The sequence below is a fragment of the Pseudopodoces humilis genome, chromosome 5, assembly GCF_049639895.1.
Source record: "Pseudopodoces humilis isolate 2021_Gansu_Grassland_sample_001 chromosome 5, ASM4963989v1, whole genome shotgun sequence".
Classification (NCBI taxonomy): domain Eukaryota; kingdom Metazoa; phylum Chordata; class Aves; order Passeriformes; family Paridae; genus Pseudopodoces; species Pseudopodoces humilis.
In genome coordinates, this window is record NC_142204.1 from 11137356 (window position 1) to 11196508 (window position 59153).

The 59153-nt window shown below is 41.3% G+C and overlaps 1 protein-coding gene across 2 annotated transcripts; it reads right to left on the reverse strand.

Annotated features, from left to right (window-relative positions):
* Window positions 1-13953: 13953 nt before the first annotated feature.
* On the reverse strand, window positions 13954-40810 carry SULT4A1 (sulfotransferase family 4A member 1). Of its 2 annotated transcripts, XR_001332153.2 has the most exons (8): window positions 40519-40810; window positions 24257-24387; window positions 22759-22839; window positions 22528-22654; window positions 20459-20553; window positions 18931-19069; window positions 17242-17371; window positions 15494-15611 (listed from the first exon to the last, which is right to left on the reverse strand). XR_001332153.2 is itself a non-coding variant. In XM_005532886.3 (7 exons), exons 1-7 carry the CDS (start codon window positions 40685-40687, stop codon window positions 15499-15501), a joined length of 855 nt encoding a protein of 284 aa, XP_005532943.1. In that variant the 5' UTR covers window positions 40688-40810; the 3' UTR covers window positions 13954-15498. The 2 variants fall into 2 exon arrangements, 1 of the variants encoding a protein (XP_005532943.1); XM_005532886.3 differs by lacking the exon at window positions 17242-17371 and having other exon boundaries at window positions 13954-15611.
* Between the last annotated feature and the right edge of the window lie 18343 nt (window positions 40811-59153).

The window sequence follows — 59153 nt, forward strand, 5'->3', positions numbered from 1 at the left end:
GTTATGTTTAATGTATTTCTTCCTCTATGAGCAGTTTTAGGGTAGAGCCAACAGACTGTCACACAGTGCTGTGAAAGGCATGGAATACTCCTCTGTGTCCTGGTAAATAATAGCTATTATTTAGTTGCTAATGATAGTGATATATGACTTTAGGTAAACTTGCAAATGTTCAAATGTACTAAAATACTATGATGTTTACAAACAAATTTTCATAGCTCAGTTTGTGCAAACCTAAAATAATAAAAATACAGACTTTCTACAGTCACACAGCCACTTTATCCTTGGTTTATAAGACAGGGTTTGTGCTGTTCAAATTTGTGTTGAGATTTAAGTATGTGGATACTTCTGTGTAAAAAGAGAACAAAATGCCTAAAATACCATTCTTTTGGTGTGACAGTATGTTTTACACAAGCCTCGCAAAGGGCTGGGCAATTACAGAAGTTGTGCTGCCATGTAGATCTAGTCTCTTAAAACAGTCAAATGTCTTTGCCCAAGCCACAAGCACATAATGAAAAAAATCACAGTGGGACTATGTAACTCTTACACCAGAGATTTGTAGCAAGACTGCTTGAAAGAGGAGAGTTCTTAGGGTTTTGATGCTAAAACGGAATTCACGATGGGTATTAAAGAGGCTTTTAAAATATTCCTTGAGCTGAATAAAAAATGCCCAAACAACAACAAACCCCTAACCATACAAGTATGAATAGATCTTCGTGATACAACAACAGGGCAACATCCTTTAAAACTTGCTAGTAAATTGATATCAGTACATCAAGAACACCATCTACTTACCTGAAATTAATTACTACCCCTGCATGTACTATCTGTTATTACCCTGGTCAGCATACCTTTCTCCTTGAGCAGCAATTCCAGCTGACTTAATGTCATTGTTTGGCAGCTGTGGTTGCTCAACCTGAAAATAAATACAATAAAATTGACTAGGTGAACATAAACCACAAGTCATTGACAGACATAAAACGAAAGTGCTCCACAGTGCCATTGACCACTGTAAGAACATCAGTGGGAGAGTTTTGTTTTAGCATGTGAAGGCTACAAATAGAAGAAAGTAGCTTGATTCCGCCTTTTTTTTGTGACTGCTCTTGACAGCTCTGCTCTGCTCTTGGAGAAAATTACTATAAGTCTGAATCCCTGGGAAATGTGGCCATTACTCCTCAACCACAGGTGTGATGACTATTAGTGTAAAATAATTTCTCTTGAAGGATTATTTTTGGCTGCCATAGAGAACACAAAGGACGATCTGCCACTTGATCTGACCTGTGGAATGACAGCGTACTTGTGAGTCCCAAGGTCAAGAAATTATAGCACAAGTTCTCCCCTCTGCTCTTCTCAAGAGTTCTTCAGAGAACAATCCTGTTTTCTCCTCCTCTTCTCCCCAGCACGCACCTCCAATCCATTTGTCACCAGTAAGTTTTAAAATCTTTTAAGAGATGAAAATACATCACGTTGCTTTTGCTTTCTGCTTCCTCACCCTATTGATTTGCACCAAGCACGGTTGCAGGTCATTTTCAGAGTGAACTCTCAGCCAAGTTTACTTTTGCAAGGTTCTAAGGGTGTCAGATTTCCCATTCTGCACATCCTCCTTTGCTCTCAGCCTTAACTAACCTCTTCTGAAAAGCCTTGCACAATTTTAGCCGGATCCCTTCATTTTGGGGTGAAGTCCTAGAAGCCAAGCACTGCTGTCAGTTCAGCATCTGAATTCAGCGGGATTGCTTGAGCTTTAAGCACAGAACATCTCTGAAAATTCCTCCCGTCCCCACTCCTGGAAAAGAGCACCTGCACTGCCCTCCCGTGGAAATCTCACCAATCTGTGCCTCGCAGCTCGAACAAAGCCCCTGGCCGGTATTTCAGCTTCTGTACAGAGCAAACAGCCTCAGAGAAGTTCCCTAACAAACCAGCAGGCCAAAGGACAGATTGCCTAAGCGTGATCCTTACTCTCCACATTTTAATGAGTTTAAGAGGAAGTCAAGAGTAACTTACGTTCTCCTTGAACACTGGAAGAAAATCCAACCCCAAGCATACAAAAAGCTTTGCATTTTATTATATTGCATGTAATAAAGAAAAGATTAACCTTTTATTCCAGGAAAGTTCTGTCATTTGTTATTTAATTAGATTTCACTAATTAATTAGAATTGTTAAGCTCCCCTGTCTCTCTGGGAGAAAGTGGCTTAGATGCCTCCCTTTTTCTTCTTTTCTTTTGCTGGTCCTCTTCTTCCTCCTGCTTCCTTTCGAAGTCCTAATCCCATTTTTGTATCCTCAGTATTACACTCCCACACTGTCTCTTTGTCTGAGTTTTCTTAGCTTTGCACTTGCTGGGTACAAAGTTGGACCAGAATTTACAGAATATTTTTGGAGTTGACACCTTATTGAAGGCCAGAATATATAAATCCAGAGGACAAAATTAAGGAAAAGGAATTTCCCTGCAGATCTTCATTCAGAATTTCACCCTTTATATTTCACTGGAGGAGTGAAAAATATTTAGTGTTCCACTAAGGAAGCATAGATTTGCTTGGGTTTTTTATTTTCATGCAAAATACAACTTTACTTTCCATTTAACTTCAGTGAAGGAGGAATCCAGATTTAATCCCAGGTCACACACAGCTGGTGTCTTCACAACTTTATTAATGAAAAATTACTTTACAAGAAATGAAGATGAATGTGAGTTATTTATCACAAAAGTATTGAATCCTGAAAAGTTATAACTTTTTCATCAGTGAAATTTCCATCACCTTGGCTTAGCTTCCATATTTCACTTAAAGACATGCCAAGCTGAGTGGCATGTTTTCAAATCACAATTAAAATCAATCAGTTACAATTTCTTCCCTACAAAACAACTTTCCATTGTTACTTTAGAGAACAGACTGATTACCCTCATAGGCTCATATTTTTCCAGGAGCAGATCAGTGGCTTAGCAGACCATCCCCTTCATCAACATGGTAACATTACTATGGCAACTACGCCGCCTGCACATAGAGAAAAAGCAATTTTAAGAAAAAGTCCATAGGACATTTTTAGGAAAAAGTGTAGCATATCTCTGTATCACTAGAGGCTCTCATTAGCAGCTACATTATGGACTGAGAGCTCCACAACCCACAAATGATTCACAACTACAGTTTAGGAGAAATTTGACTGCAAACTACGGAACTCTTGCCTACCTTTTGAACGTGTTGGTACTTCTGGCAATTTTAGGGAAGTTTGATAAGAAATCAATATATGGCACGGTAACTGAAAATATTTAGGGTCTGTATTTTAGTATACATGGATAAAGCCTAAATTGATATCAGATTTTTTAAACACTTCATTTGGACTACTAGTTCCTCAAATTAAACAAAAATAAATTTCTCTTATAGTTTTGGTTTTATTTTGCTCATTATACGTTGCTACTCCTCAACGATTTGTCCAGAATTAGGCAGGGCATTAATTTAATATTGGTAGATCCCCCTCAAAAACTTACAACCTACAAGCCTGTCCATCATGTAAGATAATTTTTTTCTAAGCTTTAGCTCTATGAACTTTCATATGTTTATATGAAAGCATGCTCATTCTCATGAATCTCACTGATATATCTTTCTCTTCTACCAAAACACTCTTGAAGTGTTTCAGGAGGATATGTGTCCTCCTAATGATAATTTTGTGTTAGCAAAGAAATCAACACCAACCTCAGCTGAAATGGGCATAACCCATTACAGACTGATTAGTTTAAAATGCAGATATAACAGATCCATTTACCTAAATTGAACAAACAAAAAAGAGCCAAGTACTTCAGGAAAAAAAATAAATAAAACTCTTTCACCTCCACATTCAGGACAGAAATTGAAGTGTACAATAATGCTGGTGCAGACTGTGCATCAGAATCCTCCTCTGATTTTGATAGGCCTCAGTTATGATATCATATAAACACCCAGTGCTCCTTCAAGTCCAATCTGATGGTGGTTTATAAGGTGACAAATTCCAAAAGTGAGAAGAGAAGCTCTCCGTGCAGACAAAAACCAGCTGGTCTCTGACTCAGAGTTCATAACCTAATCTATGCATATTCATAACACAGCATGTATATGAATTTAAGCTGTGAGATCTTCTCTTAGATTGAAAAAAAAAATCTGCTGGCAAACTGCAGCTCTTTCACATAGACACATTCAGCAGACAAAATCTCATGCAAACATTCCAGCTGTCAAATTTAGGTCACATTACTTCTGCAAAATCTCCAAAACTTTCACATGAATATGTTTTGACTGTGTCTTGCTCCTTTCTGATGTTACTAGTCTGGAAACCTGCTCCCAGTTGATATTTTGCTCTTGACATAAGCAGGGACAGCCTCTAAACAATTATCAACAGCAATGACACGGTGTGGCCCTGCCAGCATAACATCACATTTTGTTTCTCCTATACAGAAGAGAAAGGCTTCCACACCTCCTGAACTCATCCTTTGAAACTGTCAAGTCTGACCAACATCAAGCATCTGAAATGCTTTCTTTTTCCAGTTCATCTTCTTTGTCAACTATATTTTGAAGTAAGATCTGTCCAATGTCCCAGGAGAAAAATCTGGGATCTGGGACAGAGCTCACAGTAGCTGTAAAACATACTAGGCAGTCATCCAGATCCTCCTAAGTTTGGCAAAATATTTTTTTCTTTTTTTTGAAAGCTCAATACAAATCAGTTCATTTCTATTAAAGTATTAATGTAAAATGTAATTTCCTATAAATGTATATATAAATCACTTATTGATAGGTCCACACTTTGAAAGCAATAAATAGCCAAACACAACTGTAAAAGATTCCAGGGTTTCTCTTTCTGATACTACAGGCAGTAACAGTAAGTTGGAATACACACTTGAATTTTAAAAGTTAAAAAATTTTGAGTGCCCAACTGTGTTCCATGACAGCGGTACTCACACTTCAACCAACAGTGAGAAGATCATTGACCTGTACAATTTAGAGACTTTATTCAGTTATTGAGCTCTGGGGTAGGGATGCCATGTAGTATTCATTGTCAGCATCAGGGGTCTGTGTCTGGTACGTATTTCAGCTCCTTCCCCACGACAAGCACAACCAGCAATACAGAGTGATGTACCTGGCAGTGCAATAGAGCGTACAGGGATGATTTATTTTACTTAAGACACCTCTGGCTCTCGTGGATTTGGCCTGATATTTCTTTTGGATTCATGATGAGCCAAATTCAGCCATAGCTATGAGCATTTGTTTACCTTCTACTTGAATCAAATGAGGTTTTGAGCACAAATTGGAACTCTAGAGCTAGTTCACGTCTTTATGCTTCTTTCCAAGCTTAGGATCTGCTCTTAAACAAATATAACTGCCTTCAGAAGGAGCTTTATTTGCAAAAACCAAGATGGCAAAATGCAGCTTTTTGTTATTTACGGCTTTGCTGCAGGTTTACAAGAGACAATCCTTTTCTTATGCTCATCCCTTCCTTACCTGAAGGTGCACAATCATGGAGAACACGCACATTTCATTTCAACTTCAAACCATTCTGACAAAAGAAAGCATTCAAATTCACAGCTGGATACAGTTCCAGTGAAATCAACAGAATTGTCACAGCTTACTCCTACAATGAATCTGACCCTTAATCTAAAACTGCATGGCAAGGAGAGGAGGAAATGTGACACAAATTGTGATGGAGGGAGCCTCACATGATAATAATTAAAAATTACTTGCAAGAGAAATGTCCAGGTTGGGATTTCCAGCAATTTCATACTTAATTGGAACAAACTATAAATCTTACTTGTTCAGGAGATGAGTTTTCTTTGGTAAATGTATTGTGATTCCAAAGAAGTTGTCAAAGGATAAGATGTGTACCACATCGATTATAATTGGAACCAGTCTCGTAGTGACTTCAGAACAGAATTGAGTCCAAAGGAAGCACCTCTCCCAAGTTTCAGTGGACTCCAGAGCAGGGAAGGAAATAAAAACCCTGTTTCCTCACATACAAGCAGGAGGAACAAGAGCTGTGTGAGCAGGGCCACAGCTCCCTCTTCCACTCTTCCATTCTTCCCATCTGCAGAACAAGATTGGTTTGGTTCATTCCGCAGGATCCAGCAAACCCAGTGTGCCTGACAGATGACTTCTCCTCAAGCAGCGAAGAAAACATGTCCCAAACCCTAAATAGGAATTTTGACCTAAAGTTCCAAGGCTGTAGACACAACCAGCAGCTGATTTAATTGAATGTCACCTGCTGCCACAGAAATTTTGTGTTGTGTGTAAAATGGGGTCCTGCCCAGAGTGTGACGTTTTGGCAGGGGCATGCAAGGCATTGAGCTCTCCTGCAGTTTGCACTTTGGCCATGGTCTCCCCTGGCTTATGAGAATACAGTAGAGCACAGGACACCAAAAGAAGCAGTGTGGCTGGCACAGCAACAAAAGAGACAAAACTGATTGCTTGACATGAGATCTAATTTGCTAATAAAAGAATAGACTGAGATACATCTTGTTGACAGCAGTGACCAAATGAGAGGAGGTCACAATTTCTGTGGTTGTGCTGGATACTATCTCCTATGTCAGCACTTTCAACTATGCAGTTTAGAGTAGGAGGCTGCAGTGGTAGACTAACTCTTTAACCACAGAATTATACCTGGAAATGTTTTCTGCCATTATCTTGGAGGTCTGTGCATGTTAAAGTAGTCTAAAAATATTTAAAACCACCACCTTTTAGTCAAGAAAGCCTGCCATTTTATTAAGCAGCACAGCTGTTTTAAATGTTGATATTGAGTTCCAGGGTTTTGGGGGAGAACAATTGCATACACCAGACACCAGCTCATTATAATAATTACTCTGTTTCACGAAGAGATAGTATTAATTTTCCAGGAAATCTGCAGCAAACTATGCTGCAAGTACAAACAGAAGAGTTAAGTGGGGAAACAGCAATCAGGCATGGCATTTCCAGAGTGGTGTCAATGTGTCTCCATGAGGGCCTGCTGGGCAAAGCTGAGGGGTCTGCATCTGCTCCGTGCAACTGCTCAGCTCCAATTGCTCCTGCAAATAGTGCTCTCAGCTCCAGGGAGGAATGCAAGAGCTCAGGGCAATCTAGGGACCAAAACCTTAGCAGAGGCCTCATGCCTAAAATTTTTCTTCTGATTTTAGGCAATAGGCTGCTCCAAAGCTTATTCAGGTATGATGAGGCACTTGTTTTTTTCCCTGTGTAAGAGGTTTTAAGTGCTGACAAACAAGGGTGACCCAGGTGATGGTGCTATCATCCAGTCTTTTCCATACTGAGTTTTATAGTCATTAGTCAGAAAACCACTTTTGAATATTGACATTCTTATGTTCTGGATCATAGTGCAGTTCTAGTGATACTTACAAGGTTAACCCAATCAGACTTCAAAGGAAATATTTCAGGACCTTGTTTTCTCTATTACAAATATAATTCAAAATCAGAAATTTAGGTTATCTCCAAGCTGAGTGACAGTCAGGGCGTACAACATATTTCCTTCTCTCTCTGAGAAGTGCCAGTCAACTGCACCGTGCTCCTGCCATTCAATTATCACAGTATAGAAAGCAACTGTTAGCACAGGGCATTCTGCAGCCTTTGACTTGTTTTCCATCCTTTGTCTCCCCTGTCCAGCTGAGAAGGGGAAGAGACAGAAAGGATTGGTGGCATCCAGTCAAGATCAACTCACCACTCAGCCAATTACAACTTGGTAAAGGGAGATATGAAAAAAGATATTGCACAGCCAAGTGAAAAATGGGAGGACAAGACTTATCAGTCACCCAGTGAAAATGCAGCACTGTGCAGCATTTTGCATTGGTAGAAAAGCCCTTCTGCCTCCCACCCTGAAAAAATTCACCCAAAATGAATAAACAAATGAACCCACCACAGTGGCTGATACACTGGCACTGGGACCTGTGCAGATTTTGCTCCTCAAAAACCATGAACAGGGAGGGTCCATTTCTTAGAGACTAAGAACTCAAATGAACCAGTTCTGCTTGCAAGCCCTGTCCCATCATAAATATGGATGGTTAGCCATGTTTCAGACAATAAGCATGTTTCAGACAAACACACACAATGATTTTGCTGTTGCCTCCTCAAATACTTGTACCAGCCCAGAGAGACCTGCCAGAGGAAAATTCACAGTTCAATACTACTCAGCTCCTTTTACAGCATCAACAGATATATTCAATCAATTTGTTAGCAACAGGGCTGCCCAAAAAGCAGATGCAGCAGCAGCTCTGTGGCTCAGTAACTAGACTACAACAGGAATATGGTAGGTAGTAGCACATCCTGATGCAGCTGAAGTCATTAGCAAACATTTCTTTGATTCCAGAAAATCAGCATGGAGCTCTAAAACACTCCTGTCAAGTCACCTTGCATTTTTCTGGACCCTAAAACATTTTCTGGTTGAAGTATATGTGCATCAGGTCTAAACTTGTCTTTCTCACAGACCCTTCAGAAACAGCACATGGTCCACAAAAAGTCAAAGTTACTGATACAGAGCAAACAGATTTGAAGTTTCATCAAATACAGAGCCTGCTTCTATTCTCACTTACATTGCCTTTATACCTGCAAAATATCAGTGCATGAATCAAGAATAACTTACCTGCACTGAATAGCTCTGGATTTATGCATTACTTGGAATTCAAAGCATTGCATAAAAAAGTAATAAATCAGATCCACTGCTTATATTTTTAAGTACATTCCTACAAGTGTGAGAGCAAGATCCCCAGTTATCATAAATCAGAACAGTTCTGCTTGCTTTCCTATCTTAAGAAGAATTACAGCATTTATAGCCACTAGAAGATTTGGTTCTCATTTCAATAATTTAATTGATAAGAGTTTCCCAAGTGTCTGTATGGGTAGATCCTGCAGCCACTATAGCTACAAGATGGATGAATCTTGCAAATGTTGTATTTCTGGTCAGCTTAGATAGAAATGTAGAAGGCCTCTCTGCCCCTCCTTCCCCCTCACACTTTTCCCCTGCTCCAGTGTGTATCCTTCCCACTGGCTAGAGTTCTTCACAGAGATCCTGCATGGGCTCTCTCCAAGGGCTACAGCTCCCACCAGGAATCTTCTCCAGCACAGAGCAGCTTCCTTCAGGCCTCTGCACAGGCTGCAGCTTCCTTCAGGCCATGGCTACATGGAGGTTAGCAAAATGTGGGTCCAGAGTGGTGTCTGCCCCAGCATGTTCCTCTCCATGGCTGCAGTGAAATCCCTACATCCCCCTAGGTCTGCAGGGGAATTGCTGCTTCAATGCCCAGGGCACCACCTCCTCCACCACCTCCACCACCTCCACCACCTCCACCTCCTCCACCACCTCCACCACCTCCACCTCCTCCACCACCTCCTCCTTTGGGATGTGTAAGGTGGTTTCTCACAACTGCTTTCTTTCCCCTCAGTCCTTTCTCTCTCTCATCACAGCTGTGCACACCTACACGTATCCCAGACACTCAGGGAAAATCACCCTGAAATCCAAATACTGGGTGAAGCAGGAATTTCCTGCAAAACGATTCACACCTTCCAACACTTCCTGGAGCTGTGTATTGGAAGCATGCAGCATCTTTTCCAGTGTTTATCAGCCAGAGGAAAAATCCTGATGTGTAAATCAGACTATTCACAGTATAGATGGTGTCTCCTCACTGCTTTCCTTTAACACCTCACTAACTCCAATTATGAAATCTTTAATTGATGTGTTCTGAGTATGCAGTTGCTACTTTTCCCTGTTTCCATGGCTTGAGGGGAAAAGGATCTTTCTAGAAATATCAGCTATTTACAGCCAGCCTTTGCCGTACTCAGAGGATGACCAAAGAAGTTTCCTCCTCACATCATAAAATGCAGGGAAAACAGCAGTAGCACTTGCTTTATGGAACATACATAATGGAAGCAAATAAACATGACAGCAGTCTCTAGAAAGAATGAACAATCCTGTAGATACCATATCCTCTTTCACATGTCACCTCACCTGTCCCTGTGTGACAGTTTTCTGGATTCCAGCACGTTATTCATTTGGACAAACCGCCTCCAAAAGACCTGCCCGATTATGCAGCAGAAATAACCTACACGAGGGGCATTTTTTTTTTAACAAAAAACAGAATTTTGTATATAGTGGCTAAGTAATTTTGTGTCCCAAAGGCAGAAATACTCACGAAGTGAAAGCCCACCTACAACACATCACATAAGGAGGTACAGTCGTACGCAGGCTGCCTCCTGGTCTGCCCTGCTGCCTCTGGCACCTCTTCCTTGGTGTGCAGCAGGTTGTTCTGATTATCAGGGCATGCTCTAAACTGGGCTGCAGGGACAGACTACTGGCCTGTAAAGGTCCTGAGCTATGAAACATCTCTGTTTCAGGTACTTCAGTGGAAAGGCAAAAGAAGTTCTGTCAAGCAGAACTGTGGATTAAACCACGTATAAACCAGATTTTTCTTCGTCATCAGGGGCCAGGGATGACCTGCTGGTCATTCTAGAGGACTACATAACTCATGCAGTCCAACATGAAAAAAGATAAAAAAAGGCCTTATTCTATGTCTGTCCCTAATCTTTGGTGTATTTTTTCTTAATAGATTGAGGGAGATTACTTCAAAATGATACTGTAGCTACTTTCTGGAAAAAAATGCAGTGTCTTACGGGATCCAGACACACTGGCCATGCATCAGCAACCAAATGATAATGCTGAACAAATGATAATCCATGAACAAATTCAGTATTTCAGTAGTTCTTGATACAGACTAATGTCCAACAGGCCACATTAAAACTTTGTTTCCCACAAACAGTTGTGTATATAGCCTACCTTCCATGTAATCCCTTTGAATTCAGTGATAGGTCTCATTTAGAGACAATAACTTGAGCAGAAGCGTGTAGGATCACAGAAATGTTATGGCTGTACATAGCAACATAGTTATTGCTAGAAAAAAAAGTTCTGAAGTTACTTCTTTGTTTCAAAGATTTCATGTAAATTGCTGCAGATTACTCAGTAAAAGAGTGACCAAATGATCCATACTTGCATGGTTAAAACCTAAGTGTTTAAAGCTTGAATTGACCCATGCCATATTTTTGTTTATATTCCTTTTTCATCCTGTTTAGAGTACACAGGCTTATACAGATCTTTAATACTAAAAACAAATCAGAACTATTTTAACCTGTAATCTCACTGGCTGAGGGAACAAGGAACGTGTCTGAAAGGGTCTGGCTGCTAAAAGAGACCAACTCCTCAACATGCATGGCTGGAGCAGGGTGGTTAAAAACCTGAAACTGGAGATCCACTGTGGGTCTTTCTTTGTGAGTTTAAATTCTACCAGCTATGGAGTGATAGAAATCCCAGCTACTGAAAGTCTCCTGTAGCATTTCCAGGATCATCTGTTTCTGTAGGGTTAGAACTGCCTTTTGGAGGGCGGAGGGTGCAGAATTGGTGCAGAGGAAAACAAGACTGGTACCTGGGAAAAATTACGGGTTTTTTTCTTTTGAAACAATAGAGCTCTATTCCCAGCGGAGCTTGAAATCTAAACATTTTCCTTAGTTCTTGTTTTGTTCAAATTGGTTCACTTTCTCTGAGTCCTTAGAGCTCTCCCATATTTTATGGGTGACTCTCCTCCAAAGCCAAAAGGAAGTAGATGTAAGGCCTGCAAGGGCTGCAGTCTTAACACACTGTAACACCAGCTGCGAGAATTAAATTGTCATCTTATGTTCAGTCCTGGCAAAAGCTGAGTATGTGACAGAGATGGTGACAGTGGATTTAATGTCTGGGTGGCAGTTACTTTGAATATCACTCGCACCACACACATCAAGCCAGTCAGCACATTAGTGCCTGTGACTGGGATCAGTCTGAGCAGCCATGACGTTGCCTTTCTTTCTTCATCTTGTGTGCTGTCACACATTGCAGCACTCCATCCTCCAAAACAGCATTCCTCCCAAAAGCAAGTTTTAGTTAATACGTGCCATGTGGCAGTGTGGATCTGTCTCTCCTTCTTGCTCAAGGACACAGCTCAACCTTCACACCAGATAATATTTCACAGGTGAAACTCAGCCTGTGTGTGAAGCAGATTGTTCCCAAGCAGAGACATCCAGCCAATTGCAAGGCTGGTGCAGAGGAGCTCAGACAAGGATCTGGGAGGACACCTCCAACCTGGGGCAGCACCTGAGGACATGCTTTGGCTCTTGGCACAGCCTATTATCTGACACCACCATCCACCTCGGTTCGAGTTAATGTCAGCCTTTAAATTACAGCAGCTGAGGAACCAGCACACATTTGCTTCTGCTGTCTCTGCTCCGTGGTGGCCATTCCTGGCAGAGAGACAGCGTGGACAGCTGGAGGTGGCAGTTTCTCAAACTATTCGAGCTTGCACTGCCAGGGCTTATCATCTCTGCACAGAGAGAACTCCAGCAAAAGTTGTTGCGTGGCTTTACAATTTTGCCCATGGATGAATTGTCAAAATCCAGAAAAATTATGCTGGCACAGTACAGTTCACACTAAAAGAACTTAATGTATGCATCAGCTCTTCACCCTTTTTAAAACCACCTTATGGTCAGGAATCCTGCATTGATAATAGTTATTCTGGAATGTCAGGGTTCTAAAGCACAAAGACTTGCCCTGCATTTTTGTAAATTTTTCACACATTCATTTTTACAGACCAAAGAGCTCAGATGTTGCCAGGACATTGGATGTTGCATGCACCCAAGTGTGATTCAAGCCTGGGAGCTGTAAGGACGAGTTGTTCCATTCTGCCTGTAGAATTTGCCATCACTCTCTCATCTTCAGGAGGGGTGATTTTTAAGCTGATAGACCAGAGCACAGTGGCATCAGTTTTCTTGATTTCCTTGCCACTCTCTGAGGCTAAACCAGCAGTTTGTACTGGAGTATGACTTGGCACTCAAGATCTAAACCTCATTCAGCTGAAACCTAGGTATGTTCTATTTTTTAAAAAATGCTCATTTTTGCTGATTCTCTCTCCATTGCCAGAATGAAGCTGATTACTGGGTGCATTTCTGTTCTGCATGACACACACTATGACAGGTAGAGAAAATACTCATCTGCACATGTTTTATGATTCAAACACTAGATGACACCAGTCTGCAGATCCTGCAGTTAAGAAATCAAACGGATTATGTATCATTTGTATCATAATAATTATGTATCATAACCATAGTGAGGTTACACATCATCATTTCTATGCTGTGCCCTTCCCACAGGTGTGGTCACTGGGTCTGGGATTTTTTTTTGTTAGTTGAATCTTGGTTTAACCTTTTTTTTTTTTTTTTTTTTTTTTTACTGAAGCAACAAATTAATTCTCTCTCTAAACCTTTGCTGGTAAAGCTTTTCCTTCAGCAGCTCACCAAATTGGAATGTTGAGGGGAGAAAAAAGAAACTGTCTTGGTTTTCAGTTATTTTTGTTCTTCTTTTGCAGTGCTTTGGTACCAATGAGGCATTTTTTCCACAGACAATTTGGGCCAAGGGGTGTCTGTGTTTGTGCAGAGTCTTGGTAACATTGGGCTGAGTCCTGAAAGTTCAAGTTGTTGAAAAGAGGATGGAGCTTAACTACCTCTGGATTTTTATAGAAAAACTCAAATCCTTTCAAGTACCAGAGATACAAAGGTAGAATTTAAGCACAGCTAATGTGGCCTGGCAGCTGGTGGCCCTCTGCACAGGCAGTGGCGTATGGATGGACCTGGCTGTTAGAAATGTGCTTGTGGGACATTCCTGCCTTTTGGGCATCAGCTGCAGCAAAGGAAAGTGGCTCTGGGAACCGGAGCAGGATTCCCTGGTGTCTTCAGAAATGTTAGATTGTATTGCCCATACATCCTTGGGATTAAGTGATTTAAGTAGATTTTTTGTGCTAATGAAATTTTCTTCTGACTCTAATCTGCAGGAACTGAAGGGGACTTTTGTCTTCCTCTGTAGCAAGAGGGAATTCTCCTTCTCCCGTGTTCTTGCAGTTTGTTTTAGTTTGTCTGCAAAGACCAGCTGGCCTGAGTTGGAGGCCTAGAAAATGAGCAGCCACAATGCACAGAACACACCTTTTATTCAGTAAGCAAGCAAGCACAGAAGTATAATGTGTAGTACTTAATATTCATACAGTACTAAAAATATAAAAATAGAAATAAAATTTCACTGAAAGCATTTTCACTCACAAATATACAGGGAGAAGTGCTGTCAAGCCACATCATGCTACACCACTTGCCAGTGCTGAACTGACAGTTTCCCAACGGAACTGAAACACTAAAAACTAGTCTTTCCTCACAGTTTTTGGTGAGCCTGAACATTTGACTAGCAAAAATGGGCTTCCTGCAGCTGAGAACCTAAAAAGCATGGGTGTCATTACATAATGGAACGATAAAATAATTTGTGAGAGTTCTGTAGCGATAGTAGCCTGCTTCAGGCTGTTTGTGTAGAGATGAAAAAAAGATAAGAGAAATAAACTTGAATCCTGATTATAATCCAGACCAGCCATGGCTAACAATTCCTGGAATTTATTGTGCATGGATATTTGTGCAATACTCCCACCTGCTGGCATATCCATCAACTCTCCTCCTCGGATGCTGCAGTTCCCTTTTCCTGCTTTACACTGGCACAGATCTTCCCCTTAGGTCTGGTGGAGTCCAGGAGTACAACCCATAAACACTTCTAGGTGCCCTCACCTTTTAGTGGAACTGGAGCTTATCCAGCACTTTAATTTCTGGGGTTGCCCCTAAAGGGAGAAATTCACACAGCAAAGTGACATGGGTTGAAGACTGGTTCTTCAGGAAAGTCCCTGCACCAGATTCCTGGCTTTTAAGCCCCATTTTGAGGGAGTGACCTAGAACTAAGGGCTTAAGAATCATCTATCTGCTGTCCCTGTGCACAGAGCTGAACTGCCTGCATTAGGAAGCCAGCTCTGAGCTGTCTCCATAAAGGCATGGGTGGGATTTGGGATCAGGCTGACAATCACAGCTGTAAATCAGAACAAGCCCTGTCTTGCAGAGTGTGCCAGTGCACAGAACCTACTCAAATCACGCAGATAAGGGTGTGCAGAACCTAATGTGAACCCCACTTGGATCGGTTCCTATTTTGGAATGGGATTTATTTATACTTGGTTATACCTGCTATAAAAATAAATGTGACAATTAACCCCTGAGATCATTCTAGCGTACTGTTTTGGCCTGTTACTTGTTTCCCTCAGAAATAAATTTTTATTTGGTTTACAGATGTTTATTTAGGTTCTAGTGACAAGCTTTTATAAAACACATTAAATAATCAATGTGGGGCTGAAAAGGTGTACATTCTAGTTGCATATATGATACATACCTTATACGTATATAATACATTCCATAACAGCTGAATGTTCTAGTATTGTCTGGGAAGTTCTTGCATGTGGACAAAGGACTTAAATACTAGAAGATAATCAGCTGTTCAGGATCAAAGATAATTGCATCTGATATGGTTTACTTAGATTGTTTTTCTTTCTTTAAACTTTATTACATATAATAACTACAATAGTTTGTCCAGCAAGTAATAAATGAATGCATAAAGCACTTTTAGCTATATCTGGATATCATATGCATGCATTTTTTATAAATAAAAATCAAATGTGAGGTCACATTTTCCCATCTTCTGTTTATAAACTAAATCAAATTTCTCATTCATTGAAACAGTGAAGATGTCTTTCCATAGCCCAACTCGTCCTGAAACACAGAGAAAGAACACAAGTCAGAGTGGATGTAACAGGACACCAAATACCCACAGCCTAATTGTGCAGGGCACCAAGTATCAGCTGTGAGATTCGGATCAGTCTGGGCTTTCTCTGAAAGCTTAATGAGACCTAAGGCTGTTCATTGTCTGGCACAATTATTCTGGCACTACCCTTGCAAAGCCTTTAAACAAAACCATACACGTCTTCAGCTGCACCAGCCCAGTGTTACACAGGATGAATTCAGATTTTTCTGAGACTTTACTCTGGCCTTAATCAGAAATGAACACAGATTTTGGGTAGGGTGTTCACTTAAATGTGGATTTCTGCTTTCAGTGCAAGCACTGGCTGTTTAATAACTCCAACAGCTAACAACACATTTCAAATTCACAGTGCCTCCAGTACCCACTGCTTAGAGAACTATCCAAAAGGTAAAGGGAATGTGGGGTACAAAACTGACTGTTGGATTGTAATATTTTTGCTGCTAATTTCTATTATTTTATGTCTAGAGATAAGTCCAACAGATGAATTTCCATTTCTCAACATGGAGATTTGTTTGCTAAATAAAAGTTTCTATATATGAAAGAGAACAAGTGCCATGCACTCAAGTTGTACCTCTGACATTTTAATTTTGAACACAAGGAATAGGAAGCTTTGGGGACTGCAATATGGACAGTGAACACCTTCCTCATATGAATTAATCTATGGAACCCAACCAATAACATAATCTGTGACCCTGCTGAACCCTACCAGCCAAAGGCAGCAACCCCTTAACAACTGTTTTGATGCAGCCCAAAATATATTTAACTCAAAGTCACCCAGGGTTATTTGTGGCTGAATAAGCCCAAAGGAATAACTAGACTGAGAGGCTCAATTAGCTTCTCATTTATGCTGGAGATAAAGACAAAATCCAGACTTCTTCAACTGAAATAAATGAAAGGAGAATTGGGACACTGCTACCAGAGTTTAATCATAACAGCAAGAACAAAGCTACATGCAGGGAGCTTAATTATGCATTTGATGCATAAGAAGAATATCCATTTAATTCAATTACCATTGCTTTTATGAAGCAACTTTGTAGTTGAGACCAAACACAAAACTGTCTGAAACATCTACACATTACTTATTAATGTGATGGTATAGCATGTGTGGCAAAGGCCATTTCATGAAACTGTGGCTTTTCTATAACTCCTGCAGGTATGAAAGTGTACTGGTTTCTTTTCAGGATCCAAAGACCAGAATAACTGGACACTGAAAATGCCGTTTATTGTTTTCACCAAATTTCTCGTGTATTTTTAAAAAAATAAATTAAGGAAATGTTACAATCATAAACATCTGATACTAAGTTAAATTCTGCTCTGGCAACTATAACTGCAAAAACTGTAAAATCTGCAGCATGAAACCTGTTCATGACACCCTGTATTTCCCATACAATAATGATAATAAAATATTTTCTTCCTCTTCTTGGTAAAAAAACAAAAAAATTCTTCTATTTCTGAGTCTCCCTAAAAACATGTATGGACAAATGACAAGTTTTACAAATGGCATACATACACTGTGGATTATTTGTAACAATTTGTTTCTTTTTATCATATGAATTGATAGCTTGTCAAAAAGTCACCCACCTGGTTTATGATTTGAATCATGCAACTGCGTAAATTAGGATGTGATAAGAGTCAAACACAAGTAACAAATCTAATCATTGTTCTGCTTTCACAGCAGTTCAGGGTTATCTTCAGAGTAAAGATCAATGTGCTAAAAGAAAAAAAATGAAGAACTAAAATAAAGCAAAATAATAAAGTAAATGTAACTAATGACAAATTAAAAAATTTGAAACAAATTACAATCAGCTGTCATGTCATTGCCACCATTCTTTGTCACAGAAACAAACAGAGAAGGAACAAAGCACTTCTAATGAAGCTACATTCTGGAGTAACAAAATATTGTAAAAGCCAAAGACAGCAAAGAAAATAAAATAAGGATATTTATACTAAAAAGCACACAGCGAACAAATGACAAAGTATCACATTAAGTGCTTGTAGCTCCCTTCCTTCTCTATTACAACATTAACGCTTCTTTCCGAAACATTTGTAGACAGTAGATGCAAGAGGCTATATGTGGGCCAACAAGAACACAGCCCCGCTGTTTGTAAAGCTTTTCTCCCACATGAGCACCTTATCCAAGGACCGTGGGAGGTCCCAACAAAATGTGTGATAACTGAATAAATAACCAGCTAGCACAGAATTAGTAGTCAAGAGGGACTGGTAATATTTGGCATTTTCATCAGAGATATGAAAATCATTATAAAAATTACAGCTAGTATAATTTGCAGATCACATGAAGACTGGCTGAAAGTGGTAGTATGGAAAGGGCTCCTACACACAGAAATCTTAGATCAAAGTATTCCTGTCATAATCCCTGAGTAAGGGATAATAACATGCAAATCAATTCCTCTGAGAAACTTTGTAGTCATGATAAACATGTGCTTCATGTGTGATGCTGTATCATAAAGTGCTACCACTGCTATGGGTGGAAAACAAGGGAAAGTTCCAGATAGAACTGGATTAAATTAGCGTATAAAGTGATTTTATGTTTGGATAAGGCATATGTAGGGATAACATAGGAACTGACCATCTTGACCAGGTTCCCCCACTTTTAAAAGTGATGTAGAGCAGCACACAGAAGATAATTTGAGGGAGCTTAGGTTCACTCTTATACTTCTCGAAAGCAACTGAAAGGACTTGATTTAGGACGAATGTATTAACAGATCACATGGCACATTCTGGTACCTAGAGAAAGAATCTCACCAGAATAAACATCTGGAAGATAAACACATTTTAAACAGCTGAGGTAGGAAACAAAAATAAAAAGCTTATAAGGGAAGCTGTGGTTCCTTGTAATTTTATTTCTTCCAGATGAGAAATGTCTGCTATTCTAGAAAACCTGATCTACTTAAACCCCAGGGCTCAGGCCAGGATAAACCATATGAGATGGTGTGGGCTTTGGCAAGCCAAAGGTCAGAAGGAGCAGGGCAGAGTTTTCAGCACGAAGAGCTGAATCCATCGAAGCAAGAGAAAGACTCCCTGACAGAGTGGTTTGAAATTACACTGTTAATCTTGGATTCTTCCACTCTTTTCAGTCACTTCCACCTAACCTGACTTCAAAACAACACAGCCCTGAGATTGCACCAACAATCAGTTCCCTCCCATCCTTTAAATGGCAATATTTTGCCAACATCTAACACACCCTGGGGGTTACTAAGTTGCTTCTTGCAACTTCTCCAACAAGCATTTTTCTGTGAGTTTTAAACATACCCCTGCCAACAGGAAGAGCCTCTGCATTACAGCACTGATCAATGAGTTGATGGCAGTGTTCCACCATGGATTCCAGCTGAGCTTTGTCATAAGAAACTCCTAAGAACCTCACCAGCTGCTCAACCATTGTTGCTAGGTCCTGTAAGAAAGCATTTAAAACCCAGGTTATTTCACAATATTTAAAATCACATTTTTAATGAGTTTAAATATTTCAAAGTAATTATATCCTGGTGAGTGTGAAAAATACAAGTTCAGAAGTTGTAGAAACACCATTTCCAATTTGCTGAAAAAAACCAAGAAACACGTTCTGATTAATTGGGTTAACACAGGTTGGCAGCAAGCATGGCCATGTAACCTTCAGATGTTGGAACACAGAACGACTGAAAAGTAATTGTGTTGCTTCCCACTACAGAGAACACCCCACCCTTGACTGATCCCTTTGGAATACCAGTGCATTTCAGAGGACTTAAAAGTTATTTTGATTTTGACCTTAGTCAAATAAATGACCAGAAATGTTAGGAGAGCCCTTCTTCCTTTGTCAGCTTCTGGGACTGCATTTATGTAGATGGAAGGATCTGGGGAGGTGGCCTCTGAAAACAACCATGAATTTACATGTCCAGAATTCCAGGGCTCCTCAGTATGAGTTGCAATGACAAAATATCAGGAAGCAGGAGGATGCTTTGATGCCACCAGCTGGTGACCACAGCTAGGAATACATTAATTATTCAAAACTGTGGGATTGAAATAATTTTGACTAAACTTTACTTACTCTGATTATATCACAGCTTCTTTTAGAATCCCACTCCATCAGAAGGCACAGTGAAGCTGGAATTATAATTTACCCAGCTTCATTGAATCTTGTCCTGATTTTTTCTTTTTACAAGTTTAGAAATAGGAGCTGGGTTTTTATTATGTTTGCATTAGTTTTCCAGTCAAATAAACATTCTGAAGTATTTTCACTAGCTCTCAAAAAGATATTACTGCTGTAAGAAATATGCATTATTTCCACTAGACTTCTGATTTAAGTGGATTTATTAGCCAGCATACTGTAAGGACTCAATAATTATATCCACATTACGCTACATGATTATATCCTCATTGTTTTCAGATTTGTTTAGCAGAAAGCACTAAGAGCAACCAAATAATCACAACAAATGCCAAATATATAGGACAAAATAGTGATTATATATTTTTTCCCTCATTGATACAGCACATACAGCAAGACATTTCTTTTAAATAAATGCCCAGGGCTGAGTGTAACAAGTACTGAACAATTTCACATCACTGTCTTCTCTGCAAGTAATTCAGTGCCTATGGATGCAGGCAGATTCCCCAGTAAATTAACATGGATATGAAAGTGCCTAAAGTCCATTGAAGCTATGGAATTTTTAAAGCCAGAGCTTTAAAAATGGCATGAGTCATTAGGGAGCCCAAATGTGGACATAAGAATGTAATTTTGTGCTTTATGTATTTTTAAAATTAGGATGCTAAATGTGATTAAAACACCATTTTGCTACATCTAACCTACCTTATGCATATCTTCATACTTGAGAAAAAGTACATTGGCATCCATGTGGTGTTCCCAAAACTCTTGCACATGTTCAAACCACGAACCATATCCTACTACAGAAACATTATGATTGGCATGAGGAAAATGAGCACTTTGGTTATTAAGTAGCTTTCAAAAAGGAAAAAAAAAAAAAACCACCCCAAAAATTAAATAACTGGAGTGGTTCATAGCCCCAGGAGAGCAGTGTCTCATTTTGACCCATGTAATGGGGCACCTAACCCTCCCCCCAAATCTTTACTCATTTGTTTTCCAGTTCTCTGACTAAGTCCACATTTGTACTGATATCAGTCAATTTATGTGTCTCTACAGTTCAGACACTGGTACTTGGTACTTACAATCTCAAGAATCTCTTTTGTTGCCAATATTAGAAGACAATCCCATGAGAAATGCATTTTGCATTTTTCTCTGTTACCAGTGACTAATTCCCACAAAGTACTTCACATAATCAATGTAGGAGTTAAGAAAATAAGGAGTTTTTCAATTCTTTCCAAATATTTTTTTAGTCAATTATATCTTTTCAGCAAAGCAGCTATAGGAAAATTAAAAAAAACAATTTTTTTAGGTTTGTATTTTGAGGCCACCTTTTTTCTTTGAAAAAGAATTGTTTCATTCTGGTAGCTGGAATACTGATGTATTACCTTCACGCATCCCTTTCTTATGGAATGAGAATAACAAAAATGGAGTCTTAGTGACTTTATAAGAATTGAAAATTGGCCAATTGGCCAAGCTGAATAAAACTGTTTTCCTATGAAACTGATCTCTTCGTTGACTGGACGAGTGGACAAAGAGATCAATTTTGAATTACCAGGATTCTGCTGAAATGTAAAGATTCAGCTAAATGCTAAATTTACTGTATTATAAACATCCCATTTGCACAATGATGGCCATAGAATATGCTGTGATGTTTTATTGGCTCTGGGAAGTTGTGATAAAGTCAGGTGGCTGCTACAAGATAAAGAGACAAATAACTTCTGGGATACTTACATGGAAAAGAGCTCCCAACCTTTCTATCTTAGAAGACCTTCTAATGTGTCTTTCTTATGTCTCTGGTCTAGAAGCTCCTGATCAGGGGCTACAGGCAAACATTCCATTCTCAGGGAATGCAAATGGAAAACTGAAGCTGGGCTGGAATGGGTGGAGAGCATTAATCCTGCTCAAGATTGCAGGATAAGGAGCAGCAAAGGTTTTTTAAGGCCTGTTAAATAACCTCCATTGGTAGGCTTTACTTTTTTCTTCCCTTTGGTATTACACAGCTCCTTCAGCATCAGCTCCCCTAAATTCCAGGTTTGCTGCTTGGGATCTAGAGGAGATCCTGCTCTCAGAGCTCAGGGTACCTGGTGAATTCTTAGTATCACATTAAGGTATCAGAGGAGATATTGCAAAGAAATAAAAGGCAGCAAGAATTTTTTCTCTTCTTTAGCTAGAGCATGGGCAATCCCTTGGTATTTCATTCTCCTCACAGAGCTGCATTTTTCAGGCCACAGCAGCCTGCAGCTGCCTTCTCATGGGTTCTCACTCGAGCTCAGTGGTGAACTCCAGATCAGGCTCATGCAAACTAGAGAATTTTGTGTTCACTTGCAAGGTATGAACTTTGAGTTTTTGAAATTCTGAAATTTAAACATTAAAGGAATTACCAGGAAAATAACCCCAAACCTGGGGAGCAGAAACACTCTTGAGAAGTAGCTGATAGTGAGGAATAACTGAAATCGAATGATGCTGTGAGTATTCACCACTTTTTGGGCAGTACCTGGCAGTCTGCAAACTGAATTTTAGAAGAGTAGACCAGAGTTTTGCTCTAGTTCAGGTGGAAAGCTGCTGAACCCAAGGGGTCAAATACTGTAAGGCAAATATTTACAAAAAGCACAGCTCATAGTTTGCATGGACAAATCTCAATCCCCACAGTGCTATCTGTAGCAACCTCGTTGCTGTATATGCAAAACAAATGCACCTTTATCCAGTTCACTTCTGTACTTGCAGAAGGAACGTAGAGATGAAAATAAATGTGTGCAGAGAGAACAGCTCCTTACACTTGTCATTCATAAACCTTCTGCAGAACTCCTGAAACGTTCCTCTGTAGCTCATGGTCCTTAGGGAGCGGTGGAACTGGTAATAAGACACCACCAGGTCTTTGGGGTTTCGAGCCATGTATATTACCTGTGATGGGGGGAAAATCATGTTATTGAAAGCTTTTTCCTCATCCCAAAGCACTCACACAACTGCTGCCAGCAGAGTTAAAACAAACACAAGCTCATTTTCACCTTTGAGTTGCCGTTGTGGAGGTCTGAAGGCAAAAACCGATAGGGGAGGTGGCTTTTGATGAGTCGAGGGGAGGTCAGTTCCTAAAATAAAGCAGAGAGAATAGTTTCCTATTGGGCACTGCTTCAGGGCACATCCTCAGCTGTCCTGAACTGTCACACTTGAGGCCCTCTGCTGCAGTGACTTCCATTCACAAATTCACTTCCTAAAATTAACAAAAGTTTGGGGACTCAAAATCGGGTCAGGGAGTTACCTCTGGCTTTTAAATATCAAAAGGCTGGATAATGTGTTGGGGGTTTTGTAATTTTGGGGTTTTATCCCTTTTGTTTTCAAAGTACTTCCATTTGCAGGACCTTCTCAGAAAGAGAACGTAACAGTTGAACATTCTTATCAAACTCACTTTATTTCCAGTGATGCCTCCACTAAAAATCCTTGATAAATATTAGAAGCTCTGAAAACATGACCCCTAATTTCTTCCAAGTTTTACCTTTGCATTTTATTTTATACTTAGAATTTGGCCCAAAGGTTTATCTGAGTGTGCAAACATTTTTCAAGTAATATTTTTTCTGTAATTTGATACAAAATTCTCATGACACACATCATGCTCTGCTATTAGAAATGGAATAAATCCATATTGAATCAAGCTGCTAGCACATGGCATAGATAAGAATGTGTAATCTCAAACTAAACCTCTTACTGTTGCCACCAGTTTTTTGCAGCAGGATAGCACTGAAGTCTCACTGGATTAGGCATCACAGATGAAAAAGAAGAGCAATCTCTGACCACTAAATACTCTCAGCTTGAAGTAGTCTGAGGCTGCAATTGTCATTGACCACAAGCAGCTTAATTCTATCCCTGCCAGTCTCGGCTTGTTCAGTCCAAGCAGCACTGCAGCTGTTACAGGATGGTCCTGTATAGTTTTCCTAGTAATTCCAAGATGTTTCTCTTTCATAAGTGGTTGCAGCAAGGCCAGGATCACACTTATGTGCCATGCAGCTGGACTTCAAGGGATTCTTAATAGCATGGAATTTCATGCAGGATATTCCAGACCCCTCAGACTACACCCACAGTGCCTGTAGAGAGCCAGGATCTGTGGATCTAAAGATCAAGATGTCTAAATTCAGAGCAGTGGGAATACAGATGCATGGATATCTGCATTTTTAGTTACTCTTTAACAAATTCAGGGAAGGAATCACAGCAAATTTGCCTCATTTGGTCAGTTCCTGTCTACATAAGCAAGAGAGGCCTGGAACCTTGATCCAGAAAACCCACTGTCAAGATATTTAGGACATGGAGACACATTTAAAGTATTAAATAGAACACAATGAAACTTAATAAAAGCAATTTAAAATAACCTAATAACACTCTGAATCATTGCAACATTCTGAACAAGTCCAGTGACGAAAAGGAGAAGGACACAGGATGAAATTAAGTGATAAACATGGAACCAAGGAAAAAGACACCCAAATGCTGGAAGACTCTCTTTGCAATAAATTGTACCTTGATGATGTCCAGACCGGGCTGAGGGTACTCTAGGACTGGGAGTTGCTCATCTATATTCATTAGTCCAATCTCATCTGGATCAGCTCCCTGACTCACTAGATACACCACTTCCTGCAGCAAGCCTGTGCCTGCATGAACCAAACAATGAAAGAGAACAGATTGTATTACAGTTCTTATCTAAACACAACCATACGAAGGGAGACCTAAACAGAGAAAATAATGGCAACTTTTGTCCTCAACAATCTGCTGTGAGCTAAATCTATTACTACTGTTTTAATGTAGTATGTCAGCTCTCTTGGTTTTATTTTAAATACATGTAGGTCTTTCATGCAAAAGACCTGAGATTTTTTTCTTCACTAACAATTTAAATACACGTCTGTCTCTAAATCACTTAACATGTGAATTGCAATGCATTTAACAAAAGGTTTTACCTCTGTAAATGTTACCTTGGCAAAACACTACTATTTCCATTTTAGAAACTAAAAAAAAAGGTGAACACAGGTCATCCAAGTTCACAAAATGCACTAGTGGCTGTGCAGAGAGACCTTTATTCTAAATCTCAGGCAAGGCCCCTGTTACATGTGATTTGAGAGTCTATTTATGCCTCCAGGTTATGGAGTGGATTAAGCCCTAACACATCCACGCACAGTGAGTCAGTCACAAGCTTTAGAAGCCTCAATTATGCACCTCTCCCCACTCTGAGGACATTTACAGTGCAACCATTAGATATCATGGCACTTTGGAAAATTAATAGGTACTTCAATTACACCTTTGGACAGGGAAATTATTTCAAAGTGACTTTACCTTCAGGCAGGTAGGGAACCCTCAAAACAGAGATATTTGACAGAGAGTTATGAAGATAAAGGCTCCTGGTGAGATGGAGGAACATGTGGATGCTAAATGCAAAAGCAAGCAGGGAACAGAGCCTGTGTGAAACTCATTCTCATTCTGGTCTGAGAAAGCATAAGAAAGAATCCAAACAGTCCTTGGTAAAAGACAACAATCTTTACAGGTGTTATTTAGGAAACAATCAAGGGGTTGTGTTCCACTTAACCAATGATGGTGGATGTGTTGTTTTAATAATCAATGAGAGTTTTACCTCTTGGACCTTCTAGAACATGTGTATAAAAGAAGATTAAGAATAATAAACTTTGCTCTCTTGGACAATGCAGCTAAGAGAGTCATGTCATACTGCTTTGCCATTCCTAATACAGTGCAATAGGAACTGAATGGGGAGATATCACAGTGAGCCGGTGGAGGGACCCCACATTTTGGATGAGAAGTCCCAAGGATGTGGGGACAGCCTGGAAACTGCAAAAGACACACCTACTATTTATGAGTTGTGAGTAGAAAGGGAAATGAGACCAGGATTTATTCACTCTCATTTCCTAAAGGAACAAGTAATGGTTCCAGAACTGGTTACAAAGCCCAAGCCTGCTCCTGCATCCCAGTCCTTGGAATGATGAGCTGTAAACTCTGAAATCATGACCATTAGAACTTGAAAATAATTTGAGAGTTGCAAGTCACTTGTAACAGTCACTAGTTAATTCATTTTAACTAAAAAGATAATATACACAAACAGGCACCTTTATACCAATCCTGTCTGTTGTTCCAACACCAAAAGAAACCCCTATTGTATCATTATTCTGGTTATTTTTTAATCTGAGACACAAACAGTTAAGTGAGGCCAATGGTTGGAGCAAACACAGCCTGGATACAGTGTGAAAGAACACACACAGAATTGTTTTGGATAGCAAGCACTTCAAGATTCCACTGTTCCCCTACTGATTGATGGGTAAATTAAAAAGGTTTGAGACAGGGGAAAAAAAAAAAAAAAAAAAAGACACTTTTACATTATCATCACCCACAGAGACAGCTGTCACACACTTAATACACACTTGTCCCCATGGCTGTTCACTCTACATTTTTAAGTTCAAGCATATATTGTATGCATTAAAATTAACATTCATACAGTACTTTAGTATCAGTCCTTGTGAGTCTGAATGAGCACAACCCTTGTTCTCATTAAATATTTATTCTGACCGGAGACACCCTGGTTCTCCATAATTTATTTCTGTATTTCCAATTCCACCTGCAAAGAGAAATGCTATTACAGCAGCCCTATTTCCATGAAAGGAAAATAAATCACTCTGTGGGGATACAAAATAAACTATTTTTTCATTGCTCAGCTGCTCTCTAGGCAGAAAGCTGCCATCGCTGTTGTGCCTCTGAATACAGAAGGGGCCGCAGGGTTGAGGCAGAACCACACTGAAACTTCAAGAGAGCAGCATGTTCCCTACCAGCTCTTCACAAGGCCCACCAGAAAAGTTAAAAGTGACAGACAGGGAGTACAGTCCCCATGGCCTTACCTGGTTCTTCTCAAACCTGTGGCTGTGCACCAGGCTTGGCTTGACTGCTGTCAAATCCACTGAGAACTGTGGAGGTGGGAAATTACATATTTCCCAATCAAAGTGGGAGTTTTGGAAGCTCAAAAGTCTCCACCTAAAAGTGTTTCCACCAAAATCAGCGACACACTGAAAGAGGAATGGTAGGACTATCAAGTAGGCTGGAATTTCTCCTCCCTACACCTGCAGCAGTATCACTGATTTCAACTTCCCTCATCCATGAAATCTGTGCTAGTTTTCTCTTTCAGTCACTGCATTAGCCTGATTTTCTCCCACATTAGCACTCAAGCTACTGTACTTTGGAAATTCAGGATTTTAATCAAAATGAAAACTAGGGAATTAACTTTTGAGGGAACAATGATTTTTTTTTTAACTTGGCACCCTTAATTAATTATTATTTACCACTCACACACACATTCCAAAAGCTCCAGGTAAAAAATTTATCATTGACCTGGTTTCCTGTTTAAGAGAACAAATAAAAGCATCATATGCTTATTTCTTTAAAAAGAAAAAAACCCAAAAAGCTTTTATATGTATTATTAGATATTGTATGACCTCTTCACATCTCTACTAGGACTAAAGCCAACTCAAATTAAATGTATCAGAGCTAAATGTTCTTTTGGTTTAGAAAGGATGACTTAACCTAGCAACAGGCAGCCCAAATTCCAGACCTGGCTGCTAGGGCAACATATTCAACCCCAGGAACACCAGCTGGCTGAAAAGCCAAATAAAATGGGATACTGGGATTCACAAGATGGAAAGCCCAAGCCTAGACCTGGGCTAGCAGAATTTATTAAAATGCCTTAGTAAGATGGGATGTGAGTTTTCTGCTGCAGCTGCATCTGTGTGTAAAACATAAAGAAATTTGCCATTTGACCCAGCTGACTTGGTGATCTCTGCGGAGATTTGCAAGAACCATCATTCTATGGATAGAAGGTAGAGTAAATTCCTGAAACTGAGATTATCAAAGGCGATTATGTGAATAACGCCAGCAATCCCAGTCTATCCCAAAACCTGGCCAGATCTAAATGTCTCAGAGACTTTTTTAGTAAAAGGGAAATTACGATACCTGCTGGACATAAGAAAAAGGTGAGGCAAGCTAAAGAAAATAAAAAGAAAATAGAAGTGTGCAAAGCTTCTCTCTGTACTTCCTAGATTTCTGGTTCTGCTGAGGCAATGGTTGTTGTGCATCTCTGGTATCTTCACTGCTTCCTCCCTATGCTGCTTGAATGCCTGTACATGTACGTGCACACCTCACTTGGGATGGTACAGAAGGATAAACACAAAAGGATAACACACTGAAAAACAGGATTAGCTGCCAGCCTTTGGACATGGGGCACAAAATGCCACATTAATAAGTTCCCAGCAATTTTACCCTGTCTTCTTTCATCTGCAGCATTTCATTTGAGAGGAAGACTGCTCACCCTGCTACTTCTAAGGTCATATTGCCAAAACAGACATGGAATTCATGAACACTTTTCCAATTTCAGCTAAAATGAGGGCAGTCGCCATCTGAGGAACTTCAGTACAAAGTTCCTGAGAAATGCTCTTCCTGACAAGCTCCTCTGCTCTGTCAATACAACACCCCAGGAGAACACAGAGTGTTCCAGTTTATCACACAATATCTGGAAAGAGAGGGGGTGGGAAACAGCTGCGAGAAGCTACTGCCTGCCAGAATCTGCAGGTCTTTAAGAGACTTTTTTAAATTATCTGTGAGTGTGATGGTGGGGATGCACTGTGCTTTCCTGTGCTACCTATTGACACACAGAAATCAGGACTCATTAAAAATCCCACCACATCGAAGCAGTCCCTGTGAGGACAGGAACTCTGTGCCCTTTCCATGGCCAATGCCATGGCAATGCTCAGCAAGAACAAAGTCAGACCAGGGCCATTCTGCCTCTGCTCATCAAGAGCTGCTGCAGTAGCATCCAGGCAGCAGAGGGACAGACACGACCTGGGAACACCAAAGCTACTCCTTCTGGCTTCTGTGTGTTAGATGCCTTCCAGTGTCAAATTTAGTCACTGTAGAAGGGAGAAATATTCTCTAGTGCACTGGCTTCCCTCAATTCTTTCTGGCCACTGGCACACCTATGAAGTCATCAGACATCATAGATGTGTTCAAAGTGAAGTGGCAGATGTAACACTGTAAGGTTTCTGGTGAAATTTCGCTTCTCTATATTGTTTCTAAGGCAGTTTCTTTCAGTTTCTTCTTTCTTATCAGCTAAGACAGGACAAACCTGCAGCCCAAGGATGCAAAGGCCTTTGGTGTATCGCCTTTATTTGCCCCTTGTATGGAAACCACATGAAAAATTAAAATAAAGAAATACTAGCACTAGTAATCTAGCAATCCCAATTAACTGCATTTTGGTTGATCTGCCAGTGCTTGGCCAAATTTTGGCTAATCCAATGCAGCAGATCCATTATGATTCATATCTTTTTTATAGCATTGGTAGATGCAAGTGCTCATTAAAAGTGAGGGCTGCTAAAGCTGCCATACTGGTCTGTAAGTGCTGTACAGCTGAGCCTCACGCTGTTGTTCTAATTGCCTGCTAGCTCGTTCCCCCTTGGCTAATTTCAGTGCAAATCTGCAGGTCAGTATGACAGATTCATCCCCACCCTACAATACTGGAGGGAAAATTAGATTTTTCCATTAGAAGAAAAAAATACAAATTTCCAAAACGGTAAATTATCTCCTCTTGAGGCTTCTAATACTGAAGTTCTCCTACACATTCAAATTCCACCTGGCTTAAGAATAGAGGTTTTTATTAACAACTAGGGTTTTAAATATAAAAATAATGTATATACCTTGATATCATAGTTTCCAATTTTTCTGTCTTCCTAAATGAGACTGGGGATTCAGAATAAAGACTGAAATTGTGATGTTATATTGCCACACTGTTGTTTTTTTTTTTTTTGACTGACCAATTAAATATTTATTAGAGGGTCCAAGGTTCAGAAAGGTCTGAATACTCGTTTTCTAAGACTAATGCCCCTCTTATGTGACCTAAATGCCACACAGTCAATACTGATCGGTCAAGGGAGTCTGTGGGACACAAAGGAGCCTGAATTCAGATTTTCTGAAAGTAAAGGGGACAACTTAAGTAAGACTGGATTTAAAAGAAGTGTTTAATACACAATTTCCAGCAACATTGAGTAAGCACAGAATGATTTTAGATCAATTTGAATTTTAGACTTCCTAATCAATTTATTTTTCTGCTTGCAGCTACCAGCTTTTAAACCAAAACCAACAGGCTAAATTCTGCAGATATGCGTCCATTAATTCTGAGTTGTGTTTTGAGTATGTTTTGCCAGAGGCTATAAACAGCACACTATGAAAACCTTATTCTATTTAGGAGGAAAACCTACTTTCTGTATGGTAAAAATGCTGTCACTGAACTGTTTACACACACATATTATCCACAGAATTATTGCTGTTATGTCCAATACATTATCCTAAAGCCCTGCTTTAATGAACTGGTTACAAAGCAGGGCTATTTTTGGCTAATGCATTAGTGCTATTTTTTTAAAAAGCTGTCTGAGTCATGATTCTCCCTTACACTAAGTACTCAATAGAGGACAGGACAAGAAGTGCACATTGACCAGAAAGAGTCTGGGACTTGGCTCTGACAGCTGGGGCAGCCCCACTCCCACACAGTGAGACAGGCAGCCACTATTGCCCACACCAAATACCAGCTTGGAGAAAAACACTTCCTTTGGAGCATGCTGGGTCCTAAAACGGGAGCAACACTAGTAAATAAAACACACCAGGGCCTGTTCTCTGGGAGATTTGTGGCACAGCCAAACCCACACCCAGAGAGATCGATTCCCTGAACAAGAGCGATTCATCTGTCACTTCCTAGCAGAGGTCTCTTGCTGAGGAGAGGTGGCAAATAGTCTTTCTTTTCTGTCCTTGTCAATAATCCACAACATCCTCAAGTGCTCTGCAGCAAGGGCTTGGTAACAGCTCTAAGAACTTTGAGTCAGGTCCACAGATCTACTGTTGAAAACATCATCAGGCCACAAGTTTGCCTTCATTTGCCTTCTGATTGAAGAGTCATGATCTGTGTCTTTAAGCTTGTCCTGACATCCATGACTTCATTATATCCAGGTGTCCTGGATTTTGTCACAGGTCCTTCACAGACAGCTGCTACTGGTTGGTTACAGACATCTTGTGGTACCAGATATTCAAAGGGAAATTGTTTTACTCTTCTCTTGAAGCTTTAGCTGGGCTGTCCGTATCTGTGGATGCTCATCCTGTCTTGCACCAGGTATCATCTCTAATGGAGCAACTTCACACAAACTGCTCCAATCCACTTAAAATTAGATTGGCCAAATGAGCTGAAGGAGTTTCTACTTTTGTCATCAACTTATGTAGCAAATTTTGTATAGGACAAACCAGAATCATCCACCCAAAATACTCTGCGGGTTGTTTTTTTAGCAGGAATGATGAACAGCAGGCTAAGGACACTAATATTCCTGCACTAGCACAGACACCTGTAAAAGCAGACATCTGCCCATATCCTTAGGTTCATTTTTCTTCCAGTTTCTACTCACCAACCAAACACCATGGTAAAAGTGAGCACGACATCCATCACACTAAAACAAAAAACCGTAGCATAGAACATGCAGGAACATAGAAATAACAGATAAACCTGCTTGCTATGACAGAATGACATTTCTTTTCAACCCTTCCCATATCTAGTCAAGGCTGAGCAGGTCTAAAGCCAACCCAGCACATTGAATTGTTACCTCAGTTGGAGCCTGCCCTCCTGCATCCTCTGGCAGTTCCATTCTCCCATCGTTTTAGAGCCCATATCAAAAAACATGCCAAAATTGCATAGTACATTACCCCAGCAGGAGCTTGCAAACTCCAGCTGAAAGTCTTCCCACTGTGCCTAATTTCCCTTAGTTTTCACACAGTGTACCAAGGACAACAATGCAGGAAAGAACTTTGCTGCAATGACAAGTCATTGGGTTTTAAAATCATGCTCAAGGACTTCATTACATCAAAAAGAACTGCATAGTTACCCTCAGCTCCATTGATTTCTAGGATAACTCTATCACTCTCAGTTCTGGTCTGCAGTCATAATATGGTCTGTGGGTAAATGCAGAGCTTCACAGCAAGCTCTGCTGACTGAGGTAGGATCAGAAATCAGGAAACAACAGGGCACCTCTATTTAGGCACTTTTGTTGAGGTACATCTCATAGCCTTGGCTGTGAGCATACTCCTCTCCCCATATAATAATCTCAGATGTCTGTCACTACACAAAATGCAATTCTCTGCCTCAGTTTCAACCCCTTCCAGGGAAATTGTTAGGCAAAACCTGCCTGCACATTAGCATTTGCACATATCAGGTGGTCAAGTTTCAAGCAAACCAATAATATAATGTGAAACAGCTACAGGTACAGGTTATACATTAAAAAAAACCCAACACAACCTGTCCAGTCAGCTATTGCTTGCCTAAGGTCAGGGAGTAAAGCATTTTGTCCCACACAGAATCCCACTCACTAAGTAAAATCATTCTTCTCAAGGTACCTATGTCCCCACTCATTTAGCTGGACTGCAGTTTTAAGCCAGCTACAGGCCTTTCCATTGCTGCTCTTCAGAATCAGAAATGGAAAGAGATCTGTTTGGGAGTATAAAAGGGGATCAGCCAATCAATATCACCATGGGTTTGATGCCTAAAGATTTTAGCTTTTTATACATTTTTCGTATATTTGTAGCTTTGTGGACCAATAATACATGGTTATATAGCTCCTGGTATTTTTCCTATCCTTTCTTTTAGATTTTAGAGTAATAACCTAATCTTCTAACACATTTCTGAAAGACTGGTTTTCAAGAAGACACACTTCAAGGACATTTTGTTTTCCAACCAGAATATGAGAAGACGCAACAAGAAATGGGGCACAGAAGCCCCTGGACCAACTCTAATGTGGAACAACCTGGGGGGAAATTAACCAACTACTCTTCTAACTAACTCTCTTCAAAACAACTTAATCAACTTCTCCTAACCAACTGCTCTTCTAATTGGACAATATTTGTTTGATATAATCATTTTTGAAACTTAGAAAAAATGTAGAAATCTGATGCTGGGTGTGCCCATAAACATGGGGGAACCATATAAAGACCTGCTTTTTTATCTTACCATTTTAATACTGTAACAAGGTTTTTCCCTTTGAAATCAGGCAACAGGTTTACAGTATTGCAGAAAAATGGTTGAAGAGAAGACACTTTTTCTGACAGAAAGCACTGGTAATCCCATAGAAGCACTGACACTGATCATTACTAATGTGCATTTCAGCTCTGCATGTAGGGAACAATCCAGCTTCAGCAGTGCCTACAGCTGTTCTGTGCTACTTTGGCAACCCTGACCAGCAATAAACAGTCTTTTAACTGAATGGTTAATCTGTGTTTCTCATTGCCTTGCATCGGCAGGTGGGCAAGAGGCCAAAGGCACCTGGGCTGTGCCAGCCGTGGTGTGGCAGCAGGGCCAGGGCAGTGACTGTCCCTGTGCTGGGCACTGCTGGGGCCACACCTCAGATCCTGGGACAGCTTGGGAACCTCAGGACAAGATGGACATTGAGGGGCTGGAATGTGTTCAGAAAAGGGAATGGAGCTGGGGAAGGATTTGGAGCACCAGAAGGGGCTGAGGGAGCTGGGAAAGGGGCTCAGCCTGGAGAAAAGGAGGCTCAGGGGGAACCTTCTGGCTCTGCACAACTCCCTGACAGGAGAGGACAGCCAGGGAGGTTAGGCTCTTCTGCCATGGCTCAAGCAAAAGAATGAGAGGAAATGCTTAATTCAATTTCAGACCTGCAATTTACTAGTTTCTCTGCAAAAATATGTATGGTAGGTGTTTGCCCATAAGAACTGCTTACACCCATATATGAAAAATTCTGGTAGAGAAGAAACAGATCCAGTGGAAAATATAGACAAAAAGATCATATGATTTATCCCAGGTCACAGAATCTGCAGCAACAAAGTCACATTGCATGCCCAGTGTCCCGAAGCTTGCATCGCTTCTAAAGCAGCATTTCTGAGACAAAACAGGGTCTAGTTCCTTCCCCTCAGCATGGGGTATGAGTCCCTAATGTACACAACAAGAGAAAAGCCTTCATTTAATAAGACTGCATAATAAGAATAAAAAATGATGCTTTTTGCTTCCTTTCATTAATATCTTCACTGTGACAAATGAACATTAACATGAAATGAGAATGACTGGCTGGTGGGTTTGACTGATCTACATAATTTTCTAATTCTTTAGTCCTTGAGGTCATTATAATTTAATACAGTCAATAATGATCTCACATGCTCAGAATACACTTTTTACCCAGGGTAAAACAGTTTTTCTTTTTTTTCCTATGCCTGTTTACAGAGATAAAAACAAGTTGATTTTTGTGCTACTTAACAGTGGGGAAGCAATTATGCTACATTTGCAAAAGACCCAGCAAAACCTATTAGATAACTGGAGAACTCTTTCTCTTCTGAACCATTTGTTCTGCCTCTAGTAACATCTCTTTACTGGTTTGATAAAAGGGTCATGACAGAAACACTGCTATCTAGATAATAAAAGGAGTTTCCCTTAACCACAGATCTTTTTTTTTTCTCTGCTTTTATTTCAAGTTTGAGGCATACAAGGACCTATTCAATTCTACTCACATTGAAATCAAGTCAAATGCATCAGTGGCAAACTTAACATTGTCTTCAATTACTTTTTTTTTTATAGTTTTATTTATAATTTTTTTGCCTAGCAGCATTTAAGAGTGAGTCAATATCTGAAGGTATTTTGAGGTATATATAACTAAAAAGATGGACCCATTTCAGAAGGACTCACAAAGCACAGGAACCCAGTGGCTCTAAACCCCAGAAATATTAATCTACAGGAGTCACTTTCTGCACCTGAATGGTCCTCAATGGAGTGAGTTTAAGCTGTGGAGTATTTACTCTTCTCAGTAGTGGAAGGAACATGATTTTAGTCATCAAGAGCATGTAATCAGATTCAAATGTAGATCCTGTCCACCAGTCCCTAAAGAGACAGCTCACAAAGCATATCTCTATCACACAATGCAGTTTGCTGTTCCCTTCCTGCTTGAAAAATAATTCCATTCATTCTGGCCAGCTGGTATGGGAATTGATGCACATTCATCTGTCATTGAAACAAAACAATATCTGAGCTTTATACATTGCTTAAAGAAACCAAGTAACTGTGATGTTACTGTCAGAGAGAAAAGGTTACATGCTCTAATCTGATTTTAAAGATACCAACTCATTCACCCAGATTCATGAATCTAACAGAGGTTTCTCATAATTCCATGTCACAGAGCATAATATTGCTTCAAAAAACAGAGGTGAAAGGAAAAGAATCCCAAATGTATTTTGTGTAAAAATTTGATTTTTAAGCCAACCTCATGATTTCTTGAGGCGTGCTTCTGGGCCAGTTACATTTGCATTAATTCTTTAAATGAAAGTGGTTAAAGCCCAAGGCAACAAAATTCTGCAGAGGTTATAGCACTATAAATCCAGCACGGCAGAATCTGGCTCTTTTGCCACTGCAAAGATGTTGTTATAAAATAATGCAAACAAAACTGCTGGGAGGAGTTCCATATGAGAACACTGGAAATTAAGGCAAGTCAACTAATTTAACACACATGGATGCTTGTGTCCCCTGAGGAGCCTTTGCTACAAAGGCTACTCAGACCTTCCACTAGGAGGGAAACCTCTGCAATTCACCACAGCTGCCACACGTCCCTCTGGACAGCTCCCAAACAAATCTTCCACAGCTCAGGAACATCCTTGGGCAACCTTTCAGCCTGATTTTCCTCTCAGTTATGACTGTGCAAATCAGGACTGACTGTCAGCAGTGTTCAACCTGTGCACATCTGGGTATCTGCAGCCACGTGAACTTAGTCAAGCAATAATACTCTGTATATTGAATAATAAGACTGTTACTGTGAAGTACAGTAATACCAATCTCACCTGTAAATATTACCTCATTGCAAGGAGATTTTTACTGTCTGTGGAATACATGAAAAATGGGATTGAACAAGATAAACAAAGCAAGATTTTGATATGCTTACTCGATACATTTTCTTCATAATGTATTTCTTTGCTCAAGGTTTTGCCAATCTGTTTTAGAACATGGTCCCACAAACAGCTAAGGTTCATTGGAAGAGGAAGAAACAAGATGCCAACGATAAGAAATCCTTAAACCAACTTCATAGCCAAGCAAAAAGTGTGTATGTCAACACCTCAAATGGCTTGAGCCTCTCTTAGTCTTAAGTGTAGCAACTTTTCAGTGCCAAGTCTAACCAAAGAATCTTTTTGATGAGCTGAAGTCTATTCTTTTACTGGGGAATCAGACAAACAGGAAAACTACTGTTTATATTGTACCCTCTGTATCCCACAGTTTAACAGTTGTCCCTGTCATAGTTGTTTGACAGTTGTTCAATGCATTGACCATTACAGAATGGTCAATAAATCAAACAACTCTTTCACCATAACAGAAGAAAACCCCAAAGCACACAGAGTCCCTCCCCACAGGGATTATGGGATGAGGGAAATGAGCCATGGAAGAATGCAGAGAGACTGTAGGAAAGAGCAAGGACAGAGCTCCTCCATGAGCCAGGGAAGGGACTGGCACAACCTGGTGATCCAGCAAGAGGAAGTGTTGGATTCAGGAGTGCTAGAAATAGGAGGATAAAAGACGTGTGCACACAGTGGGAGAGGCACTCAGAACAGAAGGAGAATGGAGAACACAGCCAGAAGCATGACCTGTACACACAGAACCTCTCAAACAAATGATGAAATAGACAACTCAGACTGACTTTCCCTGGTTCAATTCACCTAACACCAGAGGTGAGTGTGGAAGAATTCCAAAGAGGAGAACTCAATAAATATACACACATGAAAGCTGTTCTTGGAATGACCCACAAACTCACTACTGGCACTTCATTAAGGCAAAGGTCTAGAGCCATCATATTCCTTAACAGCCAAAGTGTAGTTACAAAAATCCAGTGCTACAAGGTAAATTGAGAATCTATAAAAAGACACGCCCAGACAGGTATGGCCATACAGTAAGGTCAACAGCACTTGCTCTTTTGACCCATTGTCTGGCACCAAATGCAAGTTCTCATGAACTGCCTGGACTTGAAGCCAGTATTTACTCAACAATTGACACCTTTCCACACAGAACTCCAAAAAAATTATATGGCAAAATAATCACCATGGGAGAGAGAGCTTCATTATTAATGTAAACAGCTCGCCTTCTCAAATTACCAGTTCTGCAAAATGCAGGAACTTGTGGGTTTTGACCCAAGAATGCAAAGTACACATTCATGTAGAACACACACAAGATGATATTAAGGGAGCGGCTGTGCACCACTTCTGAGTAAGCACATGGACAGATCATGCCCAGTCAGGGTGACACTGAAAGACACAATAGAACACTGGGTGGACCTGAACTAAACACTACACTTCAGGGACTGATTTAATTCCACTGAAATCATTGATGTTAGCAAAGAGCTAACCTGGTTCTTAGCACGGTGACTGAGGGAATACCATGAAAAAAATTTACTTCTCCATTAATTCTGTAGCTTAAGTTCAAAGATGAGAATTTCAATTTTCAGGTAGGGTACAGGAAATCCACAGGATGAGAGGGTTCAATGCAAGTTGTGACAGACGCACAGTGCTCCCTATAAACAGTGCATCTGTATCAATGGCATTCTGGATCACTTCATCCCGCTAATATGTGTCCCAGCCTGCTCACTCTACACTACAAAGTTACATGGGAGATGAAACTTTTGATTTCATTTCTTCAGTAACACACCTGATTTTAAATTATGTGTCACAACAAGAAAGGTTTTCTATAATTACAGTACTCCCATATCTGCAAACATAGACACACATTCATATATCTGAGTCTCTGGGTTTTAGGCATAAAGTTTCTCATAGTCCAAAAGCTCCCAAAAGCTGTTACCATTGATTGGGCACAGGTGTTAAGAACAATTAAAGATATAAGGGATATCATTATTCAGCTATCTGTCAGTGGAAATCACATTAAAGCTGAGTCACTTTCCATTAGGCTTATTACATTACTGCCAGTAAGCCCACTGGTACATTTCATTTTCTACTATTATTGGAACAGTTTCTTCCTGGGTCACTCCCAATTTACCAATAACTGCAACTATTTCCAAGCACCACCTCCATTTCACGTTTGGAGCTGCATTGTCTATTCCTGCAGTGTACAGTGTCTTCCAAATAGCTTCCAGACCACTTTACCAGTCCCTGGGACAGCTGAAGCAGTCCTGGCCCTATGAGCCACTTGTGGATTTTCCTTGCCAGGTAAGCTACCATATGGTCAACAACTACTGCTGGAGCCTTCTGCTTGTAGCCATAGGCTCTGGCCTCTCACACATCCAGCACACAGACTTGTTTGGGTATTTCCGCAGTTTGAGCAGATGGAGAGCTGCTGCTACACTGAACAAAGCTGATTTCCTTAGCAACAAGAAAAAAGTTTTCTGTTGGACCTCTTTGATATTGGTGCATTTTTCTTTCTTGAAGTATTGTTCAAACACGATATTCACTAGGTAAGTGGTCCCAGCTGTGTTCTACCTCTAAATATTACCAGAACAAGCCTAACAGTTTCACCCCAAACAATTACATTTTGTGTATGAAATCTGTTTTGTGAGCCTGTGTTTTTACATTACATTTCATTTTCATAATGAAAATTCTGTTTGGGTCCAGTAAACAGAAAAATCTTTGTCAACACTATAGAGAGGCAGAAAGATGAAGTTCTAGTTAGGGTAATGGGCTTCTGGATTTAATCCCTGGCTTTGCTGTAGACTTTCTGCATGACCTTGGCTATATCAGTGGGAAGCGTCCTAGGGAAGCCCAGTTTCTGCTGCCATGCCTGTCCCTAGCCAGCAGCCCCTCTGAAGTCCTAAATAAGCTGTAAGTCACAGAGGAGCAGCTGAAAAAACAAGCTTCCAAGGGTTTTGGTAGAGTTTGGGCTACAAGAAGGTAGAGCTTGAAGATGCTATTATTGTCCAGAGCCTATTCCCTCAACAAGGACATCAGATTACTCACCACCCAAGAACTCTCTTTCCTGGCCAATAAAATCCTATTTTGATCTCAAGGCTGCTCCTCCAGTTAATCCACACAATACTGCACCTTCAGTTTCAGTGCCCATTTCTCACACATCTTATCCTTCTCCCAGTGACTGCCAGTAAATCCTCTTGTAGCATCTCCATATTTGGAGAGGGCAGTTCCCTGCCACTGGAGCCCCAAAAGATCTAATATTATGTTACTATTTGCACAAAACAGCAAATTAAATATGATTATGCAAGCTGGCTTTCCACAGCCAAGTGTCTAGCCATCAAAAATAAGCTATTGCCAGCTATTAATGATATTGTGGCTGGCTGGCTGAGATTGGCTTAACAGGATGCCACTACAAAACTGGAAGGCAATTCTAACACAGGAACATTGTAGCCTCAGATTCTCAAAACTGAAATCTTAAACCACAAAGAATTTAATGGTGCTGGTGTTGCATGCTATAAATCTTGAAGAAGACAGTTTAAAAGACCAATTTAAATGTAGCTGTCTACTCCTAATCCTAGTATTTTGCGAGCTACATCTACATATTTTCCCTTATCTAATATGTTGTCTGTCAAGCTCTTGCCAATCTTTAAGAGCATAGTTAGTAACAAAATATCAAAAAATGTAAAGACAAATGCTTGAAACTGCTTGAGAAATTATAAAAGCATAATAGATGCTACATGGTAGAAATATGCAAGCTTGAAACAGCACACCAGGAAATTTAAAAGCATTAGCCATTCACACAACGAACAATGAAGTAAGTCAGAAGCCTACAATACCGAAACATCGTTTTACAAGGACATTTACAGAGCAGACATCTGTTATCTCCAGTTGACTTTGGATTTCCTAGAAAGAGATCATCTCATTGTGAGGAAAAAAGTCACTCAAGAATGAACTTACAAAAGAGTTTATCTGATTTTATCAGGTGGGCTATAACACTCCCATATTGTCTATCTCTTTGCAGGCAGCACTATATCCATGATAATTCTCTTTAAATATTTTTGCTTGGAAACAGAGAGGATAAGAAATCAATATATACAGCATTGCAAGCAGACACACAAACGGTGTGCAACAGCCAAAGGATGCATTTACTGGACAAAACATTCACTTGTACTGCAAACAGGAGGCCTTTCTGGTGATTCAGACAGTGCAGAGAGAACGTACTTGGAGCACATGTTCTCCCAGAGCGATCTGGGCAGCCGCCTCGGGTGTCCAGCACGCAGAGAAGGCTGTGGAGCAGACACCAAACCTGTGCACCACAGCAGTCTGTGGCATTGATGCCACAGACCTTCCCTGTTCGACATCTCTGCTGAGGGAGATTTCCCCTGCCCGGAGCAGCATCGTCGTACTCCAGCGGTTCGGGATCACCCAGGCGGGGTCACCGGGGCAGCGCTGGGCGCCGGCGTGTACCCACCTTCCGTGGGTCCCCCACAGCACCCCCGAACCCCTTCGTGCCCGGGACAGGCTCTCAACCCTGCAGAGCTGCGGGAGCTGCCGGGCGCAGAGCACCACACCCGGCCCCAGGGCTCCATCCCCGGATACAGGGTACCATCCTTGGATACAGGGCACCATGCCCGGGCACACCCGTGGTGGAAAACGGGCTCAGGCCTCGCCCCCACATCCCGGGGGGCCGCCGGGGCACCTCCAGGCCCCGCTCCCTGCCCCGGCTGCCCTGCGAGCGGGGGAGAGGAAGAGGACGACGACGACGAGGAGGAGGAGCCGCCCCACCATCCGCGGCAGCCGCGGCCCGCCCGCCTGCCTACCTGATTTGGGATAGGTGACAATCCAGACGTCGCTGTCCCTCACCGGGAAATTGGCGATCTCCTCCATCTTCCCGCGGCAGAAGGGCGGCAGCCGCACCCCATTGTACTCGAAGTACTTGCTCTCGAACTCGCAGGGAGTGCTGGGGGTCTCGGCCTCGCTCTCCGCCATCCTCTTCCCTGTGGGCCGCGGGGGAGGCCGAGGTGTGCGGGCCGCGGGCGCTCCGGCGGCAGGGAGGGAGGGAGGAGGGAGGGAGGAAGGAGGGAGGGAGGGAGGGAGGGAGGGAGGGAGGGATGGATGGATGGATGGATGGAGGTGGGGAGGGAGGAAGGGAAGAGGAGGGGAGGGGAGGGGAGGGGAGGGAAGGGGCGGGCGAGCGGAGGGCGCAGCAGCCCCGGCCCCCGGCACAGCCCCGCGCACGGCGGGCGGGGGCTCCGCGCACGGTGATGTCATAGCAGGGCAGCCGCAGCCGCGGCCAGGCTGGCAGGGAAGGGGAGGGATGCAGGGATGGATACAGGGATGGATGGATACAGGGATCGATGGATACAGGGATGGATGGATGGATGGATGGATGGATGGATGGATGGATGGATGGATGGATGGATGCAGGGATGGATGGATGGATGGATGGATGGATGAATGCAGGGATGCAAGGATGCAGGGATGAAGGGATGGATGCAGGGATGGATGCAGAGATGGATGGATAGTGCCCTGCTGGCCGCACCTCCCCACTCTCCTCCAGTCACGGCAGAGGCAGCGGGGGTGGAGAGAGGATTGCCGCCATCCCCATTTCCAACCAGCCTACGGCAGTGCAGGTGCTGTGGCAGTGCCAAGGCCTCAGAGAGGGCAGGTGGGAGGCTGGGGAGTGCAGGGGAGAGGGATGAGCCGCCAAGTGCACCAGGGGCTCATCCCCAACCTTGCACCAAGACTAGGCACGATCTATGACAGGGGCATCTAAGACAGAGAGAAAGGGGAGCACATCTGCTTTTTCAACAATACAGATTATTTGTTCCTTGCACCACTCCTGTTTAAGCCCACACCTACTTTCCACACAGGATGCTCTTTATCCTGGTTCCCTCATCCCGATCTCTTGGATGCCACCTCTGTGTATCCAGTGGGGTAACAGATTTCATTACAGCCTGGGGCATCTTTCAGGTGGGGCTCAAGCCCCAGGACTCAGTGGTACCCAACACATATAACCTCCCTTAAAATGTGTTTGTGCTGCCAAAAGAAAGGCTGGTGTGGCTGTCTGGTCTCGCATGAATGAAAAGCCAGCAGTATTTCAACAGAATTAAGATTTCCCTTAATTCTGGAAGCATCAGTGAAGATCTTTCATTTTGTTTACTCTTACTTATAACAGCTGTTTTATTTTTTAATTTCTGTGATGGCACTAAAACACAACAGAATTTCTTTAAAAGCTTCAAACCATCTGTAGCAGATCTCTCATTTGAAAGAAATAAAATAAGCATATAAAGGAGCAGCAAAGTAAGGGAAGAAGGTTCAGTTTCTTGGAAAATACACGTCTAAGTACTAGAGAGTAAATTACAACAGCTAACTTCAATTGACTTTTCTAAATCGTGGAATTTGTGTGTCCTGTCAAATTCTGTCTTCTACAGAAGCAACCTTGGGAAAAGTAGCAGCTCAAATGGCTGAGCAGTAACTGCTTTCAGGCTTTGTAGACCTATCCACCAGAATGCATAAATCAGTGCTTTTACTGTAGTTTACTTATATCTGTTGATACTAAAAATAAACTGCAGATATTAAAGCTATGGTTAGGGCAGGTAGGAAAAGTATGTCCAAATCTAACCTCAAAAATATTATTCCATTGACTGGAAATGCTTTGCAGGGATGTATCAGGAGAAAAAGTAACAACAACAACAAAATACCCCCAAAACCCAACAATATAATATTTTAAATGAAAGAGCAATTGGAATGTGGCTAAGAAACCAAGTCCTCTGGATTAATTGCACTTGGGATGACTGTCTCTGTGTTACATGTGCAGTAAGTGAGGATGTTGGAGCTGTAGTGCACAAATTGCAGAGCTGATGTATGTGTGTGGATATTAAACATAAGGGCTTAATGCCTGTGTGCAGATCACTGGCCTGGTGCTTACTCAGATCTGACATACCTGAGACACATCAGATCTCCTGGGTATTCTAAGACAACTGAACCACAAAGTGCATGGAAGCTGTTCAGGAACTCCCTGTTAAAACCGACTGCTGTCAATAGATTCATCATTCACAAACAGGGTGAAGCTGGCAGACCCTCATTCAGGTACCCAAGAGTTTATGCAAACAACCAGAGGATGATCCAGTGTTAAAGCGAAATAAAAATCAAATGTGCTGTAGCAGATAACCATCCTGGAATGTTCACTTACCCTCAAACAAGGCAGGACTCATAGAGTGAATCAGAATATGTAGCTTGCAAAGTGATAGAGGTGAAAAAACTTCAGATTCACAGTGATGTAAACTGGGACCAATCTCAGTAGACACATCTTTGTATGAAACTTGGCTAAGAGGAAACTACAGAGTAAATCTTAGAGGAAAAATGAGACATCAGCCTTGGGAAAATACTGTCATTTTCAGACCTGCAAAAGTAGAATTTAACCCTGGAAAAAAAAGCCTGTTTGTTCCTCTGTAGCTTTTCTATGTCTGTATTTCTGTGATCTGTCACTACACAGAGCGTTCCTATGCCTTTGTACTCCTGAAAAGTCAGGAGTGTCTCCCTGCTGCTGCTGCCAGATGTGCCTAAAGCTGAAGATACTGTAAAGAATGTCCCTATCTTGAGGTGTGTGTACACTGATGCTCACACGGAGTTTCAGCTTTTGAAATACATCTGATGAACAAAGCTAAACCTGGCAATATTTTGCCTTGCATTTGTATTAAAACATGGTAATAGAAATTTGCATCAAGGCTGGATGGGCATGTTCACAGAAAGATAAACTGCACAGGAAGGTGAAAGCTAACTGCAGTTCATCTTTATGCATGACATCTCATGAAGGCTTCTGTAGGTATTACATGAAGCTAATGTAGTGTTACCCTAGTAACAGCATGTGATGTTGTATCAATGCACCAGGTTGGTGTTTGCAAAACGCTGCTGCCTGCTGGCCACTGGCATTTGTTCAGTGAGGACACATGAACTTTCAGGAATGTTTCTCACTGACTCGCACCAAATGTGAGCCACAATCATGGGAGGTTTGGGCACATGATCCTAACACAGCATTTAATTCTTCTGCTGTCAGTGAGGCTGAGAATCAAGCTGTTTATCAGCACTCACCATCTTTTTTTTCTGTTATATGTACCTGTAACCAGGAATGAGTGCTCTGGCCATATAGCAAGGATGTTAAGGAATATGATCCCTTTCCTGCTGTCTTTCTGATTTCTGTGTAACCTTAAATAACTCAGTCTCCCTTGGCTTTAACTTCCACCTGTCAAAATGGTGCAAGGATTGTAATCCATCTCAGGAAGCTGTCTGAAGACAAATCTCTTGCCTCCTATTACCTAATCACAAGACACATGGTCTTTCTAGGAGACAAGATCAATGCCAATCATGATTTCTTTGATGTGATTCTGATCAATGTGATCAGGATTCTAGGGTTTGTATTTCTCTCTGAAATGTTCTTGGCTGGTACTTGACAGAACCAGTTGCTGAGTGCCCTGGGCTGTGGGAGTGTTACACTCAGTGTTACTCAGTGTTAACATTCAGGAGCAATGCAAATCACTCGCTGTGGAGCTCTGAGGCAGGTCCTTACCAGAGAATATCTTTCACAAATTTACAAAGTTCCTAAAATTATACCCTAGATCATTTCAGGTTCAGCAGACTCAGATCATGACTACATGTAAACATCATAACACCACCCTTCCCAACAGGCCAGGCAGAGACTTCCAGACAGGATGAGCTTGCTGTACCACCAGCTTCAACAGAGTTTAAAAATCACGTAATCCCTTTGCATCATGTACATTGTGCAAGAAATGAGGGCAGGAAGACAAAGATATCAGCAATGAAAATATACAGCAAGTCGATTTCTTCAAGGGAAAAACACTGGGGAGGCATTGATATTTTCAGTGCCTCAAAGCAAGGATCACGTGAGACAAAGATGAGCAGTGAATAAGTCAGCACTGCTTTGATTTCCTGAAAGTTCAAAACTGCAGTTTTTGTAGACCCCCAGCACAAACTGTGCAATGGTAATTCCACTAGACAAGATGATATGGGATACCTTGCATACCTTAATATTGCATAGCTGTAATTATTTTCTCCACTGGGCTTTAGCTATCTGCACATTTCGGTCTCCATTCCATACTCCTGTGGTGTTGAATTTTTGGCTATTTTTAATATTGTAATTAATTTTTTCAGAAAACAGGCACATTTTTAATTTGGGATATTTTTTGTTGCTTAGATGTTTATGGCTGGGACTAAGCCATAAGGAAAGAAAACTTCCAACTCAATCTTCTCTAGTTCTGATTGGAAACATTGATAATGTGCATAACTGTAAGTATTTAGTGCACTAGGAAAGGCAGATGATTGAGTAGCTTTTGGACATGCTAATTTCTTTCTTGCTGCATAATAAAGGTTGTGGAGCTATCTCATGTGGAGCTAATTTATTTTTGAGGTACCTGATGTGAGCAGTAATGATTCAGTACAACACAAAAAACCAAAACCAAACCAGTTCTATGGGGGTTTTGTGGTTGTTATGATTGCAGCACCACAGGAACTGATAGGAGGTGAACAGGATGTGGCTGCTTTAGCCTTGTGGGCTGAGAGTTATTTTTCATTCTGAATTTACCTACCTCAAAGCAAGCTGGTTTAGAAGTAACACAAATACCTAATGTTGTCCCTGAAGAGAGACAATGAGAAAACAGTCATTTGTATTATACTTCTAAAAGTATGAGTTTGAGTAACATTTCTGATTATATAGGTCGATTGCAGACAGGATAGCTGTTATCACTTGAGAAATAGCAGCCTAGATTTTTTCCCATGTTTTGCTGAGGCTTTTTGGTGGCACCCACTGTAGAATTTTCAGAATGTGTCTTCTTTTTGACCATGCCTGTTGCTCCTTGTGCAAAGTGCACTCCCTGGAGTCTTGTGTGGCATAGGAAGGGAGAAGGCAGGCTCCTCCTCTCCTCTTGCTTTGGGCTGCTTTGGGCTGGAGTGGAGTTTCCTTCCCAGGGGCTGGAATGGGGCTGTGGTTTGGAGCTGTGCTGCACACAGGGCTGGTAACACAGAGATGTTGTCATTACTGAGCAGGGATTGCACAGAGCCAAGGCCTTTCCTGCCCCTCAGAGCCTGCACGGGGGAGGGGCTGGGGCTGCCTGGGAGGTTGGGAGGGGACACAGCCAGGACAGGTGATCCTGACTGACCCAAGGGATGCTTCAGACCCTGTGACATCATGCTCAGTGTGTAAAGGGGCAGGAGGAAGAAGTGGGGACATTCGGCATGATGGTGTTTGTCTTCCCAAGTCACTATTCCACAGAGCAAAGACAGGGTCCTGCTCTCCTGGAGGTGCAGAACACCTGCCTGCCCATGGGAAGCAGGGAATTAATTCCTTTTTTTTCTTTGCTTGAGTGTGAAGCCCTAGCTTTTCCTATTAAGATGCCTTTACCTCAACCCATATTTTTCAGCTTTTACCCTTCTGATTTGCTCCACAATCCCACTGGTGGGGGAGTGAGCGAGCACCTGCCAGGGCCTTGGGTCCAGCTGGGGTTGAACCATGACATTACCACAAAAGTCTGTTCAATAAGGAGCAGGAAGAGATGTGAGTAATGCCTACAGCATCATCTGCAAAAGGATTGCATAAGGCATGGAGGGAACAACAGTAGCTCAGGAGTGGCTACTAAAAAACCTCACTGAACCTTCCCTGTGTGCAAGGCACCACAACTTGTTCAGTGAGAGCAGCAGTGTTACTTCACTGTGCCCAAGAATCTGTAAGAGGTTAACAACCACATTCTACTGCACATTTCTGCATGCCAGGCTTCAAGACTACTCTGCCCTGCAAGTTCTGAAGTGATGCATAAGTGGAAAAGAAGGCTTTTTGCCTTCTTGTCTTTTTGCAACTTGCACTTGCTGTGTTTGAGAATTAGGCACTTCATCCTTCAGCTGTCAAATCTACAAGCTGACTATTACAAAGTTAAGACCATTCTTGGTTCCAGACCACCTCCAGCTCTACTCTAACCCTGATACTTACAGCTAAGAATATAGTTCTTCAGACAATCAGTCACGAGGACTCTTGTACAGTACCTGCTGGCATGTGGTAGTATCATGACTTTTCTGGATACATTATCAGCTGAAAGTGCTCAGAAATGGTTCAGATGTAACATGCCTTCTGCTAAAGGCTGCAGTCACCTCCTGTGAGTGGACCCATAATGAGAAGAGAGGTCACAGGCCTTCAAGAGTATGTAATATGTTCAGGTGTAACATGACTTATCTTACTCAGACTCATTAATTAGGCTGACAAATTATGTGTGTTTTTCTTACACCATACATTATAACTTCAGTTTGTCAAATATAATTTGGAGCCTTTGGAATATAGGTACCTGTGATTATTTCTACTTACTTTTATAATCACAGTTTAAGTACTGAGTGTTAAGAGAGCACAGGTGCTGGGTTAACAAAAAAAAAAGTTACAAAACATTAAGACTTCAATTTAAATGCTCAGTCCTGAGTCTTTTCTCATTCATTTCCATGGGACTGATCATGGGAATTAGGGATGGAAGGTTAGTCTCTAAAAGGAGGACCATCACAAATCAGAGGTATTCCAGCAGGGAGAGAATCATTCTGAAGTTTAAGCATGGCAATGGGAAATACATGTCTTAGTTTCTAATCCCAGTTTAGCTCTAATTTACTTGATGTTTCCATTCAAGTTCTTAAACCTTCTCTTTCTGTACTTATAAAATGTAGTGAATATCTTAGTGTCTTGGAGTCTTTTAAAAAAAACATGTAGATGTGCTTATGGATGTGGTTTAGTGGTGGTCTTGGGCGAGAATGAAGCCCACCCATGCTTCCTGTGGAAGCTATGTACTAGAAAATTTTGGCGCCTGCAGTAGGGAAAATTCAGAGGTGCAGCTCAGGAGTCTTAGGCTTCTTCCCCCCTGGTGCTACACAGAGTTCTAGGGTCATTGGCTGGCTTAGTGTTATGGTTGTGATCAGCCTGGGGTTTAGCATCCAGCTCTAGGGCCCTGCAGGTAATGCTTTTTTATTAAATTTGTGGTTTTCATTTTCCTATTTGTTCTTAAAAGAAACACTGTAGAGAGTTTCTCAAACTGTTTTGAATTGCCCTGAGTAGTCATAACAAATACAGCTCAGGCTACAACTGAAGGTCTGCTACAAATAACTGAAGATGTTCTATTAAGCAAAATAACATATAGAAATCATGAAAGATTCAGCTCTTACTGAATCTTTGCCAATACTTTGAGATGGGTAGCAAAGGAGATTTCTTTGGATGCCTTTGAGAAATCAACATGAAGTAAGCCAGAAGCCAGTCTTCCAGGTGCTGCATGGTCCAACTTTCATAACTCTTGCTTAAACTATCCTTTAGTTAGCTTGTTGCATTTACAAAAGCCATGCACATGTCAAATGGGGTTATGGGAATTTAGCAAGAAATTCAGCCTGCCAGACTTTGAAAATTTGATTTGAAACGGAGTGTTTCTTCTTGCCCAACAAACTAAGTCCATTTCTAGTTCTCTTACATTTGGCATTGATTTCACTTGGTTTATGCCAGCATTACATTCCATGCTGTTACATGTAAATGAAGCTGGAAAAATATTCATAAGCTAGGACAATTTGGCTTAATAGGTCTGGCTTTGGAATTGAGAAACCAGCACCCACACTGCCTGTGTATGTGCCTTCCAGCTACTCTGAATGTAAATTCTCTGTTGGGAATAGGACTGCATTAATCTGTTCTAAATCTGTCTTACAGATTGATGCGGATGTTGTCTTCACAAAGGGAAAAAACATAGGGAAAAGGAAAACAATATTTACTGGATTACTTGTCACATTTTAATTGTAAATACTATAACACCATCCACTTCTTGCTCTATGACAATTTATGTCAGCTAAATACTTGAGCATTATGTTTTTCCTCCTGTAAATGTCTAGTGAGTTATTGCCCATTAGATCATGAGAAAACTTAGTTTTAAGTGCAAAGCCTCAAGCAAAAAAGAGTAATTTGTTTAATTTCTTGTGGTTTGCACAAACTGAGGGAGCAGTTAGGTCTTAGTCTGCTTTTTGTTCCTTCTCTGTAGAGGAAGGTAAAAGAGAATGAGGAAAGTAGAAGCTATATTTTGATACACTAATAATAATGAATACAGAGGCAACATTCTGTGGTCCTCTGTATCTGCTGTTACATAGAAAAATCAAACTACTCAAGTGCAGAAAATGGACTATGAGTCAAAAAATGTTCTGAGATTTTAACTGGATCTTATGAGCTGTAGCAAGGATTTTTTAATTAGTACGTAGATTGTACTTGCAGATTCAAATATGCTTGAGATAAATGGCTCAAAGAACTCATGAAAATTACATTATTGAATGCAATGTTCTGCCCTATAGCCTGTTTTCTGGTATTTTTAAGAGTTGTTTCAAGATTTAAAGGTCATTTTATACAGTCTTTTGTCGCCCTGAAAACTCAGCTTCTGAGCTTGCTAACATAGTTTTCTAAGGACTTTCCCAGGACAGTAAATGTAAACATAGATATGTGTACATTCTTTCTGTTACACGTCTTGTGATGGGCATCTCTCATGGCCAGTGCAGTGAGAAAGTGTTATTCTGACCATCCAATCCCTGGCCGTGGTCAGAAGCCTATAAATCCTGGGAGGAAAAATAAACTTTCTCTTCCTTTCACCACACCTCGACCTGTGTCCGTGTGATCTATTCAGCACCAGCGGCAACAGTCTTTCTCTATATTGTACCCTTTTCTAGTTGCAAAATATACATTTGACAAGCTTGGTTGCATTGGTTGCTGCTTTGCAGCATTCCTTTGAAGATGTAGCTTACTTTATCATTTCAGGAAACTACAAATTAATCAAACTTACTTGACATCAGGAATCCTTTTGGAAAAAAAAATTCAACAGAATTAGGACTGTCTCCATCTCAATTAAAGCAGATATTTTGTGTACATTAAGTTTTAACCATTTCTGTTCTGAAGCAGTGACAGCACATATCCCAGATCCCCCAAAAAGCTGAAGAGCAGTTTCAGATGGCTGTTCCACCATACTTTCTCTTCATCAGTTATCTCCCCATCTCCTCCTTTTCCCCAAACTCAGTTGTTCTTCCTTGCTAATGTGCTTCTGTACCAGCTTGTCAGTTGTGTTGTTTTGGCTGCTTCTGTGGCTCCTCATCCATGTCACAAAACAGACCACAATGACAGAGGATTGCAGTCTCCTGTCAGATCAGAGTTTTTATTGGGAGGAGGAAACAAAAGGTGTTCTGATAGGCAGAATATCAGTGGATAAAATACAGAATTTATACAGACCAAGGTTTAAGAAAAGCAGAAAAATATCTGTATTAGGAACATCCTCTCATAGAACTGCTCCCCATTGGAACTACAGGGCACTGTTTCTTTGACCTAGACTCTGTTCACTACTGATGGGCCATAGCACAGGGAAACCCACAGAAATCTGGTTTTCTTGGAGGTAATTTCGTGTCCATTCTATTTGGGGAAAGTAAAAGGATTTTATAATCTAATACTTAATTAGTAATACATGGTGACCAGGATGAGAATACTGAACAAATCCCCTAGATTCATTAGGGAGTGGCATGTTGTGGATTCAGTCAAGAGATCTGGTAAATTTTAAGGACCTCTCTGGTCTGGTGTGATTTCTCAGGAAGGGAAAAGGAATTATATTGTAGATTTAAGCAGAAGACTGAGGCTGAAGCTCTGAATTCACTAAAGCCATCAATACAATAGATAACAAGAAAGGGAATGGATTAATCCTCTCAACAGGGGACATCACAGCCAATTCATAGGACAAGGAGTTGAAGGAACGTTTTATCAGTTTTAGTTGCATTTTGAAAGGCTTTTTGAGAGGAAATTGGGTTGTGAGAGGAAATTGAGGATAAAGGATCGAAAACTCAGGATGAATAAAGTGTTTGTGAATGTGTGGTGTGAAGGGTTTATACATCAGGCCACCATCTGACACTAGACCTCTTATACTTCTAGGATTCATCAATGAGTGATTAACAGCTGGACTTTTCCATAAAACTATATGCTCTTTCTGTGGGACATTGGATTTAAATGTAGATTATATGAAATTGTGTTTTACAAAGTTACTGATAACTTCAAACTTATCTAAAGATGCTTTCAAACTAATTACACTGCTACCCCCACCAAGTTAGAAACTGATCCAGGAACAGTGATTTGCCTTTACATACTCCTTAAAAGAATTATAGAATTAATCTTTTTGACCCATCAATAGTTACCTACATGAAAATACTTTTAGATGTAAACTTGACAAATCTCTTAATGCCTCTTTAAGTAGACATCTATGTAAAGTATTTTTCTGGATTTTTAATTTTTCATGGGTCAGACAGCCTTTGGGTATTGTTGCTTTCACAACTTACCTGTTGCTAACAGATGATTTCCATGAAGATAATAGATTCTTGCCCCTGACAACAGGAGAAAGCCCCATTATTATCAATGTTTCCACTTTGAAAGCTTTTTTGGCCAGATTAGTGTGATCAGGGTTGCAACATGTGCTGGAGGAAGGCTGGAGGGCTGCCTGGTGTTCAAACAACAGGACAAGGAGTCTGCTGCCTACAAAGGCTAAGAGCAAAGGAAAAGAGCAAAGCTTTCAAGGAAAGGCAAGGAAAAGGGGGGCATTCAAGGACATCACAGCACACAGCTGTCAAGGACCTCCTGAAGAAGTAACCTCTCCACATGTCTGGTTTGCAAATAGAAATGGGAAACTTTAGTTCATTTGCTCCCTATTGTAATCTCAATTATGTTACTAAACATGCTTCAACCTCTGTAACCATGAGACGTGAAATGCAAACATGAGCATATATATACAGAAAAACTAACATAAGCACCAAAATACAGTTTTAGGTTTGTCACTTCATCATAGGTGTTTATAAACTGAGGCTTTATTTTATCACAAACTTAGCATCAACAGTTTACCCACATAGGCACATTTATGCTTTACATTATGCATTACACTTTTCTAACCTTGGTGTCTGCTTATATTTTGCAGCCTTTTTCTGAGTACCAATGTATATATATATATATATGTGTGTGTGTGTGTGTGTCTGTGTGTGTGTGTGTAGATACCTGTGTATCATTTTTTGTGGTATAATAGAGGTAGCCAAAGCCACTTGAACATCTGTGAGTCTGTGAGTCTGTAAGAAATAACAAAATATGTGACTTTAATTATGCTAGAGAAACAGTTTATCCTGATGATACACTGAAAGTTCTTGTCTATAAGGCATGATTATTTAGCTGAATTTTGAAATGCTCCTAGGAAATCATGCCAAGCTTCTAGTTCTGCTTGGAAAATTTAATGCAAAATAAAGATCAACACTACTAAGTGTGTTGCTTTTTTGTTTTCTGAATTTGCAGAACTTGGGCTTATGCTGCTCTTGGCAACAAATAAGATTAAAAGAGGTCATCTAAAGATAAGATTGCTTATCTCAACTACGTATATTCTTTCTTCCTTCTAGTCTCCCAGTTAATCTTTGCTTATACTCTGGATGCCTAGCATTGAGGGGGGAGGGCAGTAAAGGAGTTGTGTTTCTTCTGAACTAGTGTAAATTATCTCCTCCCTTCCACAGAGCATCCAGAGATGATGGAACACTTCAGCTGTGCTAGGAAAATACCTTTTTCTTGAGATTGAAGAATAGAACCTAAGAACTTGCTAAGGGGAATGAATCCTCTGCCTGCACGTACTGCAGTCTTCATGAGCTTCCTGTGACGTTGCTGTGAATTTTGGAAATAAGTATTAGTCTCGTCTTTTGTGCAGCAGGATATATATGATCCCCTTTCTGAGATGGCAAAGAAGGGGTTGATCTGCTGGCAGTCAGAACATCATCTTTTGCTGAAAGCAGGAGCACAGTTCAGTTAAATGTAACAGGGACTGCTCTTTGGGTGTGTGCACATCTAGGAGGTCTCAGTGGAAATCAGTGGGCAGCAGGCAAGCAGTGACAGTGTTCTCTGGAAAAGGAGTGAATCAAATTAGGAAGTTTTCTTTTTCAGAACTTGTTCAGTGAGATCAAACTTCATGCTTTGCTTTTGAAATAGACTGAAGCAAATAACCTTGTTTCTTCAGCTGACCAAAGTCAGTATTTAGTTAGGGAAAGTATATAAATTCTAAAATGGTATTTACTCCTATTTTTGGAGTATTATTCATTCCACAGGAGTCAAGTAAGGACAGACATATGTCTATGGGTAAATGTGAAGTTAAGAGTTTCTCTGCCTTTACCAGCTAGGAATTAAGATCAGAGTCTGGCTGTTTCACAACATAACTGACATCATGCCACAACCAAATTCCCAACAGCAAGCCAACATTCAGCAGCTGGGAAAGAAGTGGGGGGAATGGGGAGTAAAGGCAAGTGGTGTGACGTGGTGGCCTAGATTCCTAAATTAGAAGGGGCTAGGGAAGGAGAGAAAGTTATTTTGTGCCTTTCCAGTGCATGAACAAGAACTTAAGGCCTGAGAAGATGACAATTACTGTTTCGTACATAATTTAAGATGGTTAAAAGTGTAACCAGCATGGCCTTCAACAGCATTTCTCAGAAGGCAGATGTACAGACATCAGGGGCATCTCTCTGGGATATACAGAGAACAGACTGGGTGGGTAAGAATAGCCAGGGCAAAAAGCCCCTGCCCCTTGGTCACTCTTGTGACCAAGCACAGCCAGAAACTGCAAAAGGCTCTGGACTTGTGAAAGAACAGGCGCAGCAGCAGCCTGGTTCCCATGGCCATTTTTGGGGAATGGCAGAGGACAGAGGTGGAGGTTAGTCCCTCTCCATGTCAGAACCAGCTCCCTGACCCACTAAGCAGCTTTAGCTGTCACGCTGCTGTGCTCTCTCTCTTGCACACCCAGGAGAGGGAAGCAGGGGCTGCCTGCAAGTCACAAAATATTTGAAAATGTGCCTCAGCACCCACAGCCTGTGCTTACCCCGCTGTAAGGCTACAGACAGAACCAAGCCACCAGCTGGCTCATGCCAAGGAGGCAGAGCCTCCCTCTGGTACCTGCTTACCGTCTCCAATTCAGCTTTCTAACTCAGCTACCTGTTCGCTTTTATCTTTCTGAAGTTAGCTAATAGTGTTGGATAAGCCTAAAATCAGAGAAGTGGAAGAAGAAGGAAACGAAGACAGGGGTCATACAAACATGGAAGCAGAGGAGGAAGGAGCAGAGCAATTGAGAGCAGGACAAAGGACAAAAGAGATGAAATATAAAGTAACAGGAAGTGAAAAGTCCTTGGTCTTCCAGCAGAGCAGAGCAGAGCTGGGAAGGATGTCAGGACAGGATGTCTCCTGTACAAATTTTATACTGTTTTTCTTACTGGAAAACATCGCTGAAGTAAAAGGGAAACCCTCCAAATAAAAGTATTATTCAAGCAGAACAGTTTTGTAAACCAATTCACCAGGAAATTTGAAAAGTGAATGCAATGATTCATAGCAGTTGAAGATCTGGACCTGGAAATTATTTTTAAATCCTAATACCAGTAGATAGTTGTTGGCATTTCAACAACTGGTGATACTGGGAGTCCACAGGAGCTTTCTTGCTGATTGTAAATTACTGAATCACTGAGGTTGGAAAAGACCTCCAAGGTCACTGAGTCCAACCTGTAACCAATTCCCACCTTGTGACCCAGCCCAGACCACTGACTGGCATGTCCAATCTTTTCTTGGATGGGGACTCAACCACCTCACTGAGGAGCTCCTTCTGATGCCTGACCACCCTTGACATGAAGAAATTCCTCCTGATGTCCAACCTGAACCTCCCCTGGCACAGCTTGAGGACATTTCCTCTTGTCCTGTCCCTTGTTCCCTGGGAGCAGAGCCTGACCCCCCCCCCTCCCCCAGCTGTCCCCTCCTGTCAGGGAGTTGTGCAGAGCCAGAAGGTTCCCCCTGAGCCTCCTTTTCTCCAGGCTGAGCCCCTTTCCCAGCTCCGTCCTGGTGCTCCAAACCCTTCCCCAGCTCCATTCCCTTCTCTGGAAACACTCCAGCCCCTCAATGTCCATCTTGTCCTGAGGTTCCCAAGCTGCCCCAGGATCTGAGGTGTGGCCCCAGCAGTGCCCAGCACAGGGACAGTCACTGCCCTGGCCCTGCTGCCACACCACGGCTGGCACAGCCCAGGTGCCTTTGGCCTCTTGCCCTGCTGGGCTCCTGTCCAGCCGCTGTCCCCAGCACCCCCAGGGCCTTTCCCAGCTTTCCAGCCCCTCTGCCCCAGCCTGGAGCTGCAGGGGTTGGTGTGAGCCAAGGGCAGCACCCAGGACCTGGCCTTGTTGACCCTCAGACCACTGGCCTGGGCCCATGGATCCAGCCTGTCCAGATCCCCCTGCAGAATCCTAAACTTTTTAGGATTCCTGGTTAAGTGGGGAGTTGAACAGGTTCTTGGTTTCTGCTGTACTGATTGTTTGCCTAGTAAAAAATTGGATCATATTTACATGAAAATGAAACCAATCAATACAGGTGAAAATTAGACCAACCAAAGGAGTTGAGTATTGTTCCCTTCACCATTTCATCAGCTCTCTTGAAATGCTTGATCCCTTGGCATAAAGTTTACCTATTTTTAAGGTTGTGTCTAAATTTTCTATGCAACATTTGGGTACAATGGTGAATTCTTCAAAATTTACAACAGCCAGGGCCTTGCACAGGTGGCTGCTTACCTGCAGCCACAGGAGGATGAGGAGAACAGATGTTTACTTTGACCCAATGAGAGATGCACAGCTTACGTGTCTTCCTCACTGGACTTGTACAACATCCATCCTCTGCAAAGAAACAGAAAAAGCTCTCTATTCCTCTTAGAGCAGAGCTACAGGACAAAGAGCCTTCCTCAAATCCTCCTTCTTGCTCTATAATTTAATTATTAAAACAGGTCCAGTCTGAGAAAGGTCACTTAGGACAACTCCTGGAACACAGTGGTGAAACTGTAGCCAGCTCTAATGACTTTAGCCACTCTCCTCAAGCTGTATTCTGGAATAGCTTCTCCAAACTTCCATCTCCACAAACAAGAGCTTTGGAGACTTTCAGGGAAAAGGCAGGCTTCCTAAATTGTCTCTTCTTTCTTTCGTCACAAATTTTTGGAAGCTTGGTGGCTACAGAATGAATTTAGTGTAACGGGCCACAATGGGCAGTAGGCAGTTGTCCAACACCTTCACAACACAAGGTTACCTTGAACTAAGTCCCTCAATCCTGCAGCACAGCTGAGTGAGCAGTGAGTGAGTGAGCTGTGCAGCACACAGGGACATCACCCCTGCTGAGGCTGCCTCCCCTCCTACCTCACGTCCCCTCTCCTATGTACCAGGGAATGACTTTCCCCAGGTCATCTGGCTTACATAAGCCCCAAGGAAGCTTTTCCATGCTGAGGCCACAGGTGGTTTGCTGTTCAGCAGCAGAAAGTTTTAAGTAGACAAACACAGAGGGAAACAGAGGGGAAAAAAAGCTATTTCCTGGCACTGCAGTTCTCCCATCCAGTCCACTGCACACTGATGCTCATACAAGCACAGCCAAGGGTGGCAGAGGGCTGTCACTGACTGCCCAGGTTGGTATTGTTGCCCAAAAGCTCACTAGAATTTTTTGCTTTCCAAGCCAAACTGCATGAAGTCCTTTGGGCAACTTTCTGTGGCAAAGTAAAGTAAAAGTAAAGTCGCTGTCCCTTTTGTGCTGATGTGCGGTTCTGTCAACCAGCCTGTGGTTTGGCTTAGCTATCTGCAAGGTGCAATGGGCTTCATACAACTTCCTTCCCTTTTCCAACTGGAAGGGAAAAAACACAGGAATTTCAAATCCCTGGTATTTAAAGAATTAAGAGAACCAGGAACAGAGGCCTATATTTATGCACAACCTGTATGGTTACATCCCACCCACACATTCTGTTGACAATATCTTTGTCTATGTTCAGCTCCATAATCTCCTCTCTAGAATTTCTAAATGCATTTTCAAATGTTAAGAAGGTGCTAATGCATGCTAAGCGGCTTACTGGTCTCTGTCTACACAATCATTTCATTTTATTACAAATATAAGTTTCATATTTTTCTCATGAACTTTACCTCTCAGGGGTGCTGAATGAAGGACCAGCTGTTTCTCTGCAGAATGAGAACCTCTGTAAAGAGGTCAGTATAAAATAATCATGTACATTTCCTGGATAATGGGTCACTGTGCACAAGACAAGATTCGAATGCATCACAACTCTTGGGAAATATTCTTCCAGAGAAAGTGTTCCTTATGTACATATCTATATCTAGAATAATTCCCTAAATATTATTGGTTTTAGAGTTGGGAAAACAAACATCTAGTCTTCACAGCAATTACAGGTTTGAAGCAGTTTCTTAGGTCAAGGCCAAAAGTAATTAATAAAAAAAAGTTTGCAAGTCAGCACTGGGCATGGTCATGGCTGTATCTCATTAGCAGGATGTATAAAGCTGCATTGGATCTTTTGCAAGAAACTGTTGCAACATGCATACCAGTCCACAAAGTTATGAAACAAACATACAGTAAAAATATTTTTTAAAAAATGGGCCATGTTCCTCTGAAACGGTATTTGGACTACATTCATGTGAAATAGTTCTAGGCTATTTGTTTCATGCAAGAGTTTTGAAATTATGAAGAGTAAAGGCAATGGCTTTTGATATCAGACCTAAGAAGCAAATTTTAATTCTCAGGATTTTTCTGTTTGGCTTTGAGAAGGACAAACATAGCTTACACCAAGGAATTCAACATATTAAAATTCTTTGTTTCTCCTACGTGAACCAGTTACACTGGTTTCCAGCCACCCTCGGATATGAAAATGTGCTGAGTGCTGGAGGCTTTTTCCAATAAGTTGATAGAGTAAGCTTCCGGTGCCAGCACCCAGTCACTGTTGTCAGTCCTTTAGCATGAGGTGGAAGCTCTTGATGATCAGAGAGTGTGTTACATGCACTGTAATTAAGCAGACCCTGGCCAGTGACACCCAACATGTGCCCTTTGTATGGTGGTCTTCTCTGCTCGCTGTCACAAACATGCTCTTGAGAAAGACCTCATTGCAAACAAGTTGGCCAAAGGCAAATGTGCTCTGTATGTTTTTTTTTTTTAAGTAATACATCCTTTGGATTATCATTTCTAAATTTGCTTTACTGTGTTTCTCCCTCCCACATCACCTAGAGGAAGAAAGGGCTGGCAGTAGAATTTGCATTTCAACAGCTAGAATTTTTAGGGCATTGGATGCACCTAGATCTGAGAACCTCCCCTATATTTTAAGGTTCAGCAATAGTCGCAAAATGGTTTGTGCAAGTAAACTACAAGCCAGGTAGTATTACACTAAGTACTAAACACAAAGCAATCAGAGAAAGTACTTCCAATACAGTTTCCAAAATGAAGATCCTTGTTTTGTAAGAGCATACAGCTTGAAACAAGACCTGTAAAGAGATTTTTTCAAAAGCTACCTCTACAATTCCCATGCTTCAGCCACAGAGAGCACAGGGCTCTGCCCCTACTAGATGACTTAGTGTGGGTTCCTAGCAAAAAGTATGTGAAATGGATGCTTGGTTTTTGATTTTCCTGTCCTTTGGAAAAGATCATGGCAGAAACCTCTGGAAAATACCAGAGGTTGCTTTATCTATGTGGTTTTAGGTTTTGTACTGTCCTTTTCAAATAGATCTTCACAGCTGATTTCCCTCTGCTCAGAGTCTGTTAGTCCACAGTCACAACTGCAAGTTAGAGAAGAAAACTCTTGGTTTAGTTCAAAGGGTTATGCTGTGAAGTTTGGAATCTGCACTAAAACTGCTCAAACTGTCACCATCTACTCTATCAGACATGTACAAACCAATTTTTGAGCTCATACTCTGAAGTATCTTCAGCTTTACTATACACAAAAATAATGACCTAGAAACACTCACCAGAACCTGAACTCCCAAATCCATACTCAGATGTTAGAAGATCAGGCCCAAGGGAAAAACAGCTCAGCAGCTTTCACAAAAACAATCTCTTGCCAAAGTAACCTGAGAGTAGTTAATCTGAGACCTTTGCAAGCTTAATGGGCCATAAACACACAAAGAGAAAAAAATCCCCACCAAGTGCCTGAGTCTTTGCTGCTCCATATGGTTTGAACAGACCTGGAAGCCAATAATGGAACAGGAAGGATGCTTGTGCCAAGTGTAGTTTCTCTGTGAGGTTTACAACAGAATGTAGTGAAGGGATTTCAGTTGATGCTGCAAATGGACTAAAAACCATTGAAACTTATCTTGGCAGGACAATTTCAATGTCCCTTCTTTGTCTCTGCTTCCCAGTGTACAGCCCTGCCAGTGGTGAGTGTGTATGTGGGGCCTTGGCACCAGGAATGTAATGACTTTCTTGTCCAGGTTATGGTCTGTATTTGTCCTCAGCTTACTTCCCTCTTAACTCAACACTTCTCCATTCCTGCCCTGTGGTTCCTTATGCATTTTAAAGAGGAAAAGCTGTTTAACAGTCTCCTGGCCATTGATCTAGTAGAATTTATCCAGCCCTGGTGGG

Bases quoted from the DNA above. Each gene is read 5' to 3' on its own strand.
- SULT4A1 (XM_005532886.3), bottom strand. From the start codon at position 40,687: ATGGCGGAGAGCGAGGCCGAGACCCCCAGCACTCCCTGCGAGTTCGAG. The intron at 24,388-40,518 runs GTAGGCAGGCGG...TGGTTCATGCAG, and splicing joins TGTCACCTATCCCAAATCAG to GCACAGGCTTGCTGCAGGAA. The intron at 15,612-18,930 runs GTATGTTTAAAA...TCTGTGTTTCAG, and splicing joins GGCTCTTCCTGTTGGCAGGG to GACGAGTTGGGCTATGGAAA.